Here is a 63,148-nt window from a genome sequence, read left to right as displayed (position 1 = left end):
ACGACATATAGCCACAAACAAGATTGAATTGGTAATCTAGATTTTTCCGTTTAGCTTTTCTCAGTGGAACCTTTTCATTGCCCGTGAGTGTATTATGGCAAAGTCAATATCAACTTTACTGATATTTCAAGGGAAAACTAAACCTCATAAAATATTCGATACGTTATAGTCAAGTGAATAACCGTATCTCACCAAAATTCATACTGAAAACCGTATCCCACCTAAAACAAAATCACCAGTACCCCTGTTATAATGAAAATCATAGTGAAAACAGTTTTTTTAAGTCAGAACAAAACGGAAGAAAGATTTGCTACTGTATATTCAAGTCAATACCCTGCTGAAACCGAAATTCATACTGAAAACTGTTTCCCACGTCAAACAAAATCCTCAGTACCCCTTTTATAACGAAATTCATACTGAAAACAGTTTTTAATCCAAAACAAAACACAACAAAGACTTGCTACGGTTTGTTCAAGTCAATACCCTGCCGAAACCGAAATTCATACTGAAAACTAATCCGACCTGAAAAATAAAATCATCGGTACCCCTTTAATAAAGACATTCATAGTGAAAACAGTTTTTAAGGCGTAACAAAAACGCAAGAAAGATTTGCTACGATATGTTCAAGTCAATACCCTGCTGAAACCGAACCGAAAGCATCAAAGCACCGCGCGGCTGCTTGCAGCCCGCGCCACAACGCGACCTCTAGTTATTATAATATATAAAGCTGGATTACCACTGATTCACTGACTGACATGATTGTTCTCCCAGAAGGAGCCATTTTTTGATATGAAAATGTTTTAGGGATATGTACAGGGTGCTCGGGTGAGTAGAGAAAAAATCCGACATTTTAAAAAAAGTTGTAAAAAAAAAAAATTTTTTTTGTTCCTCTTATTTGGTGACCATACATTTTTTTATATTTCGAGGGTGTATTAGGGGTGTCTGACAGATTATAAAAAAAATATAAAAAAATAAAAAAACAAAATGGCGGCCGAGTTGCAGTCAAGTAAAGTTTAGGGCGTGTCAGACCCGACTTGAGGTGAATTGATCTCCGGGAAAGGGGGGAGGTGGGGGATGGTGTTTTTTGTAAACGGTGGGGCACATGATGAAATTTAAGGGAAAATTCCAAAAAATGATTTTTTTTTAATTGCGGGGGGAGGGGAGATTTTTTTATAAAAACGTGTTTTTTCGGGGATTTTCAAAGCATTTTTTTATTGTGTTGGGGGCATTTGACAGGTTCGACTTGTATGGAGCGGTTGTGCAGTTTGACGAGTAGAGTTGCCATGCGAAAGAATTTTCCCCATTTTTAGGGTAAATTTCGAGATTTTCCCCAAAAACATGAAAAGTAGAAATGGCCACTTTTGATTTTAAAATTTGATGCAGTTTTGTCGGAAAGACCCGTACTAATGACATTTGACCATTTTTATTACTTTCGACTGGCAACCCTTAGCGATAGGCGAGATTATATTTTTTCGGATTTTTTTACGTCGACCCAACTTGAGGTGAATTGATCTCCCAGAAGGGAGGCAGGTGGGTTGATGGTTTTTTTTGTACACGGTCTGTTGTATGGTGCAGTTTATGGAAAAATTCCGAAAAGTTGAAAAAACAAAATGGCGGACTGCTTTGGCGGCCATTTTGTAAAAGTGACTTTTTTTCACGATTTTTGATTGGATTTTTTACCTATTTAGAGTCGTTGGGGAGATTTGTCTTGTATGGCGCATTTGTGTAGTTTGTAGGGTAGGTTTTACCAGCTATATAAAATTTCCCCATTTTTAGGGAAAATTTTGAGATTTTCCCCAAAAACATAAAAAATTGAAATAACCGTTTTGGATTTTAAAAAATGATGCAGTTTAGTCAGAAAGGCTCATACTAATGACATTTGACTATTTTTATCACTTTCGGCTGGCAACCCTGAGAAATACGGGAGATTATATTTTTGAAAAAGTTCGACGTCGATTCAAGTTGAGGTGAATTGATCTCCCAGAAGGGGAGGAGGTGGGGTGATGTTTTTCTTTGTACATGGTTGGAGATATGGTGAAATTCATGGGAAAATTCCGAAAACTGCAAAAATCAAAATGGCGGATGAAGTGGCAGCCATTTTGTAAAAGAGAAATTTTACATGTTTTAAGGCTATTTCACCTGTATTGAGTGGTCTGACAGTTTTGACTTGTAGAGCGCGTTTGCGTAGGTGGATGCATTTAGTTTGCTTATGAAATAAAAACTCCCATTTTTTAGGGAAAACAACAAAATTTCCCTAAAAACATGGGAAATTTTACATAAATATGCAATTTTATCGTTTTGTTATGGTCTGAGGGGATTCGAATGTATGGCGCGTTTGTGTAGTTAAATGCATAGATTTTTAATTAATAATAAAAACTCCCCACTTATAGGAAAAAAAAACGAAATTTCCCTAAAAATATGGCAAAATTTACATAAATATGCAATTTTGTCGTTTTGTGATGGTCTGAGGAGATTCGAATGTATGGCGCGTTTGTGTAGTTAAATGCATAGATTTTTAATTAATAATAAAAACTCCCAACTTATAGGAAAAAAAAACAAAATTTGTCTAAAAACATGGGAAAATTTACATAAATATGCAATTTTATCGTTTTGTGATGATCTGAGGAGATTCGAATGTATAGCGCGTTTGTGTAGTTAAATGCATAGATTTTTAATTAATAATAAAAACTCCCCACTTACAGGGAAAAAAAACAAAATTTCCCTAAAAACATGGGAAAATTTACATAAATATGCAATTTTATCGTTTTGTGATTGTCTGAGGGGATTCAAATGTATGGCGCGTTTGTGTAATTAAATGCATAGATTTTTAATTAATAATAAAAACTCCCCACTTATAGGAAAAAAAAACAAAATTTCCCTAAAAACATGGGAAAATTTACATAAATATGCAATTTTATCACTTTGAGATGGTCTGAGGGGTTTCGAATGTATGGCGCATTTGTGTAGATAAATACAAACAATAATTATTTTAAATAAAAGCTCCCCACTTGTAGGGAAAAAATCAAAATTTCCCAAAAACGTATAAAAAATACCAACATTAGCAATTTCACCCCTTTGAAGTGGTCAGACAGATTTGTGGTATATGGCGCATTTGTGTAGATAAATACAAAGAATAATTTTTTAAAATAAAAACTCCCCACTTTTAGAGGAAAAAATATTTTCCCTAAAAATATACAAAATGTAAATCAACTTTACCACAGTGTAAGTGCCGAGCGCAGCGAGGCCATAGTCCCGCTACAAACTATACCAAAATAAAACCAGCCGAGAGCAGCGAGGCATCCGACAAGTAACCCTGCCATAAAGAAAAGAAAGCCGAGCGAAGCGAGGCATTACTTATCATAATTATTACTATCAATAAAGAAAAACTACGGGAAAAGTCCGGTTTAAGGAGTGGAAAGCCGAGCGAAGCGAGGAATAACAAGCTAAACCATCAATCCAAAACCTAGAGAGCCGAGCGGAGCGAGGCAAAACTACTGAAACCAACATCCGTAAACCCGTAGAGCCGAGCGAAGCGAGGCTAAAGCACAATAAACAACAAGTGCTTATGTAACTACAGAGCCGAGCGATGCGAGGCAAAACAACCGAAACTATCATTCCGTGACCTGGAGAGGAGCCGAGCGAAGCGAGGCTTAACTACTTTAATCACCAACTGTCTGTTTAACTGGAGAGCCGAGCGCAGCGAGGCAAATCAATCCAAACCATCATACCACAAACATTGGAGAGCCGAGCGCAGCGAGGCAAAACATTTTAAAACATTATACCACAACCACTGAAGAGCCGAGCGCAGCGAGACAATACAACTTAAGTATAACCTTACCGTAAAAGAGGAGCCGAGCGAAGCGAGGCAAAACAAAGCAAACCACCATACCGCAAACCCTGGAGAGCCGAGCGAAGCGAGGCAACACTACTCAAACCCTCGTCAACACAACTATATTCCTAACCTGAGAGCCGATTGTGGCAAAGAAATATAGGTACCTTGAATGTATAAAAAAGAAAGACAAAGGTTTCGGCGCGTTTATAGTTCTAATTACGGATCATATTGAAGTAAAACATAGTTCTGTAAAAAATAGCCTTACCCACGTAAGAAATTTATGAATACTTAAAGAAAACCTGTGTATTTCGTTGCTATGAAGAAGTTTCCATTCAGGACAGAGTAAACTAATAATCGAGACGCTAGAAAAACGCGCGAATGGAGGTGACTCAGATTTATGAGGTGTTAAACAACCCAATATTGTACACAAAACGATGTCGGCTCGATAGGTAGGTCGAGTAGGTAAAGTTTACGAAACCATTTTTTTATTTTTATATATATACATAACATCAGTTTCTCTACCGTATTTGTGTGAGACAATCCGTAACAGGAACCAATTTTTTTGAGTACAAGAACGGGATGAAGTGGTGGGAAATGGTCCAAATTTTGGATGCTTCTTTAACTTGAACCCCAGAAAGATCCGCTACGTTATTGTAGGTAAAGTATACCTTATCTTACCAAAATTCATACTCAAAACTTTATCCCACTTGAAACTAAATCATCACCCCTTTAATAAAGAAATTCATAGTGAAAACAGTTTTAGGGCCTTACAAAACGCAAGAAAGATTTGCTACGATATGTTCAAGTCAATATCCTGCTGAAAACGAAATTCATACTGAAAACTGAATCTCACCTGAAACAAAATCATCAGTACCCCTTTAATGAAGAAATTTATAGTAAAAACATTGTTTAAGGCATAAAAAAACGCCAGAAGGATTTGCTACGGTATGTTCAAGTCAATATCCTGCTGAAACTGAAAATCATACTGAAAACTGTATCCCCCCCTGAAACAAAATCATCAGTACCCCTTTTATAACGAAATTCATACTGAAAACAGTTTTTAATTCAAAACAAAAGACAACAAAGACTTGCTACGGTTTGTTCAAGTCAATACCCTGCTGAAACTGAAATTCTTACTGAAAACTTATCCCACCTGAAATAAAATCATCAGTACCCCTTTAATAAAGACATTCATAGTGAAAACAGTTTTTAAGGCGTAACAAAACGCAAGAAAGATTTGTTACGATATGTTCAAGTCAATACCCTGCTGAAACCGAAATTCATACTGAAACCTAATCCCACCTGAAACAAAAATCATCAGTACCCCTTTTATAATGAAATTCATACTGAAAACAGTTTTTAATCCTAAACAAAACACAACAAAGACTTGCTACGATATGTTCAAGTCAATACCCTGCTGAAACCGAACCAAAAGCATCAAAGCCCCGCGCGGCTGCTTGCAGCCCGCGCCACAACGCGACCTCTAGTTAAGTTTCTATCTTTTATACATGGTAAACTTACTTCAATTTAACTATTATAATCTACAGTTATATCGCGGTTTTTATTTATTTCAAGAACATTATCAAATTCAGCGTACACTATGCAATTAACGGTAGATGTAAGAGCGGTATCAAAACGCACTTCTAATCTAAGACTACCATGCCTTATAAGATTCCAGTGTGAGTTATTATTAGCCGATAAATCGGGTGTTAAATCGAATGCCATCAAACAATAACCGTCAGCAAAATCTTCCCTAGATATAGAGTTACCTTCATTCAAAAAGTGAATACCTGTGCCAGAGAACAAAGTATGGTAAGCATTGGTAAATACTTTATTTTCAAATGAGGGCTGAAGTGTTTTAGAAGGAATTTGTTGTCCGTCAACGTACAAACTAAAAGAGTTAATGTTATAATTTTGAAAATTAAAAGGATTTGTGTTCAGACTACCATTGAAAGCAATATTGTTTACAAAACCCACTATACATCTTTTGGGTATTTGCCCTAAAAATATATTATCCAGCGTTTTTCCTTGAACTCCTGCAGGTATTGTTAAAACTTTAACTTCAGCTCGTGTTATCGGATATTTAGCTGTAGTTGTGGCCAAAGCTTTCTGATGGGCCAGCAGTACAGATGGATTTATACGTGTCCTACGAATAATGAGAGTTGCATCGGTGATTTGAACTTTGAATTTAGCATCTAATGTTGTACTCATAAGGTTGAAAGTTTCCTTTGTCCTCACTAATTTGACGCGCATTTCAACACCGTTGATTAAAAATTTTTCTTGGTTAAATATATCTGCATGCACGTGACCAAGCATTTCCACTTCCCGGCTTTGTTTGGCCAACTCTTTGCGTTTAATAAAACCTTTATTTCCTTCATCAGTTGAATCCATTTTACCTGAGGTATCTCCATACCACAAACCGCACGTAAGATGGGACTCTTTAGCAGCTGGACCATAGTTCAATAAATTTTCTATATACGCTCGATATGCGTAAGTATTGTTGGGTGGTGATACGAGTTTCTGATTTAAGTAAACATCCAACTGACTAAACAAGGAATGAAGCCAATTATTTACTGGTGCCACGTTCGTTGACTCAGTAACAACAGATGAGTCCTGGTTTAATACTTTTGCTTTGATGTGTAGTAGCGTATGACTCAAATCCACATAGTCTTCTCCGTTTCCGGGTACTTGAAATTCAATGGGTCCATCGTCGGACAGGGATGATATTGGTTTATAGTGAACCCATAACCCACTTTCAATGCTTGTTTGTGTCGATGGAAGAGCAAATAAGTCTAACTCAGATTTTGTGCACTCACATGAATTATTGTGTAAAAACGACATTATTATTATTATTATTATGAAAAAATATCATTAACTTTGCGTTTGTTGATTTTATTTTTTGTACCTCTTCGTTGTGATGTCTTTGAAGCAATGATTGGTCGTTGTGTAAGCCTTTTTAATTTATACCCCGAGCCAGACATAAGCGAATCAACTTTAGAGTCAGCCTTCCTTTTCAAGTTAGCACTAGCCATTTTCAGACGTTGTTTAACAGATTCTTCCAATGGTTGTGATTTTATCATATCTGATAAAATTCCCACACCGGTATGTAAGGCCTCTTTTCCTACTGCTTTTGCACCACTTGACAATAAAGGTAGAACTGATCGAAATAGCCCACCTAAAAAGCTACCTATCCCATGTCCTCGTTGGTGGGGTACACCTTTGTAAACAATGCCTATTCCTGTTCCAGCTTGATGTGAGTAATATTTTTCATATGGACAAGGATGTTGTGGACTCATTTTATTCGTTTAAAGTGTAATTTAACACACGAAGTTCCAAACTGGAATGGTATCTTTCCACCTGTGCTCGTTCTTATATCAATTTCTACTGTATCAAATTCCCTACGCATAATGGGTAAGTAATGAGCGGGTGAAAATGTATGCATCCTATGTGCACCGTATATATATTTAATAGGATCTAACGGAATTATTCTTAGCAGAGACGTCATAACATCACCGACCATTTGCGGATCAATTATATCGCAATATACAAAAAGTTGAGATGGTAACCCTAAATACAAGTTGTAGGGATATTTTCCATATGAGTTTAAAATCATGTTTGTATACGGTTCAAATCCAAGTTGTAAGCCAAGTTTGGGAGTCAACTTTATTGATTTAGTTTCATTTTTGTGATCAGTAAGATGTACAATTTTTGATGATTTATCGTATGAAAATGTAACGTTATTTTTTATCAAAGAATTTTCATTTAATGCATTTATCATTTGATCAATACTTTCATAGTTAGTAGCTGGAATATGAGACTTATACTCTACTGACGTCATTGTTTCTTCATCGGGAATCATTACATTTTTCTTTATATAAAGTACGTTTTCATATTCTTGCACATTGAACATAGTACAAGGATAATGAAATTCAACTAACCCCACTACCCATTCCCCTTCTAACTTGATACTTTTGGGTAACATAGTTGAAAAATTAGCTGTGGTGTTTTGCGGAAAATAAGACATTGAGCTATTACTCAACAATGTGAGATAGAAACTTTCTTCCATCATATTTTTTCTAAATTGGATGCTTTTATCCAAGAGTTGAATTTATTTGGATAACCTTTCCACTTCACTAACACTTCCTTTCTGACACCAGAATACCGTGAACGAATTATTTTATCTACTTTATATTGACGAGTGGGGTCATAAATCACTCTTTGTAACTCGCGTTCATAAAACGTACCGGTAATTGCCTCTCCCTGTAAATCTTTTAAAGTGTAAACTGCCCATGGTGATCTAGGTATTATAGTCAATATCTGAAATACCTCATCACTCCAGTTTGTTTCATAACCCTTTTGAAATATATGTTTGTATTTAGTTATTCTAACGTAGTCTCCAATACGGTATTTAGGTTTATTTTGAGTTTTATCAGCACTTTTTGTATGGTATAAGTTGCGCCATACAGTCATAATATTTTCAGATGTAACATCAGAAGGAGCCATTTTAATACTTCTATGAAAACTATGATTATATGAATGCAATAAATCTGGTAAGATATCAATATATCTATATGTATTTTTATGTGTGAAGTAACGCCACATCTTCATTTTTAGTGTTCGCTGAAATCTTTCCACAATGCTAGCTTTAATATCGGGGTTGTTAGTGGTATAATAATTAATATTTTTACTTTTAAAGTATAATCTCACACTATTAGCAATAAATTCAGAACCCTTATCAGATTGTATGTGACGAGGAGTTGCTTTAGCTGCATGAAATATACTTTCAAAACACTGTTTTGAGGTTTCAGCATTTTTATTCTTCATTGGACGAACAAATGCGTATTTACTGAAAACATCGATTACACACATCAAATATTTAAAACCATCATTATATTCACTGTAAGACTGCATATCACTTAAGTCAGCCTGCCAAAGTTCATTAAAATTTGATAACACATATTTATTTCTAGGAAACCTTCTGATAAGTGGTTTGTGTAAAGTATAAGTTTCCTGTGCCTCTAACCAAGTTTTCACATCCTCTTTTTTCATTTTTCCCTTCATAGATTTAGCTAATTTATCGACACTGCTGTAACCAGCTGGGTGGGATACATTATAATATATATCGTTGATCTCTAGTACGGGGTCCATCGTTCCCAATCTATTTTCTTACTAATTTTTCCAATATTTTTTAACTTCGGTGTATAGTTTTCCTGAATTTCAGTTTCAGGAGATGCTTGTTTAATCTCTTCCTTTTTAGTGTTTGATTGGGAGTTTATTTCGTTTGAATTTAGTGAATTTATATAATTTAAGTTAGCTGGATTGCCTATGCAATATAGAGGAACTTTTATATCATGCAGCAGTGAACTAAATACTTCCCAACCTCTGGGCTTCGCGCGCTTAAGCGGTCTTAACACATCATTTATTAAATCCACAATGTTGCTATGCAGTATAGGTTGATTGTTTATGGTGACTTCCCCGCGATCATTCCAATTAACTCTATCTTTATTTTGCAGGATGTTTTCCAGCAGCAACTCACCCTTTTTTAAATAAGTTTTTGGTATTAATTTTAGTAAATGTGATGGGGTGTATGCAGATAATGGATAATTAATATTGCTGACGTCCTGTTTTAATGGTTCAGATTTGGTAACTGTCGTCGCTATATTTTCTTCTGAGTTCTTGGTAAGATTGTTCTTCATAGTAATCAGCGGTTGTCGCTCTTCTTCAGTAAAATGTAAGTATCTTTGCAGAGTTTGTAAGTATAAAGTCCATTTTTCTCGGTCATCTACCTTACTATTTAAAATTTTATTCATTTCATCATCTAACCGAGTAAGAGTCGTTTCAGGTTTATCAGTTTGCTTAATTTTTTCTAAAAATTCAGGTTCCACAAGTAACAATTTTTTGGTATTATCCATTATAGTTTTCACCGTAATATACTATTAATTAATCCGGTTAAAACAGAACCCAATATAATAGGTAAAAATGCACCACCTTTCTGGATAATTATATGTTTTCTGAACTGGTGTTTCCCTTTAGAAACCAATTTTCTCAAAGTACTTTTATGTTTTCTTAATTTAATTGAATCTTTGTTTTGAAGAGGAATGTTTCCTTTTAAAACGTTGTGAATACACTCACAAATACAGTTAATTTCTTCTTCACTACAAACTTTTAACAGTGCTTTACGAAACTTCGGTTTGAGTGTTTGTAATGCAGTGAGGAAATGTTTATGAGTCGTTACTCTTCCAGGCATTATTTGGAAATGATAGGTATTTGTTTTTGCACATCGTATTTAAATCCTTTTTTGGGTACATAAACTATGCAATGCTGCTGTTCAAATATATTTGTTTTAAGGCGATAAATGTCGGAAGTATTTTGTTTAAGATCAACCATTAAGTATCCGTGAGCTTCCTTTGTGGCGTCTTTATAAGCTTCTTCAACAAATTTTGGATTCTCAGGGAAAACTTGACGAGCTAGATAACGTATTTGAGTCTTATCTCTAGGGTTCTTAAAAAATATGATATAACTCGAATTTAAAGAAATATCACGCTGTCCTTTCCCTTGGTGAAATAAATTTTGTGTTATATAAAATATGCTGAGGTTTCTATGATGACTGCCCTTTGTAAACAAATCTACGATTCTTCCGTCGGATTCTCTCATTAAATCATCTATTATTACTAAATGAGGAGTTTTACCATCAAACATGGTAAGTTCCGGCAATCCTTGGTGGTAGTTAACTTCTAATAAATTATATGATGGTTGCATTTCATCATAACACCAAGTTATTTGTGAAAAATTTGTGTTGCAGATTTTTTTAACATACTTTATAAAATTTGTGACAAAGTTAGTTTTGCCACAGCCACTAGGTCCACCAATAATAGCTGTGAACGGATGAATAAAATGATGCATTATTTGTTATTTTTGAGTAACGTCTACTAAGTACTGCTGATTTGCGTTGAATGAATAAATAAAAAATGAGATTGTGTTTATAAAAATATAAATTTATTTTATGATTTAATCTTAAGCTACACACTAAAAATAAACCTACATACAAACTAAACACGCTTATTGGTTATTTAAAACTAAATATAATAATTAGTACACACAATACAAAAAACATATATGCAGAAGCATAGCACAGACACAGACACACACAACAATGTTAAAAATCTTAAACTATTTTTAAAACTACAAAAACTTAAAAATTATTCAGACATCTTATAATGCCCCCAGGCAACAGTATCGGTTGAGTTTTCCAATAATTTTCGCTTCGTATCATTATGAGACAGTGAAATTTTGGAGCATTTTTGTGTAAATATAACATGTTTTATTGATTTAAATCTTAACATACAATCGATTTTTCGGGTTTGATTAAATAGACATCTTTTATAGTCATTTAGCTGAAACGTCTTAGTTACAGATTTATTTATGCCCTTCGCCTTAGCAATAAAATCATTCTCTACCTCGATTGCATACATTTTTGAACGTAAACCTACAAATTCTCTGAAAATATTTCCATTATTTTCATCTTTAAAAAATCCTATCTTTTTTTTGTTAACAAGTGGAAAATTATGACGATTATCGATTGAATAATCAGATGTATCAAAATAGTCTTTTAAATTTGACTTTATGTCGCTATATAAATTTTCGGTTTGAATGTGATATATTAAACTATCAGTATCAGTGTACATCAATTTTAACCTATCGTTAAATTTGTTTTTCATATATGAGTAGTGAAACTTGTACATCAGTGTTTTGGAAATATCCAGAATGCAAAAGCCGAGATAAATTGGTTTATCATATAAAAGTTTTGTTTTATTTAATTGAACTGCAATCAAATTTTCAGAAAAACATGATGCACTGTGAAATTCTGGTCGGGCAATTAAACTTTGTGCACCTTGAATTTTCCCATTATTTTCCCATTGCGTAACTAAGTGAACATTCACACGTTTTTCTATGTTTTCCATTGTTTTACCAAATATGGCATTATTCATTAATTTGAAAAAGTCTTTTTCAAAATCAGTTACGGCTGAAGTTCTCATTGAAGTATTCAAATCAATATATTTTTTTAACCAGTCACTTTGTTTGAATTTTAAAACTCTGTGAATTTTAGTTAGTTCTAAACCGTTTTCAATACATTGTTTAAGATTTCTATAGTGAATGATATATTTTATTTTGTTTTTTAAATTTGGTACTAATTTTTTTTCGTTACTGTTTGGCGTGCAAATTGTTTCAGGACAGAAAGGCAAATCGGAGTGAGAATCGTGTAAATGATGAGGATATATCAAGTCAACTTCTAATATATAACCATATTCAGAATTATCAGGTATATTATAATTGACACTTTCTTCTACCCATTCGAATTCACCTGTCGGAAGATATTGTGACATAGCCCACCCATACAAATTGTTAGCGTCAAGATAAATCAAAAACGAAGGTGGTACTCGACTGTCATAGTCATTCATGAAAATATTATTCGCTTTCGCATATCTATTGCTACATAGGGAAATACCACCCCGTATACCTTTTTTTATAAAAGATATTTTATCAAAATCAGTCAAAAGCTGCAATTCAATTTGTGTATACTTTAACATAGCGTCCCAACTTAATCCCGGTGCAGTAAAATAATGTGCTGGGTCTAATCCATACGTCTTAGAACAAACATTCCTATAATTTTCAAAGATGTCGGCTAACAACAACACATCGGTTTTTAAATATAAATTCGAATAATCACTCATATCATGACAGTTAAAATGTGTCCATATGTCCTGGGCATGTTTATAATTTTCATCAGAAACATTTGTGTTAGTTAATGAGTTATAAAAATCTTCTTTATCAGGCAAAGATGTACATTTTAAACTATCAAAAGACGTGGTGTATTCATAGGGATATATACCTTTTTTTATTAATCGTTTGAAATCGTCCTCCTTTGGAAATACTCTTTTGAGCTCATTAAATTGATCAGACCTCAAATTTTGAGCTAACTTATCTAGACTGCTAGCCATAAATTTAAACGAATCGAGAAACCTCAAGCTAACATTATGGTTATTCACTTTAATTTGTTTAGAAAAAGAAATATATTTTTCTTTGTTTTGGGGTATAATATCGATTTTTCCTGAATCAAAGTTTAATGCATGTACGATAAAATGTGCATCATAATTGCTTAAGTTATGTAGAAATACAGGTAAAAATCTAGGTGGATTGTATTTTGAACTACACATGCTGTGCGCAACTCCACTATAAGCTCCAGTGTGCCAATTATGATCAATGGTGGCATCATGATTTAAATCTTTACTGCAAATATAGCACTGTTGACTTTGAGATATATTAAGTTTATCTTCATCCGTCAATGGCAAAGGTGATTTAACAAAAGAATTTTTTTTAGTTATGAGCTCTAAATCTTTTTTTAAATATTTTAGAAATACGTTAGGGCAATCTTCACCCATATAAGTTTGGTACTTGGAAAGTTTATCATCATACGCACATTTTAGATAGTAACCGAAACTGTAAACATTATGTTTTTGAATGTTATTTGTATGCGACTTCTCGGGATCATTATCACATGATGGTATTGGCGTAACAAACGCTTCAAAGTCTGCATACACCACAAAGGGCACTCTCATCTGTCTGTCATATTTATCGAATTTTAACTTATCACTACTCGTGTGCTCTCCAAACCAGTTGGGTTTTGTGTTTCGTGCACTAGGTAATTCAGTTCGTATATTAACGCAATCATTTTTTTGATGCAGATTGAGATGCTCTTTGTTTGAGAAATGTAAAAGACACCCATCACAAATATGAATTGCTTCATTTGATGTGGTTATCTGCTTGCTAAGTAATCGAGACATGTTTTTTATGAGGCAATAATGACCATTCGAGCCATTTGTTAAATATAATAAATTTAGATGAGTAGGCATTCGATGTTTCGTAAAATGTAAGGGGCCTATGATTTCATTTTTCTTTGTTTCATTATTGTATTCTAATCCAAAAACATTAATGCTCATATTATTTAAATTTTCAAATTTTTTCACATCTCGTAGTTTTACTGGAAAATTTATGTCACCAAAATTTAATTTGTTTTTGTTGGGTAAATATGCTGCCACTCTCTCTGCATTTTTATTTACGGGGTATAACCCCGCTAACACTGCCCACGAAAAACATTCATAATCTGAGTTTTTTATATTTAGTACTGCTTTTTTATGTTTGATATCAATTGGTAAATCAATATATGATGAGCCCCGCAATGGATTAAATTTATTTACGTTCATATCAACATATAAGATTTTTTTTAGACTCCATCCACTGTCCTTTTTTTCGAATTCGCCTAATTTGTTGGAAAACTCAACAACAACTTGTTCAAAATCTAACTCAATATCATCCCCCTTGCAAAAACTATAATTATACCCCTGGAAATCGAAAGAATTAACTAAGTCTTTAGTGATTTGAATGAATTCTGCGTGTAAAACAAAATTTACTTTGATGAATGAATGGCAATCTATGTTATCCATTAGTAGTTTAAATATTTTATTTTTAATTTTTTCGAAGTATACCTCGGGTGTTATTACACAATCTGTTGATACAGAACTATTTAAATTAGATGAGTCGAGCTGAATACGATAGGATTTCACTCGTTGTCCAAATGCGCTTTCAATTATTTTCACATTTTCTAATGTTTCATGGTTTCTTAAAACCTTTTCCCTATGTAATTTGCTATTTAAATGACGTGAAAAGTACCTCTTCCCAATGTGAACTTGACACGCATCACATTTAATTTTGTTGCCTGGAGGGGTATCTTCTTCTAGAGGTGTTGCCTGGAGGGCTGCCTGGGAGGGGTCGTTGTTCGTTGCAGCGGCCGACGTTGAAGGGGTGATGACATCACCCCATTTTCTTTTTCTTCCATTTCCAGTTAATCTATGAATAAATTACAACTTAGTTGAAATACATATACATTAAAAGCATAATTTATACAGAATATTTGCATTGTCCTATCCAGATATTTAACTATTAGTAGCTACCTAATGAAATTGATGTGCTAGTCTCCGATCTTGTACAAGTGTTACAATATGCTTGCATGATATGTACTCCATCTATCTCATCGGTATTATTTAATAAAGAAGAGTTGATAGGATGTCCTTTACAAGGGGTGTAAAAAGGAATCACGTTTGAATCATTTTTAAGTGAAGATGGTAAGACCCCATTTATATACCATAATCGAATGTATTTATTAAATTTATCCAACAATAAAGTTTTGTTTAAAAGTAATAAATCTTCATAAGTAAAATTCATCATTGTTAAACAATTGAACGCAAACACAGTTGTGAGAGTACAAATTTAAGAATAAAACATTTATACTGCGTGTATCCACCCCCTCCCCACTAATATTCACACACCATCACTATTTTCATCAAATTACATATAAGTATACATAGAAATAGTAAAATAAAATAACTGTTCACTTACGTACGTTTCCTGATTTTCGTAGTCAGCTAAAGCCTTCAGTAGCTCTGCATCGTAGCTTGACGAATCGAGAGAGAGATCCATGTTTGCAGCTGAGTTTGAGAAGGGAAGTGTAGTCACAGTTCAATGTCGCGTGTTTATATAGTACGAAGGAAATAGAGGGGCGTCTCGGTAGTGTAGCAGTTGTGTGTGGTCTGTGCGCCGGGGGTCGTGGTACATTATTATTTTTACTTCGATGTCTCGAGAAAATATTTTTTGCAATCTGTCTTTGTAGCTATTTGTTTTGTTATAGAAAACATGAGTTGATTAGTATCATGGAAAAGAATATGATCAGAGGTGCAATACAGCTTGATTCGCATATCAGCTTTTTTCCAATGTTCGCTGGGTGGTAAATCTTTCAATTTTTTCATATCGTACATTTCAATTTTTATGAGGTGTGACGCTTTAGATCCGTCGTCTTCATTGGTGGATATATATGAAATACCCCCGCAGGCAGCACGTCCGACTGTCGAAGATAATGTTTTGCTCTTAGATTTCTTCGAGGGAGTTTCAAAATATGAATCAATATTTTCGTGAATCCGTTTAGTCGGTTTTTTCAGGAGAAGTGATGGTGATAGTATTTCATCATCACTAGGGCTCGGATAATAGTAATTTTTCATCGTGTAGTCGCAGTCGTCAATTATTGTTGATGGCTAAAACAAATAAATTTACTTGGTTTTACTACGGTAAAAAATAGATGATGCACATTATCTTATGTTGGGGGGTGGAAAGCAGAGACATGCGTAAAGTTACGGTTTAATACTGATGAAATGGGTGAACGAATTACCTACTATGCCATGACAACTAACTATAGTGTTACTTGCACAAAAAATACGGGTAAGAATAAAAGTAAGTTAAAACACTGAGGTGCTTTTGACTCACATGCAATGTACACAAAGTAATGGACTATTATACATATTCAACGGAAAGTGATTAGATACAAAACATAACTTACATTCATATGTCTGGACGCTGCAGGTATCTATGTAGCACAATACACAATAATTATAAACTCACTCAGTAGAGAGCCAGGCTGATATGTTTGAGATCTGACATGCAGCGCGTTTTATATACGCGGAATGCGGTTCTCGGGGGTATTTTTTGTACACGATCCCAATCTTTATCGAGATTAAACCAAACACACTTGTGTTAGGTGAAAACTGGTCGAGACTTGTTCATTTTTTAAAATCCCACATTGATTCCTTTATCGGCATACAAATAAAATTGATATTCCCATAACACTTCGCGCAGACACGTATGTACAAGCTAGTGTTTTTTTATTTCAGACGCCAGCCCACAGTATTTTTTATATTACCTTTGCACTTATATTGAGTGATTGATTAGGGTTAGCATCGAACACCCAAAGCGCGACATATCTGGAGTTATTTATTGTTTTGGGATGCTTACCAAAAAAATATTACCTACTTAGGGACAAATTCTTGGCATCGAACCGTTGGTGGGTGAAAAAAACTTTAGGAAGGTAATTAAAACGTAATGTTTGCATGTAGGTACGTATAATTATTGATTTCACTTTACATAACTATGTTTTTAGAACTCGGTTTATAACGCTATCAGCCACTGCGTACAAGTGTTTACGCTTTATGTTATTTAGTAAAGACACGGAGATGGATGTTTAATTCACCAGTAATAATGTCTTTTAATTATTACAGTCGCTAGTAATGCATTGAATGAAGTAAGGCTGATAAATATTATCCATTGGATACCATGTTATTTCAAATAACAGTCACACACTCATACTTAATGAAAGCCTGTAGGTAGGTGCGACGACGAGCAACGCGAGGAGGAGTGGTTAGTAGATATGCTTAAAATCAACCGATAATATTCTACCTACACAATAGGTACTTACTTGTATACAAAGTTTATTCGCGGCGAGCTTTTTGCAGGATCGCCAAAGACAGCGCCTCGGAGGGGGCAGGGGCGGGCAGGTGGAGCAGGCGGGGGAGTGAGCCAGAACCCGTGAATCCCTACTACTACAGGAAAGAGTCGGACCCAATAGGAAAGCGTGTCGCAATAAGATTCATTCCAATTAGAAAAAGTCGCGGATCGCGAATAAAACCGCGGGGCGCTAATTGCCTTAATAAAGTTTATTCGCGGCGAGCTTTTTGCAGGATCGCCAAAGACAGCGCCTCGGAGGGGGCAGGGGCGGGCAGGTGGAGCAGGCGGGGAAGTGAGCCAGAACCCGTGAATCCCTACTACTATTCATGTTCTTGCGATGACATCTCCAGGTCAAATAAAATAAAATATCTAGGCATCATGATTGATCAGAACTTGAATTTCAAAGACCATATTCAACTAACGTCCGCAAGAGTGAGAAAGCTCATTTTTATCTTTAAAAAACTAAGACATATCCTAGATCCCTACTTACTAAAGCAAATATACATAGCTCTCTGTCAATCAGTACTTATCTATTGTATTACCTCGTGGGGCGGAGCTCCAAAGACTACCCTTGTTATTCTAGAACGGGCCCAAAGAGCTGTTCTTAAAGTAGCTACTTTCCGCCGCATACTTTATCCCACTGAAAGGTTATACCAAGATTGCGAAGTTCTAACAGTTCGTCAGCTGTTTATATATCACACTGTACTGAAGCAGCATAAACTTGTACTGGACTGTCTTGACACTAACAAACATTTAAGAAGGAATTACAAAGTTTGTAAGACAATCACGTATAAACATGCCTTCGTACGTAACTTTTTCTGCTTTGTTGGACCATACTTATACAATAAATTGAATAAATTAAATAAACTTCACCTGTTGAACCAATATGAGTGTAAAAATGTTATGTTAAAATACCTACAAAAACTTAATTATGAGGATACTGAACATTTGTTAATGATTGCTACCTAACTTTTATTATGAGAACATAGTATACATAAATGTAAACTTTAAAACTGTCTATTACTAAATACAAATATTTTGTCCCTTGGGTACTAATTCCCAAGCCATTAAACTTCTAGCCACCATTAATTTTTAGATTGATCTAGCTAGCTTTATTTGATGTAAAGTTTGTATGATTCTTTCATTTAATTTATTTATTTTTAAGTTATAATTAATTTTATTTTTAAGTTAATTAATTTTATTTTAAATTAATTTTAATCATATTGAGTACCTACTTGAATTTGCACAGCTTTATTATTATATTCTATTGGAGGAGCGCTGATGCCTGATGTACAGGTCTCTGGCCTAGTTCAGGCACAGATGTAATTTGTAATTAGATAAGCTTTTTTGGAATAAAAATTATTTATTTATTTATTATTTATTTATTTATTATTCCTAAATGATACCCCGGTGGTACAGTTCGCTATCCTGTGGGGCATCACCACTGAACATTAGCAATTAATAATCCTTACTTTCTTATTTAGTTCCTTTTCAACTAATGCACCCTATTTGAGCATAAATATTCATCCACCCAGAGGTTGCCTTGAAAAAATCGCTTTCAGTGTTAAGACCGTCTTTTATGTAACTATGTGTTTGTATATAAGCTTTGTAAATTCTGTTCTTGTGTGTATACAAATAAAGAATATTCTTATCTATCTAATACATAAATTGTCTAAAGTAGTCCACGCGTTCAAAAGTTATGCATAGATAGATAGCTATTTTCATTTCATGAGTTGAAATTGAAGGTGATTGGAAATTTTCCCTCGGGAATTACCTTGAATTAAGCGCCACCTGTTGAGCGTAACGAAGTATTATTTACTGACCTAATAGCAGCTCCACTAGGCTTTGTGATCGATTGCTTATGTAGGTGACTTGATGACATTCATAATTTCATCTATAAATATCCATGTATGTCCACCAACCCGCACTTGGCCAGCGTGGTGGACTAGGCTTAAACCCTTCCTTCATTGGAAGGAGACCCGTGCCCCAGCAGTGGGGACGTAATGGGTCGTGATGATCTATAAATATATCAATCATCGTATAAATATATTTTCTCCAAATAACTACTCTCAAGTTAGGCTACAGAATAAACTTTCATTCGAGTAGGTAGTACTTTATAATCTTAAGATATATAAGATATATACTTATACCTATCTGCGCGTTCTTTAATTAATGAAGGATAAATTTTAACATTTTATTTTGAAAATGACTTAGGAGTTTACTTTCACCGTTCTTCTCCCAAAGCCCTATACAGGGTGTTGCAAAAAGGGTATACTAAGCCGAAACCTACATGTGCAACATGTTATATGTAAGCCCGAAACTGAAATCAGAATTTGAAAATTCGCGAAAAAAAAAACATTTTCCATAGTAACTTTGTTGATCACGTGACTTTTTACTAGGAAAAAATTTTTTTTTTTTCGCTGATTTCCAAATTCTGATTTCAGTTTCGGGCTTAGATATAACATGCTGCACATGTAGGTTTTGGCTTAGTATACCAATTTTGCAACACCCTGTATACCCTACTCCCTGTAGTTTTTATATTGAATTGTATAAAAAAAACATGTATATAAGTAATAACCATTTGACTTTATTTATCCCGAAAGCGGCACACCCCAAGTAGAAGTACGAAACTGAAAATCTTCAGCATCATACTCGGAAATGTCAGGTTCTTCCCACATCGCAGCTTACAGAACAGCCATTCCAGCTCAGCCCCTACGGGCATCTGTAGTAATTGTTCTGAGCTTTCCTCCACTAGTTGCTCTATTGAGGTCCATGTGTAGACTAGGGATAATTCTAGTAGTATCGTTGTTAGCGGGATCTGGAATGAAACGGTTTATAAATACAGGGTGTTGTCTTGGGGGGTCATTCTGAACAACTTTTGTTCTACAAGTTTTGAAAATTCACTCCCTGAGTCACCCCCTTTCGGCTTAGTATACCCTTTTTGCAACAGCCTGTATTAAGTCAAGGATGGCATCCTAACTGCGTCTTTCAAAAGTATACAAGGCCAGAACGCACCCGTAGTGTAATAGTAATAGTTCCTAGACCAAAAACTAATTGTTTTACCACAAAAAACTTTAAACATTGTTTAACAAGTGTTTAAAACTAAATTTGACAGATTTATTAGGCGTTTGACAACATCTGTTAAATACTGTCTAAGTTTTTTGTGGTAAGGCCCTTAATACTTGAAAGTATACATGGTTTATTTCTACGTACTGATCGCGTATACTTTCCAAAACCAAATTCACGGAATCCTTTTTTATCGGGAGTAAAACATACCTCGAGGTGGAACTTCCTCATGAATTTAGGCATTATTTGTAACCGCCTTAGTAATACGCAGACAGAGAGTAGATAAATCATACATTCTGTGAAGTTCTTCTCTGTTATTAACTGGCCTAAAAATAAAGGGTTTTGAACATTGACATATATATATTACTGCGTAAGGACAGGCCAAACCACTCAAGAAAATGGCACCCGCGCGTTGGCCCTAAAATAGACATTTTAGGGCCAACGGTCCTCAGTCGACAGTTGTCTGTGACGGAGAGATAGTCTCTTTGTTTCTTGTGATAAATATGCCTATTTTTGCTGTGAAGGGCTACAAAAACTATGATACGAAGGTCAAAAAGGAATATGGAATATCGTATCATCCTTAATTAATAAATAAACACATTTTAAAGCGATAATTATTTTACTACCAAAGTCTACAATGGCTGCACGATGTAACCTTGTACGGACGTCCGCATGCAACTCACTCATATTATTATGTACATATATTATGTACAGTACGGTGACGGTAAAATATGAACGCACGTACAAGGTTGCGTCGTCAGGATAAGTAGCTCGGCTCTGACATAGTTCCAACAAATTATAACAGATGGCAGTTATTTTGCTTGTATGAAGAAGGTTTGAGTAAAATGTTCTGAAGGGCGTAACTTTCCTTTTGAAATCATTGGTTTTGAATAAGTTTATTTGCTTTTTGTTTCATTGTGTTTGTTACATCCGAATTTGAACGACCGAATGGTGTAGACCAAAACCCAAAACCAATATTTACTTATTCGTATCTTTTAGGTTAGCTCAATTTTGATCAGTAAATCAATACTCCAGAACTTGGTAACACATGGATCATATACCCTACATTGTTTTCATATTAGGTATATGACGATTATGATAATTATGCATGAAGATTTAAAATAAAATCATGATTGTTGGGAAATATTGTAACTGTTGTAACTTAACCAAACATCTCCTTGAACTTACCTTCATATATCAAAGTAACATCATTTAAAAGTAAGAAAAGGGCTACGGCTATTGCAACGGAACTTGTCATAGTTATCAAGGAAATAGGTAAAAATCATAAAATATGAACAGTTTTATTTACATAACATCTCAAAAATTTTGCCCAAAAACTCAATATGGCAATGAAGACGTGATGATGACCACAGATTAGAGAGCCTATGTACTATAGACATGCAATCTAAAGCTGCGTACAGACCGGCCCAACGAACACCCAACGATGGATATTTATCATACATAATACAGGGCAGATTGCAGCAACGAAGGTCAACGAAACCCGTTCGTTGGCGTTCGTTTAGCCGGTCTGTACGCAGCTTAAGTGCCAATTTCTCCATTGTCGGTTATCTAACCGACAGGGATTGATTTATAAATTAAACGTCATCTCCATATAAAATCCATGACAGATGTGTCAAAATTTAACCACTACTACTTGGTTATGCTCTAACCGAGAATTGAGAAATTGGCACTAAGGCCTAATTTCACACCATTCGGTTAGGTTAAAAATACCTCGGTTTGGTTACATGTTGGACCGTTAAGGTTAGTGAGTGTCCCACCATGCTAAATCACGGGGTTAACTCCCTTGATCGGGTGATAAACTTGATTGCTGCTGTGGGGTTCCGCTAAGACTTGGTTAAGACCGGTAACCAGGCAACGGGTTGTTTACTTGTCACTAATTCTGTCAAGATTCAAGATGAAAAAATGAACAGAGCCTTTGATAAACAATATACGAACTAGATGTTGTGTGACATAAAAAATGAAGCGAAATACTGTCTGGGTTTTATATAATGTCAAACCGAGATAAAAGTTTAAATTAAATGACCTAACCTAACTTGGAACCGCAATATAGAAACACAAATTGATGGCCCTACCTGGAAATCGAACCCGGGATCCCTGGGTGATGAAGCTGAGCTTCTACCACTAGACCACAGAGGTAGATTCAAGAAGTTAAACCTAATGACTTAATGAGAACTATTGAATCAAGTGAAAAATCTTCTAACAAAATATTTTAAAATAAGACCTTACTTAGAAATTGATATGTTATATTGATATGTTATATGTTCCCGAGAAGTTTATTTTGCACTGACACTCCATCTTGTTCGTTGTATTGTTTGTCAAAGGGCATGGCGTAATAATATTATTTTCAATGACGGATGTCAAAAAACAACCTCGGTAGAAATAGTAACCATGGCAACCTCAAAACCAAAAAGTTTGGTTGTTTGAGGTTGTTTGAAATCACAGAGACATAGACAACAAATTTCAATGAATATGACAGAATATTGAGTGAAGTGTGAGGGAAATGAATGTAAGTGAATGATACACATAATGCTGGGGCGCGATTCACATCTCAACCGAAATATTTGTAAAGCGATACGAACGAGTTACGAGATGAAATCCGCAATGTTCAAAAACGCGATTCATAACACACATACTTTGATCTCGTTTTCATATCGCTAGTTCGTATTTGGATGGCTTGAGTGAAATGAATGAAACTATATTTTTTTAATTGCCATGCAAAAATTATAAATACTACCACTAATTGTTTTAAATAATTTTGTTCCTACAATATATTTTGTTGGAATTAGTGACGATAGCAAGTATCAAAAAACGGCTTTTTAATTCAACGTTGAAGAAATTCATAACCTGTGGCACTTTTGACAGCCGCCATGTTTTCTTTTCTACATAAGATGTTTTCTTATTTTCGTGTCAACGTAGTTTTTTTGGAAAATAAGAAGAAAGGAAGTTTAACTAACTTAGAGAAATACGACTGAGACATGTAAGTATCAATGTATTAACCTATTTTTTTTGAAATATAAATGTTACCGGTTGTAGTCAAGAAGGTATTGTAATTTACGATGTATCCAATTTCTGTTTTGAATTGTTTTAGAATCATAAACGAGATGAACACAAGCAGCAGCCGATGTGCTTGAGTTGCAGAAGGAGCAACTGCGCTGTGAGAGGGCGACGGCTTCAGCCCTCACAATGATAGCTGATTAGCTGAAGCAATGAACAGACAGGCTGCAGTCAATGAGAGGCTTCTTGAGGAGGGGCTCCTCATATGGAAAAAGGTAGGTTATTCCTAAATGTTTGGCTAAATAATAGAATAGAATTTAACTTCATTGTTACCCTAATAATGTCTTAGGAAAACTGGTGTTGAATATTTATGTTACAGCGTTGTTTTGTTAGTGTCTGTCTGTAATTTTTTAGAACAATAATTATCATACTGAACTTTTCATTTTGTCTTTTCTAGGCTAACGAAAAGAACAATCAAGACTGGCGGTGCGTGGGAGGATCCCGTCCCTGCGCATGCGCCTGGCCTTCAATGGCCTCACGCCTCTCTTCTTCCTCTTCTTCATGCGTCAATTCAAACAGAGGAGCACCTGTGATTACTGATTACCTAAGTTCCTATATACAATAATAGTTTAATAATTGTTTACAAAATATTGTATGTATAAGTATTAATAATAAAATTATACAAAAGGCTTAAAGCATTTTGTACCAGCCAACCTATAGGAGAGAATATGAGAAAAATAATAAGACATTATCTGTAGCTTTATTAAGTGGTAAAGGGACCTAATTACTACCTATATTTTTTTAGTATTTGTGATAATTCATAGAATTTATTAGTTCTATCAATAAATAAAATATACATGCATTACAATGTGTTTAATTCATTAACTTACAATTTGCACACTGAGGGAATGTGTATGCTTTCGGTTAAAATATTCTTTCTCATTCTGCGAGGGCCTCAGGCCAAAACCCACACCAATCAAATAAATATCACTAATACAAGCTTACTATAAAGGAAAATTACGAATTCGGTAAAGATGGAAACGTATCTCGTAGGGACGGCTGTCCGGCTGAAAAATGGCTTGAAGATCTTGGAGAGATGCGTACAAGGTCAATTTCACTTTTAGCAGTATTTTCTGAAAACGATCTAACAATTTCACCCTTTTCTTCGAAAGTTTAAAATCGCTAAAACGTCAAAATATGACAGATAAGCGATATCAAAAAGTTCAACAAAAATGACATGAATCGCGTCATTCTCCATTCCGTTCATTCATTTTGCGAACTCAAAACGATCTTACTATGTAGCTTGGGTTTTAGTGCCATGTGAATCGCAATTTGACACCTCGTTCGTAAAAATCTGAAAACGAGATGAAAGCGACGGGGTTTTTTGTGACATGAATCACGCTCCTGGGGCGCGATTCACATCTCAACCGAAATATTTGTAAAGCGATACGAACGAGTTACGAGATGAAATCCGCAATGTTTAAAAACGCGATTCATAGCACACATACTTTGATCTCGTTTTCATATCGCTAGTTCGTATTTGGATGGCTTGAGTGAAATGAATGAAACTATATTTTTTTTAATTGCCATGCAAAAATTATAAATACTACCACTAATTGTTTTAAATAATTTTGTTCCTACAATATATTTTGTTGGAATTAGTGTCGATAGCAAGTATCAAGAAACGGCTTTTTAATTCAACGTTGAAGAAATTCATAACCTGTGGCACTTTTGACAGCCGCCATGTTTTCTACATAAAAACATTGATTTGCTTTGCTCATTTTCGTCCAAACGTAGTTTTTTTGAAAAATAAGAAGAAAGGAAGTTTAACTAACTTAGAGAAATACGACTGAGACATGTAAGTATCAATGTATTAACCTATTTTTTTTGAAATATAATTGTTACCGGTTGTAGTCAAGAAGGTATTGTAATTTACGATGTATCCAATTTCTGTTTGAATTGTTTTAGAATCATGAACTAGGTGAACACAAGCAGCAGCCGATGTGCTTGCAACTACGTTGTGAGAGGGCCACGGCTTCAGCCCTCACAATGATAGCTGAAGCAATGAACAGACAGGCTGCAGTCAATGAGAGGCTTCTTGAGCAGGGGCTCCTCATATGGAAAAAGGTAGGTTAATCCTAAATGTTTGGCTAAATAATAGAATAGAATTTAACTTCATTGTTACCCCAATTATGTGTTAGGAAAACTGGTGTTGAATATTTATGTTACAGTGTAGTTTTGTTAGTGTCTGTCTGTAATTTTTTAGAACAATATCATACTGAACTTTTCATTTTGTCTTTTCTAGGCTAATTAAAGGAACAATCAAGACCAGACTTAAAGTAAAGGTAAGGTATAATACGTATACATAATTTATATCGGAATAAGTACAAAATATTTTTGTAGGTATATGTTTTAACTATAAATTGAATATCCACAGATTTTAGCGGCGACGCAGTTGCGCGACCAGTGAAGCTCTGGTTTCGCGACCGGCGTGGAGCGCGCGGTCCGCGGCGCTGCTGCGGCTGCTGCGCGGGAGGATCCCGTCCCTGCGCATGCGCCTCGCCTTCAATGGCCTCACGCCTCTCTTCTTCCTCTTCTTCATGCGTCAATTCAAACAGAGGAGCACCTGTGATTACTGATTACCTAAGTTCCTATATACAATAATAGTTTAATTATTGTTAACAAAATATTGTATATATAAGTATTAATAATGATACAAAAGGCTTAAAGCATTTTGTACCAGCCAACCTATAGGAGAGAATATGAGAAAAATAATAAGACATTATCTGTAGCTTTATTAAGTGGTAAAGGGACCTAATTACTACCTATATTTTTTAGTATTTGTGATAATTCATAGAATTTATTAGTTCTATCAATAAATAAAATATACATGCATTACAATGTGTTTAATTCATTAACTTACAATTTGCACACTGAGGGAATGTGTATGCTTTCGGTTAAAATATTCTTCCTCATTCTGCGAGGGCCTCAGGCCAAAACCCACGCCAATCAAATAAATATCACTAGTATAAGCTTACTATTAAGGAAAATTACGAATTCGGTAAAAATGGAAACATATCTCGTAGGGACGGCTGTCCGGCTGAAAAATGGCTTGAAGATCTTGGAGAGATGCGTACAAGGTCAATTTCACTCTTAGCAGTATTTTTTCTGAAAACGATTTAACAATTTCACCCTTTTCTTCGAAAGTTTAAAATCGCTAAAACGTCAAAATATGACAGATAAGCGATATCAAAAAGTTCAACAAAAATGACATGAATCGCGTCATTCTCCATTCCGTTCATTCATTTTGCGATCTCGAAACGATCTTACTATGTAGCTTGTTTTTAGTGCCATGTGAATCGCAATTTCATAGCTCGTTCGTAAAAATCTGAAAACGAGATGAAAAAGAAGTTGTTTTTTGTGACACGAATCACCCTCCTGGATTTATGAATGCTCTGTTAGATTTTCGTCGTGGGACTCATCCAGTTAACAAGGGTAATAATCCTTAAACGCGTCGTCAGCAAATCCGTTATTGAGAGTGTAACTAACAGAATCATGAGAAACCAGGTCTAAGACACAGAGACGCGAATTAGATTTATCTCTGGTCAAAACATAATACTTACGGATTCATAGAAGAAGAACTTGTTACTCAATAGAATTAAGAGAAGTACTATAATATTATAATATATAAATTTTATCTTTTAGTTCAGTTTTCATAATTTTATTTACAATTAGGTTAGGCTTCATAGTTAAATGTTAATTTATATTAGAACCTTGAATACATGATTAAAAAAATATATAAATAGGTATTTATAAACACTCACACCTTGTACTAATGTACTCCCTTGCGGGGTAGGCAGAGGTGCATTGCTGCACCCACTTTTCGCTAGTGTTTATGTTAGTCCCAATGTAATAGGGGCCGGGCCTATTGCCATTTTACGGGCACATCCAAGACCCGAGAACAAATACCTGTGTTTAAACAAATATTTGCCTCGGCCGGGAATCGAACCCGGGAGCTTCAGCACAAGAGTTAGCGCTGCTAACCGCTGCGCCATCCGGCCGTCGCTAACCACTGCGCCATCCGGCCGTCCGAAGTACTATAATATGTTAATAATAATAAAATATGTGTGGACCAAGGACTTTAAGTCCTTGGTGTGGACATTTCACATATGGCCATTCGACCTCAAGCTAGGCAGAGCCTGTAATATGAGTATCAGACAGCTGATAAATCTACACAGAAGCATAGATAGATACATATTATAACAAACATATTAACACCTAATACCCGAGTAGGTACAAAATATATCTGTCTTCAAAAAAATATCTGCTCAAGTTTGGCCAGGCATATTCTTTGAGCAAGACCTCCATAAGTGGATTATAAATTACCTACTTAGCTATAAATTATTATCGGTCCTAATCCTCACCTCATCCAATGATAATAGTATTTTAATTAGGTACCTAGGTTAAGGTATCGGATCAAAGCTTAAGGTAATTTAACGCTCACTTGACAAACATAATGATTCTTCTTATCTACTCGCTCCGTTGCACTTCCATCCCGTAGCCCACAAGCAATCAACATGAACGATTTAATTTTAAGATAAAATCCGAAATGCCTTTTCTTATCCGGGCAAAATCGAAAGACGCTTCTGTAACAGCTTTAGTGTTAATACTTGTGTGTTTCAAATTTTCGGGGTTGGGTTGCCGCAAAATGCCTTTAGAACCGCGCGAGTTTTATCAAAATCAGACCCTGAAAGGATTGAGCGATTCAGATGATAAGACTACAGAAAAAAAGTACGATTTCAAAAGTATCGAAGAAAAGTATAGATTTAGAAACAATGAAGAGGCTAAGAGGTTTAAAGTGGCCACGGATGGCAGTGAAGGTAGGTTTAGTTAATCGGCGGATATTTGGCCTCAAATATGTTGGTTCTGATTGCTGTTTCGGCAGCAGTCGTGAAGTTTTGTCAGAGGCCTTCGGGCAGCTTGAAAACATCTGTCAGTCTCAGGAACTGCTTGACCTCCTCTCCGAAAATACCCACCACACCACAACAGATACGAACTTATTGTACAGTTGCTGACCATAGGAAAGTATTATTGAAATTTTGGTCTCGCAGCTGTTTTGGCCGTTTCTGGTTGTCTCTGTGATCATCATCATCATCGTCACATCCCCACTGCTGGGGCACGGGTCTCCTTCCAATGAAGGAAGGGTTTAGGCCTAGTCCACCACGATGGCCTAGTACGGGTTGGTCCTGTGATACACTTTGACTTTAACCTGCAGACACAACTCCAGGGTCACGTCGCATCGTGGGCGGCCTGGAGACCAGTGTGAGCGTGTGTCCTTACATCGTCGCCATCTCCAAGCACGGGAGGCACTGGTGTGGAGGATCTATTATAGATGAGCAGTGGGTGCTGACCGCCGCGCATTGTATGCAAGCGTAAGTGGAAGGTAGAGAAGATAATTATATAGGTTATCGCGAGCAATAAAAAGTTACACTTACAAATTCAAAGTCAATACCAAATACCTAACCCAATTTTTTCCAAACATTTTATTTTAAATTTTATCAAAATATTTATACTGTTGATAATATTCTGATGCGCTGTTAAATTGAAAATAAAACTTATAAGTCCTTCAATATTGCAGAGACGGTGTGATTAAGCTATAGGCTTTTCCGTTTAGATAGGTGTAATTTGGTGCTATTGTCACTGTAACTTTTTCATTGCTCGCGATTTGTAATATTGTTTTCTTATCCTAACTAATCCTAATCCTAACTAATATTATAAATGCGAAAGTAACTGTGTCTGTCTGTCTATCTGTCTGTCTGTCTGTCTGTCTGTCTGTCTGTCTGTCTGTTACTCTTTCACGCCAAAACTACTTGACGGATTTGAATGAAATTTGGTATACATACGGTCTAGACCCTGGGAAAGATCATAGGCTACTTTTTATCCCGGAATTCCTACGGGAAAACTTTATAAGGCGAAGCGAAGCGCGCAGGAACGCTGCTGCTGAACAGCAGGAAATAAATATGAGGATGCAGAGCAGAATCTCGCAGGGGCGCGCACAAGGGTCCCTTCAGGCATTCAAATCAGCTGCCCAAAGCCTTATGGGGAAACCACAGAGGACACCTGAGTGGCGCCAAATCCCCAAAGGCCCCATCCGAAAAAGAACGGCCCAAAGAACCATAACAAGAGCCGACATGGGTCAGGTGGTCCCACCGAAGCTAAAAACAGCAACCTCCCCTAAAGAGCATTTGGAGAATGCCGTCATAGAATTTGTGGCAATAACAACCGCCACAAAGCAGGTAAACCTCTTGTCGTGCAAAACCATCATGCAGACCTACAGGCAAGAAAACGAAGGCCGGCTAAAAATTCTACTCGAGGAGGCCGAAGCCTGCATATACGATAACAGTAGTTGCCAAGTCCTCAGAGGCAAAATGACTGGAGCGTATATGGCGGCTTACAGCGAGGAAAGCGGATTTGTACCCTGGGAATGCAACTCCTCAAAATTTACTGTGCCACACAACAACCAAATAGTGGTCGTCGCCCAGTGCACCAGGATTATGCTAGAGGATAAAATCCTAGCAAAAGTGGAAACCATCAACGCCAACTGGAATCACTGGACGATGCCCACTATCACTTGGGTGAACGGGGTACCTGGATGTGGGAAGACAACCTGGGTGATAAATAACTTCGATGTGAGTAAAGACACCATTATCACAACAACAACTGAGGCGGCCATCGACATAAGAAACAGGCTAGCGCATCGTATTGGTGACATGGTCAAAACTAGGGTGCGTACGATGGCATCAGTCCTGGTAAACGGCTTTAGAGAACATGTCGGTTGCCAACGCCTGATAATTGACGAAGCCCTGATGAACCATTTCGGGGCAATCGTAATGGCCGCCCACCTGTCTCGTGCCTGTGATATTGCTCTGATCGGAGACATCAATCAGCTACCATATATCGACAGAGAGAACCTATTCGAGCTTAGGTACAATCGCCCAACACTGGTAGCAAACATCACCCAGGAGCTGTTGTGCTCATACAGAAACCCCATGGATGTTGCATACGCCCTAAAGGAAGTATACTCAGGCATATACGCAGCCACAGCGCGCATCCAATCCCTGCAGCTGAAAAGGTTAACAGACGCAGTAATTCCCAAATCCCAAACCAACACTCTGTTCCTGGTGCATACACAGGAAGAAAAAGAGACCTTGACCAGCCAAGGGTATGGTGAAGGAATGGGCTCACGCGTCCTAACCATTCACGAAGCACAGGGATTGACGTACGAATCCGTTATTATCATAAGAACAAAAGATAAAATAAAGTTGCACGATAGCATACCTCACGCAGTAGTGGCGCTGTCGAGGCACACCACCGCCTGCACCTACTATGCGGATGACACCGAGGACGCTATCGGCAACCTCGCTAAAACGGCAATAACAGCGCCAAAGAAACGCATCCTCGAGTACAATCTAAAAATGGCAGTTAAGAATCGAGACGAAGAGGTCATTGCACTTTCTGGGGAAATGTTAAGAAGGCAAAACGGGGCGGAATAAATCATAAAATATAATTTTGGTTAAGAGCGCAAAATATAGGTCAAATTGGGAAAATAATTTATATAACTAACCTATTGATTATTATATCATAACTAACAATTAAAATAAGTTATCTTTAAGAACAGAGTCACACACTAACATCAGGCAAAACATGACCTATAACGACTGAGGGGCCGAGCCATTGCCAGGTGTCTACTAAGTTCTCCGAAGACAGCTGGCATTGGCCCTGTCCTTGTTAAGTTTGTTGCCATTACTAATGTAAGTGTGACTCTGAAAACCATTAATTTAAAAAAAAGGAAAAAAAAAGAAAAAAAAAAAAATTCTTGTATAATGAGATACACGGCTGGGGGTTTTTAGTCGGTTAACGCCCGACACTACCTGGGTCCTCTTCCCAGGTGTCCATGTGGATTTTCCCCCAGCAGTGGAAAAAAAAAGGGAAAAAAAGAAAAAAAAAAAAAAAAAAGAACAATATATATATAAAAGATAGAATATATATACCTATATATAAATGAAACTTCCTTACCGAGTAGAAAGTAGATAAAAGAATTAAAAACTATCTCATAAAAATTACCACTCTTCAAAAGGCACGGACATAAAGTCTGTGGAGTGATAACAATTAAAAAAAAAAAAAAAAAAAAAAAACACGCACTCACGCCTTGTACTAATGTACTCCCTTGCGGGGTAGGCAGAGGTGCATTGCTGCACCCACTTTTCGCCAGAGTGTATGTTAGTCCCAATGTAATAGGGGGCGGGCCTATTGCCATTTTACGGGCACATCCAAGACCCGAGAACAAATATCTGTGTTTAAACAAATATCTGCCCCGGCCGGGAATCGAACCCGGGACCATCTGCTCAGTAGTCAGGTCACTAACCACTACGCCATTCGGTCGTCAATAACAATTGATAACAATTTCTTAAAAAAAAAAAAAAAAAAGCGCGCAGGAAGAGCTAGTACCTACATATAATATCCTTAAACTATTACGAGCAGGTCACGTATTATTTCAGTAGGTAATATGTAGATATTACCTACTGAAACCACGCACACGGAACTTGGTGCTTTTACCGTTGCTTCAGGGAACATGACATCTACACTTTCACTTTACGGTCGTGAAGGGAATTGGTCTAAGTTTCAGTGAAACGTGATGAAGTTCGAAAGTTCGAGGCATTTTGATAAATTGCTAAAGTTTTTTACAGTCTTTATGGGGACGCATTACAATACTATAGATACTTTACCAATGCTATTGGTAGGTAAATATTATGATAGTTTGGACAATTTGGACATTGTTTTTAAAAGGTTTCACTAGAGTATTACGGAATAAAAAGTATCCTGTATAAATAAAACTCAAGCATAATGTACATAGTTTAAAGTGGTGAGGGTTTATTCAATACAAATAGATTCCCTTTTATACGAGTAATATTAGTGTAAATACGTTGGATACATATACTAAGAAAAACTGCTTCCCTACTTTAGACCTTAATTCACATACAGGGTGATTGCTAAGTCGATGTGTTCCTTTAAATGGATTGTAGAGGAAAGTATTTCCAGTTGATTGAACACTATAATGCCCAATCCAAAACTTATAAATTTCTGAGATTTAAGTATTTTTAGTTAAGGTTAATTTTCAAGCTTGACCATGCAACACTAAGGTTGACCATGACGGCTTACAGAGATCCATTAATCGGATTGATTTTGGCACAGTTTTCGATTGTAATAATGCAGATACAGCGGCAGAGGTTTTTGTTAATATTCTGAAAAAAGCAATTGACACCAACAGCAAAACCTGCCTTATCCCGAATAAAAAACGTATAATAAAGGCTTGGATTACGCCAGGGTTGCTACGGTGTATGCGGCATAGAGACCGTCTTCACATGGACGCCAAAAGGGACTCCGAAAACCTTATTCTAAAAGTTACGTATACGAGATATCGTAATTATTGTAATAAATTACTTAAAAAGCTTAAAAGGATTCATGATCAGGAGGAAGTTACAAAAGCGGGTAAAGATTCGAAAAAAATATGGACAACTTTAAAAAATATTGCAAATATAAATGTCAAAAAGGAAATTTCCAATGATTTATTGACCTCTTACGCAACTCCACGAGAATCAGTAAATGGGGCAAACAAATATTTTGCTGATATAGGTAAAACTCTAGCAGAGAAAATTCCAATTCGAAGCGAACCTATGGATTTTGGCAAGTTTGGTGCAAAAATGTCTTACCCAAATTCATTTGTTTTGCTTGAACCAGATGAAAGCGAAATTGAAACTCTAATAATGACACTACGCAAAAACTGCGCAGTAGGCTGTGACAGTTTATCCACAGATTTTGTCAAGACATATAAAAATATTATTGTCCCTCCCTTAACTTATCTTTGCAAACTTTGCCTCGTCTCGGGAGTCTTTCCGAAGATATTTAAGAAGGCACTTGTGACTCCAATCTACAAAAGTGGTGACAGGGGCTGTGTCGGAAACTATCGCCCAATCTCTGTTCTTCCCGTTCTCTCAAAAATCCTAGAGAGACTGATTAATAATAGACTTGTCACATACCTGAATGCCAATAACTTACTTTCTGACCAGCAGTACGGGTTTAGAAGTGGAAGATCCACATCCGACGCAGTTCATGAACTTGTGGATCATGTTGTTAAAAATATGGACAAGGGAGAAAAAGTACTCTCTATATTTTTGGATCTGGCAAAAGCGTTCGACACAGTCTCTGTGCCACTATTACTATGTAAGCTTGAGAACATTGGGGTGAGAGGTATTCAGCTGAAACTCTTTGAGGATTACCTCTCAGACAGATATCAGAGAGTTAAGATAGGCAATTTCCAGAGTGATGATCTACCCCTAACCTTTGGTGTTCCTCAGGGCAGCATTCTGGGACCAACACTATTTTTGGTATACATTGATGACCTTAGCAGACTTAAGTTACCGGGGTGTAAAATTGTCTCCTATGCTGATGATACAGCTGTGTGCTTTTCCTCTAGGTCATGGCGTGATACATTTAATCTAGCACAATATGGGTTCGATATCATAAATAGGTGGTTAAATGTTAACACATTAACATTAAATACTGATAAAACTAAATTTATTGCCTATTCCATCACAAATCGTACTCGACCCTCACCTTCTTTTAAAATTATAGCTCACACTTTCTGCAATAACCCCAATGGCCCTAACTGTCGATGTCTCCCTCTAAAAAGTACAACTACTATGAAATATCTCGGCATTCTGCTCGATAAGAATTTATGTTTTAAAGATCATGTAAATATGTTGGTCGGAAGAGTGCGTAAATTAATATATGTTTTTAAAACCTTAAGGGTCTGCAATAGGGAATCGAGGGTTGGCATTGTCATAGAATTATGTAGTAAATGATGCTCTACAGCCTTGAAAAAAATCACACAGGTAGTTGAAGAGTCTAGCTAGGTGCTGAATCATTCGAATTTAAGTAAATGATTATGGATAACTGTAAATTAATTTCAGAAAACCAGTAAATCACACTCCCGTATTGTAACAACTGTGTCGTAATTATTAAGAATTTTCATATGATTTTTATCATATTATAAAGTTAAAGGCTTGGACTAGGCGCTAAATACCTTGTTTTTTAATAAATACACACTTATTTGGTGTAAATTAATCCCAAACTTGAGCAATTTTTTTCCCTCAAATCTTCATACAAATATCTATGGCGGCTTTCTGTGTTATAAAATCATAAACACAAGTGACGTTTGACTCAGTTGGCCGCTGGCCTCCAAAGAAGGGTCACGTCGGTTTAGGCAGCACTGACAGCTCGCGATCTTATCGTGTACAGATACAAAATCACTGCACATTGGTTGTCATTGCACTTTTTCAACTTTTATGACACCAACATAATTTGATTTGAAATTGAGGAAGCATAATTCTTCCAGTATATTCAATACATTAAATTAAATTAGATAGTGTGCAATATTCTCGTGATATTACAGTCTCGTAAAGGTCTGATGAGGAGCAGGAATATAGCGAATGGATCTAAGTGATGACAATACGCACGAACATTAGGTTAGGGATCAAAAATACAGTCTCTTGGTGCTGGTTGAGGTATGGTCTCGTGAGGATCTGATGAGGGCAGTAACACGGTGGTGGCTCAATTTTATTTCAAAGATGTTAATAGCTAAAAGCATCGAGTTTGGGCTATTAAGTATCTTTTTCAGAGAGAGAGAAAGAGATTTTGTTTTTCCTCTGGATGTGTTAGGTTTACTGGGTTTACTAAGTTCATTCTGTTAATGGCATCAAAGTCAAAGTCAAAGTCAAAGTCAAATTTTTTTATTCATCGTACAAATATAAAATTTTCTGATGAACGTCAATTTTTACAAATTACTCTCCGTTCGGATAAGGGGGGGCTCTTTCTGTCTAAGGAGAAGAACGGAGGCAAGAAACTCCTGAGCCATCTTTTCAAAAAAAGACTTAAAACTAGTTGGTATACAATACATATAAGCTTAATTATTATTATTATAATAATATGAGCAGAGCTAACTACTTATCACAGCCATGCATTAACGTCCTCTAAGTAATCATCAATTCTATAATAAGCTTTTTTACTGAGTTTCTCTTTAATGTAACACTTAAACTTATTCTCTGGCATTTGAGCAACTTCTGCTGGAAGCTTATTATAAAATCTAATACAGTACCCTAAAAACGATTTATTAACTTTCGCCAGACGCATCGCTGGAAAAGCCAGCTTATGCTTGTTCCTAGTATTAATGTCATGATTACTGCCAATTGTATCAAAAGTTGAAATATTCTTTCGTACATACATTAAATTGGAAAAAATGAACTGACATGGAACTGTAAGGATGTTAATTTCTTTAAATAGTTCTCTCAATGAATCCCTGGAACCAAGTTTGTATATAGAGCGGATGGCTCTTTTCTGTAATACAAATATAGTCTCAATATCAGCGGCTCTACCCCAAAGCAAAATTCCATACGACAATAAGCTGTGGAAATAACTAAAGTAAACTAATCTGGCGGTTTCAACGTCGGTCAGTTGTCTAATTTTCCGTACAGCAAAAGCTGCCGAGCTCAACCTTCCAGCCAATTTGGCAATGTGAGGTCCCCATTGTAACTTTGAATCTATAGTCATACCAAGAAAGACAGTATCATTAACTAGGTCCAATTTATTCCCATCTAGAATAATGTTAGTATCGCATTGTCTAACATTCGGCAGTGTAAATTTAATACATTTCGTTTTCTTAGAATTCAATAAAAGATTATTTACGGTAAACCAATCGTGTATGTCAGATAGAATAGAATTAATTTCATAAAAAATATTTTCACTTCTTTTAACTTTAAAAAGCAAAGAAGTATCGTCAGCAAATAAAACTATATTAGTCAATTTTTCAACCATAAAAGGCAAGTCATTAATATAAATGAGGAATAAAAATGGTCCTAGAATAGATCCTTGAGGGACGCCTATCTTTACATGAGCCCCCTGTGATTTAGTATTATTAATATCGACCCTTTGTTGCCTCTTGTCTAAATATGAAGCTATCAAATCTAAAGCCTTTCCTCCTATTCCATAGTATCTCAGTTTCGAAATTAAAGTTTGATGGTCCACACAATCAAACGCCTTCGACAGATCACAGAAGACTCCAATAGCATCGTGATGGTCTTCCCAGGCGTCAAATATGTGCTTAATTAACGCAGTACCGGCATCGGTTGTTGATTTGCCTTTTGTAAAACCATACTGCTGGCTATGAAACAGTCGAGCTTCATTGAAATGCAAAAGCATCTGACTGAGTATGATCCTCTCAAATATTTTACTCAAAACTGGAAGAACCGAGACAGGCCTGAAATTTGCAGGGTCCTCCATATCCCCACTCTTGAACAGAGGTATAATTTTACTCAATTTCATAAGATCTGGGAACACACCTTCAGCGATACATTTATTAAAAATGTTAGCCAAAATTGGGGCGATTTTATTAATAATAGAAAGAACAAATTTAACTGACATTCCCCACAAGTCTTCAGTTTTCTTCATATTTAAGGACTTAAATGTTTTTATAATAGTTAATGTATTTATATATCTGAATTTAAATTCCTTATCGGTTGAAGGTGCGTTCTCCTTCATCAGGGTTTCAGCTAATGTAGCTGAAGAATCTAGGTTGCAAGTAGTCTCTAAAGGAATGTTCGTAAAAAACTCTTCAAAAACTCTCGCCACATCGTCATTTGATGTTATTATGTCATTGCCTACCTTTAAAGATAAATTAGTCTCGCGTGTTCGATTCTTCCCCGTTTCGTTATTAATAATATTCCAAATGGCCTTAGATTTGTTAGCCGAGTCTTTAATCTTGTTATTAATAAAAATTGTCTTCGCACAGTGACAGACACATTTGTACATTTTGCTATATTTCTTCACATAAGATTGAAAGTCAGGGCGGAGTATGAATGTTTTCATCTCATACAGATCATATAATGTCGCCCTGCTTTTGCGAATACCATCTGTAGCCCAGTCACAAAATTTAATTTTATTGTCTATCAAAACTTCCTTCGTTTCAAAATTACTCTCAAACTCATCAGCTATTATCTTAAATAAGTTAGTATACATCTCATTAGAATTGCAATCTACTTTAACCCTCGGAAGTTTTTCGTCTAGTTTCTTCAAGTAATTGTCAATTTTCTTTGTAGTAATCGGTCTGCATCTAACCTTAGTTTTATTTGTCTTGTCAGTGTTTACTAAGGTAATGGTCTGCCCACTGTGGTCTGACCTCAGACAATTTATCACACTACTGTCTTTAAACTCACAGTTACAGAATATGTTATCTAGACAAGTGGCCGACGTGGATGTAATCCTAGTTGGTTCCAGAAAGACATTAAAAAGATTAAATGATTTAAAAAGTAACAGTAATTTCGATATATTAGGAGAGTCACCTAATAGGTCAACATTAAAGTCACCACACACTATTACTTCCTTTTTACTATTGGAAGCTAACCTTAGAACATCCTCCATGACAGTCTCAAAGGTAATGAAATCACCAGTAGGTGGCCTGTAGGTACATACTATTATATACTTGTTTAGCTCTGCACATGAAATTTCTATATGGTGTTTAACAGAAAGAGCTACTATGTCCTTTCGTTCTTTACATTTACAATTTTCTTTAAGAAATATAAGTGACCCGCCATGCTCGTTGCACTTTCTGTTAAAACAGCTTATAAGTTTGTAATTTTTCAATTGGAACATCATTTTATTCTCGTCTAACCAATGTTCTGTGATACATAAACAATCAATGTTAAATTTTTCCGAAAATAGTTCTATTTCTAACAATTTAGAAGAAAGACTCTGAATATTCTGATGTACCACTTTAAATTCATTCTTAAATGTCTTGTCCTTTAATAGTTTTGAGCCGAGAGAGCAGTGAACTGAATCAATCTTTATATCAACGCTATGATGCTCTCCCGTTGTCTGAGAATCTAATTTAAATCTACTGTACTATTACTATTATCAGTATTACTACTGACGATGTCAATAGGGACACAAGTTTTCTTCGTTATAATGCTTATAACTGAGTTAATAAGATGAGCTACTTCTGTAGCTAGACGTCGTTTCTGATTTGAGGACAAAAATAAACTGTCCCAAGTCAACTTAAAATTATCTACGTATAAATTAGTATCAAAGAAATTGATACAATCAGATTTACAACATGCATTGTACATTGTTTTATTTAGGCTACATGTCATATAATTGCATTTGTCAGGCAGTGTGCATGAGTAAGGAAATGCACAAACAAATACTAGTTTTGTAGGAAGGCCTTCTAATATAGCAAAACTTCTATGTATGTCAGACTTTGACACCCCTAAACTATTTCCCACCATAATAAATATAGTTGTTTTGTCAGTGTGTGACCTCTCTGAAATTAATTCAAGTTGTTATGTGTTCATAAGTAATAATTATTTATTAACAAAATGCTGTTGATTCTCCACGAAAATGTAAAAATAAAAATAAAATAAATAAAAATAAATTCGTAACGTAAAATTGTCAATGACGGAATTTCTTCTATAGACAGTAGCCACAAAAAAACAAACGATAGATGGCGTGATTTGAAGATAAAGATACATTTTTTCGACACATAGACAGCAACAACAAAAAAATACAGATTTAAAGAAAAGAAACACATACTTATATAAAACAACAAAGAAAAAAAAAGGATACACATCAAAATAACTGGAAAAAATATAAGCCCCAATTTACTTGTGTGGGACAGGGAGTACCATAATATTTTTTATGGGGTACTCCCCATCTATGCGAAATATAAGCTTGATATCTTTACCCGTTTCTGAGAAAAAGGGCGGTGACAGACAGTCAGTCAGACAGACGGACAACAAAGAGATCCTATAACGGTTGCTTTTTTTCTTTTGACGTTCGAAACCCTAAAATTAAGTAAAAATATTATGCTGCCAAAAAATGTACTTACAGGTATTGAAAAAGCGGTATATAAACAAATTATACCAGCAGAGGGTTCACCATTTAGCTGAATGTTACTTAGAAAACGGCCTTGAGTGGCGGTCAAGTTGGTCCCCGCCTGCGATACTTTCCATTAACATTGGGACTCGTTTTCATGTTTTTACCGTACAGTCAGGTTTTTAGTTTTTTATAATTGTATTTTTTTATTTGTAACTTTTTAGTTGTTTTTATTTTATGAAATTTTACGTCGGTAGGTAGTTCATGATCATTTTTTAGGGTTCCGTAGCCAAAATGGCAAAAAACGGAACCCTTATAGTTTCGTCATGTCCGTCTGTCCGTCTGTCCGTCTGTCCGTCTGTCACAGCCGATTTACTCGGAAACTATAAGTACTACAGTGATGAAATTTGATGGGAATATGTGTTGTATGAACCGCTACAAAAATATGACACTAAATAGTAAAAAAAAGAATTGGGGGTGGGGCCCCCCATACATGTAACTGAGGGATGAAATATTTTTTTTCGATGTACGGTGGCCTGCGCCTAAAAGTATACAGGCGGAGTTTTTAAAATCGATCCCTGATGATGAAGGGACCAGCTTCATCTGTTATAAATCCGGGGACGTGTTGTGTGTGATGTGTGTAGCAGTGGTGTTTATGTGGATGTGCTTGAACACCATGTGAGCTTAAGATCGTTATTTTAAAAACTCCGCCTGTATACTTTTAGGCGCAGGCCACCGTACATACCCGTGTGGGGTATCAATGGAAAGGTCTTTTAAAATGATATAAAGTTTTCTAAAAATCATTTTTCTTAAAGTGAACGGTTTTTGAGATATCAGCTCTCAAAGTCGTAAAAAGTATGTCCCCCCCCCTCTATTTTTATAACTACGGGGTATAAAATTCTAAAAAAAATAGAGGTGATGCATGCTAATTAACTCTTTCAACGATTTTTGGTTTGATCAAAGTATCTCTTATAGTTTTTGAGATAGGTTGATTTAACTGTAATGACATAATAAGTTTATTATATTTGCTGCTACGGAACCCTTTGTGCGCGAGCCCGACTCGCACTTGGCCGGTTTTTATTTCAATAATTTTGGTGTTGTTATTTAAATACCTTCAATATGCATATTTTTGTAATGTGAAAATCAAGTCCTTTCATTTGATACCTTACACGGCAAAGTTGAATTATTATTTTTTCGATCATCACGTTATGTCCTCAAGAGGGCGCTATGTACATTTTAATGGAACGTCACATAGCCTATAGCCATCGCGCCATCAATACGCTTCTAACAATACCTCATACATCAAAATCTATCAAGCCGTTTAGGCTACAGGAGGGAACAAAGAAACAGACAAACATACATATATACATACATACAATCAAAAAACATTACCCTCCTCCTTCGGCAGTCGGGTAAAAAGGAGTAAGACAGGGGGTCATTCTGAACTTTTGCTCTACGAGTTTTGGAAATTAACAAAAAAAAACCTTTTTCATAGAAACTTTGTTGGACATGTGACTTTTTACCATGGAAAACGAATATTTTTTTTCGCGAATTTGCAAATCTCGTAGAACAAAAGTTGTTCAGAATGACCCCTTGAGTCATCCCCTTTTGGCTTAGTATAGCCCTTTTGCGACACTATGTATTTACTTTGCTTTGTCGTCGGGGTTCAGTTGGCTGGAGGATGCCCGAAACTTATTATCTACACTTTAATACTTTTAGTTACCTTTCTACAAGTAAATACCACATTTGTTTGAGAAAGCTAATCGGGTTCCGAGTATAGAGTAAAGTGGCACCCCTATTAATTTCTACTCTTTCCTGGTGCCTACCAGTGTAAGTAAGAATTATACTTACTTACCCTAAAATCACCCAAAATGTACTTGAACATAATTGTCAATAAAGTTGGCGAGTAAAAGTTTATCGACCCACTGTGCAAACTTACATGTGTGCGTGTCACTGCGTGTGCTGTGTGAAGAGCATTGAAAACCCAAAATTGGCGCGGCACGTCACCCTGTACGGGCCCTTAAGACATGTCCTTAAACCCAACATCCTAAAAACAGTCTACTACGCTTTATGTCAGTCCATTATAATGTATTGCATTACTGTATGGGGCGGTACGTGCAAAACTACCCTACTCCCCCTTGAAAGAGCACAAAGAGCAGTATTAAAGGTTAGCACTTTCCGTCCATATCGCTTCCCAACCGCACAACTCTTTAAGTTTTGTGAGGTGCTAAGTGTTAGGCAGCTTTTTATTTTTCATACCATACTTTTAAAGCATAGGGAAACTGCGTATGACCCTAGTTTAAACAGAGGAAGGAGAGGTTTTAAATGTCATTTTCCTGATTTCTTTTGCCCAAAAACTTCGTTTTCACAAAAGTTTTATCCTTTTTTGGGGACATTTCTATACAACAAAATAAATGTAGCTGATGCAATTTACCCTCTAACGATAAATGAATGTAAGATTAAACTTAAAGTTGTGTTGAGCACCTACAATTATGAACAATCAGAGAACTTGTTAGTTACAATTAAGTAAATTCCACCAATTTCCAATTTTCTGCACTACAAGCACTTTTGCATGTTGCATGCTTAGTTTAGTTTAATAATTTTTTTTTTTAAATATTTGTTTAAAAATGGAGCAATAAAATTTGTTTTAAACAGGGAGGGAGCTGGTGCCTGAGATACAGGCCACCACCTAGTTCAGGCCCCAGCGCTCTTAAAACTTGTACTGTGCTTAGTCCTAAGTCAGTTTGTAATTTAATTTTAAGTTGTGTACATCTATTTATTGTATTAGGCTAAGCTTATTGCTCAATAAAAATTTATTTATATTTATTAAAGCTTTGGCATATAATTGACGAAAGCCTCTCTTACTTCCTCAATCCAAATAATTTCCACACGCCAAAGAGCTAAACACTTTTATCGGAGCTGAATTAATTCTAAAAATTATCCGAGCAGAAATTTACGCCATCCATGCTTATGTCTGCATGATATTACAGCGTAAACTCTGGGAAATTTCCCAGTTCAGGAATACACCTGACTACGAATAATGTTTTCCACGTTTTATTAAATTGTTAAATGCTTCGGACTCCGTTGTATTGCTAATTTTATGCATCTTTATTCACGTTGTTCATAAATATAATTATTGCAAATGGGGTCTTATTAGTTTAATTTTGTTGTATTATAGTGTCTATACTACAGGTGTTGCAAAAAAGGGTACGGAAATGTAAGCTAAAAAAGGTGACACAGGGTGTCATTGCGAAAAAATATATCTGCCGTTCAAAAAAGTCACGTGACCAACAAAGTTGTCACCGCCTATCATGGAAGTAGAAAAAACCCTATTTCTATCAGAAGGCCCTCTCACGCTATGTAAAATCTTACCCTGTACGTTATTAAAGTAGGTAGTTAATATAAATAATTTATACACATAGTAATATATATATGTCAATGACATACCTTCCTACTCTTATTTCAGCGTGTTTGAAGAGGACAGAAGGGTACTGACTCCATACACGGTGCGGGCTGGCAGCTCCTACCACAGCCGCGGCGGGTACCAGGCGCGCATAAATAAGGTAGAGACTTCCTCGAAAGATACATCTTCAGGTTACGTGGTTATGGTTATACAACGTAAGCGCCGGACAATGTCTGACGCTGGCTAACGCTAACCTAGCCGTAGTATTTGTCACCTGTGTCTATTTAATAATAATCATAGCATTCTGCTGAGTCAAAACCCTTTTGCTAACATGATAAAAACACAAGCTGCCTGTCTATATTATCTTAACGTGTTTCTGCTATACTCGTATCATAATGTCGTGTGTCTATAATTACCTAATGTAATATTTCCATGTAACCTTATTCAGTAAATAAACAATCTATGTGTCTATTTATTGCGGCCGATATTCCCTTTCAGGTGTTCTTCCCGCACCAATACAATCCGGACGGTGCAGACTACGACTTCTGTTTACTCCGCCTGGACCGGCCGCTGCCGATCGGACGCAGCATCGCCGTGCTGGACCTCCCGGCTAGAGACTACGCCTTGGAGGTCGATGATATCCTGGTAGTCTCGGGATGGGGAAGCACTGATGTGAGATGGCTTGTCTTATGATATTATGTTGGGTGCAAAAAAATTTGCGCGCTCCAGAATCTCGACAAAACTACACGAGACTTAATTAATACGAAACTGTAGAGGGTCTATTCAATTCGGCAGGACTCCAGAAGTTTTAATAGTGAATATTTTTGTCGAGTCCCGAGACAAAATCTCTTGTAAAGATTATGAAGCGGGTTTTAGCCGAAATAGCTATGTTGGAAATTGGAATACACCACTTTTGCAAGGGTAGATTTCAAATTTGATTTTGGCAGGCCATCGATTTGAGTACCTAATTCCGAGATTTTTAGTAAGCTAGTACTTTTGCTCATTTATGCAAAATAAACTCTTCTAAATCTTAAACCTAAACATGACTTTACAGAAGACAGGCAACGGCCACGTGCCTGACCGGGTCCGCTTTGTGCCGGTCCCTCTCCTGAGCACGAGCGAGTGTCAGCGCGCCTACAAGTTCCCCATCACTCCGAGGATGATCTGCGCCGGGTACTCCAAAGGAGGGAAGGACGCTTGTAATGTGAGTGCTCCTTGTTGTAATGAGCTCCTGGTAGAATTGATTAAGCGGAGTTTTTGTCCGTTCGTGATCTGTGCAGGGCAATAGACCCTGCCTCTACATGAAGGAAGAACGCTTGTAACGTGAGTGCCATTTTGTAAACTCGTGATAGATTTGATAAATCTGAGTTTTTGAAAGAGTATGTAGGTCTGTATACTTGGTCCGAGCCCGCTCTCGGATAAATGGATTTGATTAAACTGTCCATGAGCGTTGTGTTTATGTTATTTACTGACTAGAAGCTAAAACACCGTGAAGGAACGCAATGATATTTTTAATACACTATGAATAATAAAAAAGCGGTGATATGGTGAAAAGAACATGGTGGTACATAAGTTAGTAAAGTTAGTATCCGTAATCATGATCCCTACACTCCTCTCCCTAGCACGACTCCGGAGGGCCAGCAGTACGGGACAACATCCTACTTGGCGTAGTCTCTTTCGGAGGCCGCCGCTGTGGGGACCCCAACTCTCCTGGAGTCTACAGCCGAGTCTCGGCACTCACCTCCTGGATTGAAAAGACTATAAGGAACAATGAGGCGGGTGAAGACCCTGCACTCCTGCCGAAGATAAAAGAAGCTAGGAAGCGCGAGAGAGAGATGAAGAAGTAGGTATTTTATGCACATTATTATGACTGTATGGTATTGGGCATATTGGTTCGGCTTTGTATTGCCATTCTTAGCTTGTTAGTAACCAACCCTAGAGCAGATAGATCCCCATAAAAAATTATTAGAGTTTACTCTCCACTAGTCGAGCGCGCGAGTAAAAACTCGCACGACCCATGCAGCGTGTATAGCGTTTGTTACCGTGTTAAAAGGAAAGGCTTCCTAGTCATGTATCAACGTTACGTACGCATCAATATACGTAGGTGGGCAGTTCTTCTTTTTAACCTACATAATGAATAAAAAATTATCGAGACAGCCAAGATTCGTATGAAATACAGCTCTGTCACGCGGATTTACCACTCTGTAACGTAATTTTAAATACAAAAATATAAATTTATATTTTTGTAAACGTGCACAGCCGTTGTGTTTTTAGTGCACGTTGAAATATAAATAAATAAATAAATATTTGTAAAACTCATGATTTTTACTTAACTGATGGAGACACCGTTATGTAGGTTAAAAAGAAGAACTGCCCAGGTACCTGTTTATTTAACCTGCAGTCGCTACACGGGTTCTTTATCGACGTCGATAAACTCGTTTAATGCGCGTTTCACCAATAACAGCGCCGTACTTATGGCGAATCGCGTTTATCTACGTCGATAACGGACCCGTGTAGAAGCACATGGCATTAAGTACTAACCTAGTTGTTTTTCAAACGTTACCTACTTGATATCGACACTGATATAACCACGATATAACAGTAATTTTGTCTACCAACAAACCCGAAAAAATAAAATATGAAATTCCTATTTGAAACGTAATACTTATTAATATTTTTTACAGATTCAAATCCGGGATGAATGCAAAAAAGCATAAAATAAAAACATGGCTTCGGGAAACCATAAACTCGCCTACTTTCCTCAACATAGCGAAAAATAAATTAATATCAAACAAAATTTACTAGCGAAGCTACTACAACCTACAGCTTATCGTTAAATAATGCAAATTTCTTCAATTGTGTCTTGATGCTAAAACTGAAGCTGAAAAAACCCTACACTATTTAGCTGTAAACAAATTTTTGATTAAGTAAGTACGCCAAAAACTCTCTAGCAACGAAAATAATAATCTAGAAGCTATTTAAAATCTTAACTATTCTTGACTGATGCCTGAAAAACCCAGCACATATTTCGGCGTCAGGTGAAATCAGTGTTTGTGATATTATTAGGTATTTATGAAAATAAAAATAACTTTATGTTTATACCTACTTACGGAGTTTAATCATTGTTCACCTTTTTTTTTTTTTTTTTTTATGCAGCCTGTGTCGTGTCCCACTGCTGGGCAAAGGCCTCCTTATAAACTGACCACCGTTCCCGATCATGTGCTTCCTTCGGCCATTGAGGCAAAAACCTGTCGAGGTCGTCCCGCCATCTCCGCCTGGGTCTTCCGCGTCGCCGACGTCCATCACTGGGCACCCACTCGTTGTTCACCTAAATTATGAAATTTATTTTTACCATAACTTCGAAAACGCTTGTTTTAAGTAAGTACCTAATAGTACCTATATTATTATCTGCCGCGTTAACAAAATCAATGATCATTAATTTAATTACCATAACTTTAACAAAATAATTATTAGGGATTCAGCAGCATCAGCTCAATTATCCGATCATATTGGCAACGCGCAGACGCGCAGGACTAATAACATAGGTAAGTAGTAGCCCTAAAATATATTATAGGTTGGTACATGATGATGGTTTTACGCCACCACAATAATTATTCAACAATTGCCATGAAAAATAAATTATACTGCCATCTATTGGCAAGAAACAAAACTTATTTTTACTGCGCCATCTATGATTGTATTTGAGAAACACGTCAAAACTATTTATTCACAAAATAATATCGTATCAACACTTTTCACCTCCAGATGGTACTGTTGAATTTAGTACCACTATTCGATAATAGATGGCGGTAGAAACCTTTTTTGCGTATTTAATTTTGAATTCATGAAATATACCTACAGAGTGATTTACAAATAATGGTATCAAAAAAATAATGAAAAAAGTATTCTTTAAATTGCATTTATTAACTTTAGGTACGCATGTCACGTAGTTTCAGAGTCCATTTGGTAAAAAAGATGCTTAGTGTAGGTAGAAGGTACCTAGTTGGACGGGGTACAAGGTACGTTGACCTGCCGATAGGAATTACACTGATAAATTCCACCCTGTATCTATTATAGGTACAAGTATAAAAAAACATACCATAAACCATCCATAAACAAGCACCTTTCTAGAGAATGAAGTGCAACCATGTGGTACCTACTAGATAACCTACCTAAACTTGTATCCTTACGGCTACAATTATTTGCAATTCAGTATAAATATACAGTCATAGGTAGGTGTACAACACTCCTCAGTAATCTCTATGCAATCAGGAAAAAAAACTACGTAAGATCAGTGAACGATAAAAAATTGCAGTGACTGATAAAAAAATGCAACGCACTACGCATAAGTACGGCTGATGACCCAACTGTCTATTAATATTATTATTATATTATGTGTCTGATTTAGGCTATGCTATTTTTATTATAAATTTTCTCAAAGATTATGGGGTGATGATTTGCTAAAGATAATATTATTGGATGCGGAAAACTATACTTACCTAGATCGCATCCAGTGGATGGATATAGGCTGATGATGATGCTTAAATAATTTTAGGGATGCATAGTACATACCTAATAAACAAAAACGAAGAGGTACTTACCATTTTCCCATAGGTATGTAGCGACACATGTTATAGTCACGTTTTGCAATGTCAGCTTTCTAGTAACTTCCAGTAGCGATCAATGCGCAGACGCTAGTCGTCTCGCGCCCGTCACTTAGACAACATACTTGTAAAATGTAATTGGTAAAATCAGTAAATAGTTTGGCCTCAAGAAATCCTGCATTCGTCATTTACCACAACCCAGTCACCCATTCTTAACCCTAAAGGTACATACTTAGAATTAATAAAACATGTAATCGTATATAGTACATAGTATGTATACCTACTTACCAAACTTACCCATAAACTAATTCATCATACATTTTCATTGAACTCTTTATTCCGAGAACTCTTCGATTGTTCAATACCATTGTTCCAACTGCAGTCGTCACTGGAATCTGCCGAATAAGACAGTTTATAACTCATTATAATTATAAATTAGCAGCTTATAGTATATGTATTATTAGCAGGTATGATATCCCAGTTACATTTTACCGGAGTTTTATGCGTCATACGGCTATGTGAAAAGTATAGACCAGCTAGAAGCAACCAGTGATCCACACAGAATGTACCATCCTGCTGAAATTTACGTGCAGGGTGCAGGTAGGTAGTGTACGCCAAAGGTACAGCCGAAGATAGGCGGAAGTGGCGGACGTTAGTGGAGACCCTCTGCACCTCTGGGGTGCCATAGGACTACAACAACTACAACAACTGTTTAAAAACATAACATCTTACAAATCTATCTGCACTGCACATTGAGATAAACCAGGGTGAATCCACCATACCTACCATACCATAAATAAATACAAAGGTGAAATAATGAACAAGACATAAGACATCGTAGAAAACTACACTCACGGGCAATGAAAAGTTTCCTCCAAATTACTTCTAAACGGAAAATGCTAGCTGACGAGCGTGACGCCTTCTGCAACATTGAAGTACATTTGACAGAGCATCAGGATCTTACCAACTAAAAACGGTAAGTAAGTAATATTTTTTTAAATCTTTGAAAAAATTGGAGTCGTTCAGTCGGAATTTTGTGAGTGGAACTATTTCATTGCCCGTGAGTGTATTACAAAATGGCGATAGGCAAACGGCTGGACTACCGGTCGATGCCTGAATTATTATCGGTCGCGAAATCCGATGACTTTTTCTTTATCTTATCTGTTATAAAAATGCACGATTAAGTTATTCACTGCAGTAAGTTGTAAAAGTCCATTGAAGTGCATGACAGATAATAAATACTATACGCGGATTATAAATATCTTTTAAGTTTACATTATGTAAAATTGTATGTTATAACAGAAACGGATACGAGTTTAAAATGGAATCTACAACCATAGTAGAAGTTTTAAAATTTTATTAATCTTCAAAATGTAGGTAATATGGGGCGCTGTGAGCTGAAACACAGATTAACACCTAGTTTAGCAGCAGATGCTACTTACTTGCCATTGTTGTACACATGTTGTTCATAAAATATTAGCTAATAAGGTAAGTTTTAAGAAATGTATATTTTTGGAAATAAATAAATTATTATATGATAACGGGAAAAAACCCACAAATACATAGAAAAATATGTCAGTTTACACAGGTCTGTAAAATGTAGAGAGAGAATACATTTTTGCATACTTATAACGAATCCTGAAAATCTATATCGAATCTGAAACTGATGATCGCTCGGCCCACTGCCACCGTACACTATCAATATTGAATGGTGTAGTGGTTAGAAACCCTGACTGATATGCGGAAGGTCCCAAGTTCGAAGCCAATATTTGAGGGTTCCGCTCATCTGGCATAATCTTTATTGACCAAAACTCATTTCGCATAACTCGTATGGTCTAAACTTTTTTGGCCGAACCATCACTTTGCCAAGACTTATGTGGCAAAAGGCTCGTTTCGTCTAAAACTTTAGGCACAATCTTTAAACACCTAAGTTTCGTTTGCTCAACTTTATGTTCGTCTATACCTATGTATAATCTTGTTTCTCCTAATGTTATCTTAATAAATAATATATTAAGTATGTAGTAAATGTACAAATTGTGGTATTTTTCTCCTACATCCCGAAAATCACGATATTGTATGATCAAAAAATCGAAAGTTAACGACCAATATAATTATTACAAACCCCATGAGATCGAAACCTAAAAATAGGTGCGACGACGAGCAAAGCGAGGAGGAGCGTGTTAGGTGCACATGTTCATCAAAACCAAAGCGGAGCGCAGCGAAGCGGAGCGGAGCGTTTTCCAAACAGCGGAAACAATACATGGCACCAGTTTGCACTATGTAGGGAGACGCTCCGTCAAAGTTAAAGCCAAACGAATATTATTACTTTGTATAAACCTAATAAACCTATGCCATAGCATTATTAGGCTATTCAAGATTTGGCCATACCATTATTAGGCTAAACAATGTTATGCGAAATAACTTTTTACTAAACGAGATTTATGCCATACGATTTTCGGCGTAACGAGACTTTGACCAAACGTTACTATGCAATACGAGATTAGACAAAAAAATCTTATGCCAAAAAAGGTAGAACCAATATTTGATTATAGGCAGAATATATTTGCACTCGGATCTTGGGTGTTTAATTTGACGTGACAAATGTTTTGCATCGCGCTCACTCACATCGCGCAGCCTCAAGACTCAAGAGCGAGCGCGACGGTGAACTTTTGTCAAGTCTAATGCGTCCCATGCTAGCCCTTCACCTGTCCGATATCCATATTACAGACTTTCCTTTTTTATTTATTTAATATAGCTGGTCCCGCGCGCTTCGCTTCGCCTTAAAAAGTTTTCCCGTGGGAATTCCGGGATAAAAAGTAGCCTATGTTCTTTCCCAGGGTCTAGACCGTATGTATACCAAATTTCATTCAAATCCGTTCAGTAGTTTTGGCGTGAAAGAGTAACAGACAGACAGACAGACAGACAGACAGACAGACAGACACAGTTACTTTCGCTTTTATAATATTAGTTAGGATTAGGATTAGGATTGATAAATAATTTGTCATCCATCATTTAATAGTATACTTACCCAGTAGGTATTCTTGTAAAAGCGGTAAGGAGCCCACTTTCCGCTTGGGTCGGTGTATCGACCAATGAGCGGCGAGTATTGCGGCGTGTTGCGTCACTGCCGCTGGAACTAGAGTGGAACAGGCATGTACAGAGTGCTCCAGTTGCTGGGTGGTAGCGAAAGTGATGGGTAGCTACTTGTGAGAATTGTGAGATATAAGTAGGTAAAATGAGAAATATTTAGAATTCATGATCTAGGTAAAATTTTGTAATGTTGATGTAATTTGAAAACTTTGAAATATATTTTTCATACATATTAATGTATGGAAAAAGAGCTTAGCGAGAAAAACAATAAGATTTTCTATAATTTGCTTGAATAAATAGTTTTAAGTTCATAGTTTTTGCGCAAGATTTGGTCGGCTTAAGAAATTAACATTGGAATTCAGGAATTGAAAATGTCCTAGCACTCCAGCCGTCCAAATATAACTGCCCAAGTTACAGTGAATTATCAATAATCAACAGCTTTATCAATAACCAACCATTTGAAAAATTCAAAATGTTTATTTTATTTATTTATTAGAAGACCAACAAATGATACACTTGTTACATACTCGTACATCTAGGCTACATAAATAAAATGAAATATACTTGATATAATACTTGTTTGAAATATATTTGTTTAAATAACGACCTAATATTAAAAACATCACCCTGTACACGAAGCTTGTGTAAAATCGCGACTCAGTTTGACGCAATTCCGTGCAAAATGAGAAGAATCAAATCTATTGTTGAGATTGCTTCCTGGTCGCCTTATATCACCGGCCTAGATGCTTATTGTCTCATAATGACAGTGAACTGGGCCTGTTAATTACAATCATCACTTATTATCGATGATCGATCAACACGCCACGTGGTATCTAAGAAAATAAATTTGAATAACATGGAAACAAAACAGGGTCTGTCTAGTACAGGCATACAGGTTTGATAGTTTGTCAAAAACTATACTTAAAAATTTACGTTTTCTCGCATACTAAGTGGCGCCTCTAATGGAAACTATCATGAAACTTTTGACAGATAATGTATGCAGATGACAGGAGAAAACGTAAACTTTTTTCATTTTCATAAATAGCTAAACCCGTAGTAGAGGGTAGGTAGAACTAGAAAATGAAGATCATCACATCATTATCACGACCCGTCACGGGCACGCGGGTCTCCTTCCAATGAAGGAAGGGTTTAGGCCTAGTCCACCACGCTGGCCTAGTGCGGGTTGGTGGACCACAACACAAGCAAGCTTGTGCTGAGGTTCCGACATCTCTTTCAATCTGTTAGCTGAAGTGCCAGTGGTCACATCTGCCCAATTTTTCCCTTTGGTATAGGTAGCGAGTTCTCGAGTAGAGGCGATGAACAGGCAAACATAGTGTGTGACGCCCTCCAGCCCATTGGCCTGACGACCTTAGATACCTATCTATCTAGATGACTACCTAGTCGGTAGTGGTTGATGAGGAAGGCCAAGGACAGTGATATGGTATGTTTTTTTTTTTTTGGAATTAGTATATATTCAGAAGTAGGTAGAGGTAATCCACTGTTGTATAATGAAGTCGTTAAGTACAGTGAATAATATAAAATCGTAATGTCATAAACAACACACAATAAAAACATATTCGGTTACTGTCTGCACTTACTTATGATCTAAGACTAACAATGTATGGACAAGATGGAGTGTCAATGCAGAGATGCAGTCAAAGAATCGTCTCGATACATAACACACCATTTTTACCACTGAGCACTTATTTTGAATTATTTGAGACATTAATCATTGGTACAAATGGTTGTTATTAGGGTTGAACTTAAAACCTTTATCTAGGTTTCACATTAAACAAAATGAGGACAGTTTTGTTTTTCTACGTGACTCTCCATCTTGTTCGTATATTAATAATAATAAATAACAATAATAATTTATTCGAAAAAAGCTTAAATCTAATAACAAATTGCATCTGTGCCTGAACTAGGCCAGAGACCTGTACATCAGGCATCAGCGCATATTGTTATTCTGTGCTTCGCGCGCTTCGCTTCGCCTTAAATTAATTCCCGTGGGAATTCCGGGATAAAAAGTAGCCTATGTTCTTTCCCAGGGTCTAGGCCGTATGTATACCAAATTTCATTCAAATCCGTTCAGTAGTTTTGGCGTGAAAGAGTAACAGACAGACAGACAGACAGACAGACAGACACAGTTACTTTCGCATTTATAATATTAGTTAGGATGCACTTAAGTACCTAAAACATAAACAAACGAAGTCTTCTTTCATTTAAATTACAATGATGTTGATTAGCTATGTATTAATTAAGTATAGATACACCAACAGCATACATAAACATATTATTACAGTTTTAAAAGATACATTGAAAGAAGGTTTTACATCTAATACGATATGCTAGTTACAGGCGTATACAACATTTTAAAATCAACAAACCTTTAAAAATTAATAAAACTTCAATTTTATAACAAAATTAAAGTTATATGATTAGCACAACTTTTGAAAATTTTACGATCCCTGTTTCGACGTCGGTATTTGCTACTTTGTAAAATTCTTATGCCCTATGACGTTCGATTGATAGATCCGACAGGTAAATAAAGTTTGTTTTTGGCTGAAGTGAAAAATTGAAAATAAGCTCGCCCTTTATTATTCTGTGTGCTACGGTTAGGACTAAATAAATAAAAGTGCACCAATGCATTTCGACTAAAAATATTGAGCAGCTTAAAAAAATATTTAGAACAAAGACTTATTTTTGAACGAAGCATTTTTAAAACCAAACGCCTTGATTCCATTGACTTATATATTACTAGCGTAAGGACAGGCCCAACCGCACTAGAAAATGACACCCTCGCGTTGGCCCTAAAATCTCATAAATCTGTCATAATTTGTATGAATTAGGGCCAGCGCGCGGGTGCCATTTTCTTTTGACAAAACTTTCTGACGGGCGTATCCTTCCTTTTGAAATCATTGCTTGATTCAATTTTCCGTACAGAACAATACCAAACTCCTCTCAACTTTTTTTCTTTTCTTGACCGTGCACTTTCTTCCCGCCTAAAGGCAAACTTTTTTTTGTAACTTTTTTCTTTTTTTCTATGCAAGTGCATTGCCCGGCAGGGGCTGGCACGAGGCTCGTTCCTTAACCTCTTTGGTGAAAGTACCATCTTGAGGCTGTTCTGGTTCATTCACATCTTTCGGGATTACGAAGGACGTGGAGTGGTGTGGGGAAAATATTTTTGGAAAATTATACTTATTATGTAAAAAAAAAACACTCACACCTTGTACTAATATACTCCTTTGCGGGGTAGGCAGAGGTACTTATAATGTACCTACCTGGTTAGTTACATTATCCAATAAGAAATACGTAGCAAGGCTGTTATTATTCTGATTTTCATACCTTTGGTAGGCTACTAGGTTAATAATGTTAATATTTATAACACTCTGACCTAATCACTAATCAGTTTAGGTACAGTCAATGTTTAATAATATTTTTCATTAACATTAACTCATATTCTTAAACAACGTATTTAATGTAAGTATGTACTAAACTACTAGGTGCATAATTCGTATCCATTCTCAAAGCACGATTTAGCATTAAAAATGTTGGCTCATCAATCTTTAACGTGGATTTGTCAGCTAAACTAGCTTTAACCTAAAAACAAATTAATTGAATGATAGATTTATTATCTTTTGTGTGTTTTTGTTTTGTTATTACACTGAACTACACTCGGGAGGTATGAAAAAGTTCCACCCACAAAATGCCGCTTCCTAATAACCCCATTAAAAAGATACTTACTACCAAATTTACGTTTTTCTAGGTAGTTGCTTTAATTTTGTGTATTGGATCGCTCGCAAGTCGCGAGTGTATACATGTAGTAAACATTGTGAAAACTTGTAAAAAACTCATTCTATTATTAAGTTATACCTACTTACATATTTACCTTAAGTTTACCTAAAACCAAATAAATAAATCATGTAGCTACTCCATGGTTCCCTGGTCCCGAACACTCAAGGTCGGCAGGAAGAAAGCTAGAAAAGCGACAGTGGAATGTCCCCCGCGCCCCTCTCTCACTGCCGCCCCCTCCACCCCCGCCGGCGCCTGAGGACTGTATGGATCTCCAAATCCCCATGGCCCTATGTATTTTTGTAGTTTTCTACAGAAATATTGTTTTTAATCAAAACCTGCCAAAAATCGTATGTTGATTTTCAAGAGAGATTATCGATTTCAAGAGGGCTTTCATAAAATGATGAAAATGTGCCTGCATTTCATCAAAAACAGCTAAACCGCACTTGCTAAATAAAAATGGTTATCTAGGAGCTTACTTACATACAGTCATCATCGTTTAAAATAATCTATAATCTTTTGAAAGACAAAAGTAACAAAAATAAAATATACTTACCTAGTAAGTAGGTAAAAGTACAATGATGTGCCGGCAGGAAAAGACGCTGGATCTATGGCACCTTAGTCAATATGTAAACTACTTCACTAGAGTAAGGCAATCTATCAAACTTACTACCTCTACATACTCTAACTACTATAACTAGTTCCTAAAACAGTCAGTGTATGAAAGTGATATGAATATGAACCTATCCATCACCTTAGTCCTTAGCTTGAGGACTTTCACCTTTACACTTAAGTAGTTGTTTTAAGTTACGACTAACTTTCAATTAAGCTCCTATGGGTATCAAATTAAGAAAGAAAGAAAGAAAAAACATTTATTGCCACATAATCGAGAAAACACAATAAAACACTAATAAAAAATTAACTTAAGATTAAAAGGTGGCAAAAGGACAAACTCAGCAAAGCTGCGAGTTATACGGGAAGTATATAGTTAAGGGAGATCCAAACCGTTTATTTTGGCTAGTCCTCCAGTGTGCACGTACAGCGAATAAGCTATGTATCATGTTTCACAATACGAATGTTTTATTAGTATGGTTTTGTCTGTTGCTTATGTGTGATTGCGATATATGTGACATGTGTGTTAAACTCGTCGAATCTATGTAAGTTCCAATGACTGGTAGCTGAGATTAAAAATATACCAACAAGATGGAGTGTCATATACAAAAACAAAGCAAAAACTAACCACATTTTGATTAAGTACTAAGTTTAACCTAATGACAAGCATTGTACCAATGAACATAATCACAGAATCTTTTAACCAAACTAATTCAAAATAAGAGCTCAGTGATGAAAGTGGTGTATTATTGTAGAGACGTTTCTTTTGCACTGACACTCCATCGCATACGTATATTATCAATCTAAACTAGCAGTACATAATCGATAGATTAACTTCTTCATGTCCATTTCTATTATTGTGCAGTAAAAAAACGAAGAACCCTGAAACCTGCATTATTCTATGCAAATCTACTTCCTACTTCTAGATGCTTAGCTAAGTGATAATTATGTTAAGTTATAAATGTATATTGTCTCTAAGATGAATAATTTTTACGATTTTAAGTGCTGTTAGTATAATTACTAACACGCTATGCAACAGTTACTGGGCAAATGCCTAGTACATGCACTAGATAAATATAAAAATTATGGACAATTTCGAATGATGATGATAATGTATGTAAGTAAGTAAAGAAAGAAGAAAGGTCCGTTGGTCTGGCAACAGGAATGCCACTGATAAAATTGCATACTAACTGTATAGAAATATACTCACGGGCAATGAAATAGTTCCATTCACAAAATGCCGACACCAAAAGACCCAATTTTTTTCAAACATCTAATTATAAATTTGAACAAAATATTACTTACCGTTTTTTGTTGGTAATATCCTGATGCTCGGTTAAAATTACTTCAAAGTTGCAGAAGGCGTCATTAAGAGCCTTTTCAGTTTAGGAGTAATTTGGTGCTTTTCTCAGTGGAACCCTTTCATTGCCCGTGAGTGTAAAAACCGAAGAAATCCTAATCCTATCCTAACTAATATTATAAATGCGAAAGTAACTGTGTCTGTCTGTCTGTCTGTCTGTCTGTCTGTCTGTCTGTCTGTCTGTCTGTTACTCTTTCACGCCAAAACTACTGGACGGATTTGAATGAAATTTGGTATACATATGGTCTAGACCCTGAGAAAGAACATAGGCTACTTTTTATCCCGGAATTCCCACGGGAAAACTTTTTAAGGCGAAGCGAAGCTCGCGGGTCAGCTAGTGTTTTATAAAAAGTCGGTTCTGCTGTTTAGAAGCTACGCTACCACAGACAGATACCTAGACACACAGACACGTCAAACATATAACACCCCTCTATTTCCGTCCCATAATAATTGAAAAATTAAGTACGTATCTACGCCTACATAGAAAACAAAACAGATTACTTACAGATACTGCATCGGGTCAATAACCTTACGTAACATAAAGCACCTAGTATTTAACTAAATACCTAACAAATCTAGCACTACCTGAGAACTATCCCACGAGACCTAGCCTAACTATTGTGTGTCAGGTCACCTATTGAGACTGGTGTAAAAGCGTTGTTTGGTTTTGCGTTAATACATTCATTTCATTCCTTTTTTGGCCTAAGCGTTTTATGCGAGGATACATTTTGTTTGTTTGTTATATACTCTGTCCGTTATATTATTGGTTTTTACACATACATTCGAAATCCCATACATATTTGAATTTGATGACTGCAAAGGAAAACCAACTTTACTTACCAGACATAAGGAAACGTCAAAAATACAATAACATAGTGGAAGCTCTATAAGTACCTACTAATTTAACCCCTTTTATGCAAAAAAAAAACACTTGTCAATTACCTATGTCGATCCAGCCTCGTATTCACTAGGCGACAAATTGTCGCAGAACCTGTCTAGGCACATATCGTCTACGTGTCGCCGCGACGTCGCGCTCTGTTTTGCGACATACAGCGACATCTACGTGTCGCAGAACAGGTTCCGTGTTTTGGCTCGCGAGACAGAACTTCCTGGGACATCAGTCTAGCGCATAGAGTATATTTTTTTTACTAGGTCTAGCGACCGCTGTTGCATAGTGTGGACTCTGTGGACGCGTGCGCGACTTCTGTATCACGACATGTTACCAAAATGTTCTGAGAACACGCACCGTAGATGTTCTGTAACAGTCTCAGAACATGTGCCCTAGTGAATTCGAGGCTTAAAGACTTTCCGTAAATGTAACTTTCCAATGGTTTTTTTTGTTTAGCATAAAATTTGGTTTTGGTCCATGAGAATCAACATCAATGTCAATTATGGAATGAAACACTGTTTTTAATTTATAGTATCACTTAAGGCTAGTACTAGGCGTAACTTAATAAAACTACTGTCGCCAATTGAATATTAGAATATAGAACAGAATATATACCTTTATTGGTCACCATTTCAATTAAAACATACAAAGATAACTTATAAACTAGGAACAATGAACAATAGGCGGCCTTATCGCTAAGAGCGATCTCTTACAGGCAACCAATATTACTCTTTATATTAATTTTCATTTCCGCTTAAACGGCAATATAGTGGGGTTTATCTACGTCGATATAGGACCCGTGCAGCGGCGACAGGACCCATATCGATGAGCTTTGCCTAGCGTCGCGTCGATATAAATAAAAAACAATACCTTCCATACGGAAGTAGGAAACTATTTTGCCTTCAGAATGTAATTTTTCTATTGTTAGAATACGGAAAGGATAATCGGTCATTTCATAATCTATAGATATTTTGTTGCGAAAATCGAACATTTTATTAATTCATCTATAAGTTGTTACTTACTGATTAAAGCTAATTATATGTAAAACATGAAATAAATAAAGGCCTAAGGTCTAAAACTATCAAAAAGCCAAACTAATGTTATATGTAAATGCAAAAGTAACTGTGTCTGTCTGTTACTCTTTCACGCCAAAATGACTAAACGAATTTGAATTAAATTTGGTATACATATTATGGTCTAGCTAGACCATGAAAAAGAACATACGCTACTTTTTATCCCGGAATTCCCACGGGAAAACTTTTTAAGGCGAAGCGAAGCTCGCGGGAACAGCTAGTATTTTAATAAAACATGTCATCGTTAAGAATCCGTCATTATAATGAATTAACAATGTCCATCGGTGTCTCTTTGAGTGTGAAATGATAATCGGACCACCAAAGAGGTTTACTTCGAATTGCACGTGACAATTTATGAATGGTTATTGTTTAATGTGTGTAGTTGTGTACGGAGAAATCTGGAAACGCTAACCTCCGTATTCTTCGAAAATACCCTCCGTTGGAAAAAGCCTTTTGTCTATGACATAAGAACCTTCTGGCCCTGTAGCACAGGGCGCTATTAAGACGTGATAAGAGTTCTCCGTCGCGCTCGCTCTTGAGGCAGCGCGATATGAGTGAGCGCGATGCAAAACTCTTGTCACGTCTTAAATGCGCCCTGTACTAGCCCTTCTGAAATACCTATAATACTCTGTGGCGATTTATTTATTTAATTGTTATACTAGATACACCAACACATTTATGTTTAATATGTATCTATCTATGTATTTGTGTAGATATATCAGCTGTCCGATACCCATAACAAAGGCTCTGCCTAGCTTGGGGTTGGATGGCCGTGTGTGAGATGTCCCCGCATATTTATTATTATTTATTTAATCGTTGTATGCAAAAATCTTAGTTTCTATGGAAAAAACGCTTACCCGCACACACTGCCGCCGCCTCCGCAATCCGCGCAGTGAGGCGGTGAAGTGTGTGAAACGCCTAAGTGCATCGATCACCAACCGTCCTGAAGAGGTTACTCTATATCGACGAAAAACGAACGGACGAGAGCAGAGCTGTCCGACCTCTTAGCATGAATTTTCATCGTGAACGTGAAGTAAAATTACTCGATGTATTTTGTAGGAAAATATTAGTTCTGCTACCTGGGGCGCTGTTCATATTTTCATACAAAATAACTCGATGAATCTTGTTCACGTTGAAAAATCATGCTAAAGGGTCTGATAGAGCCCCTTATCCGAACGGAGAGTCGGTAGTTTGTAAAAATTTACGATCATCAGAATTTTTTTTTATATTTGACGACCGAATGGCGTAGTGGTTAGCGACCCTGACTACTGAGCCGATGGTCCCGGGTTCGATTCCCGGCTGGGGCAGATATTTGTTTAAACACAGATATTTGTTCTCAGGTCTTGGATGTGCCCGTATAATGGCAATAGGCCCGCCCCCTATTACATTGGGACTAACATAACACTCTGGCGAAAAGTGGGTGCAGCAATGCACCTCTGCCTACCCCGCAAGGGAGTACATTAGTACAAGGCGTGAGTGCGTGTTTTTTTTTATTTATTTATACGACGAATAAACTTTGATAGCGTCGTGGCTCGCACAGCAGCGCTACGAAACTTCGTTTTTCGTCTTAGAGAGACTTGCACCAAACATTTAAACGAAATTAAATCTACTACTGTCCTCATCAGTCAGTATACTGTCAATGCTAGAGAGCAATAGATATAATTTTGTTTAAATGTTTGATGAAAAGCACCTCCTGAAGCTGAAATCCCGTGGGAAATCACGGGAGAACCCGGCTAAATCTAGAAGCATCCATTTTAATTACAACGTCTTTGATTAGAATAAGTTCTAATCGTCTAATGGAACTGTGTTGTTTAATGATTTGAGAAACAGCAAGTGTAGTTTTAACCAGCACCGAGGGAAAATAGGGTGTCTGTGCGTTAATGTAAGTATCTTAGCCTCTAGTACGGGTTTTGCTATTTACGAAAATTAAAAAAGTTTACGTTTTCTCCTGTCATATGCATACATTATCCATCAAAAGTTTCATGGTAGTATCCGCTAGAGGCGCCACTTAGTATGCGGAAAACGTTAACTTCTATAGTTTTCGACAAACTATGTTTGATATGATAGACCCTCTGTCTCATTTTCAAAAAAGTACGTCTCCTAGACGTACTATTGGCATTCAAGTGTCACTAGGTGAGGCGACTACCTCGTCGGTAGTTAAAGGTTAAATATAAATTATTTCCTAAAAAACCACTACAAAAGGATCATGTAAAACATTATTTTATAACATTCCTAAACTGAACTCGTCATAAGGCTCTGAATCTCTCTGCGGAACAACAAAAGCATTACTTTCGTCCAAAAACAACCCAACTCTCACCCGATATCAAGCAAAACTCATCCATAACTAAAAACATAAGAAGTCTAATTTCCAATGAAATGTCTACAAACTCTTCCACCATTTTGTCGACACCAAACTTAAGCGCGACAAAGTTCCATCGTCGAAAAATTCCATTTTCAAAAACCATTCCAAAGCTGTAGCTTTACAGTTGAAAATGCCGTGGAATATAGCTAGAGGAGCCACTTCGTCACAATGAATCGTTTGCCCTACTGAACGGAAAGTGAAAGTATGGTTGTGACGGTTTTAAAGAGGGGGGGGGGGGGGGAGTAGGAGTGCGCATGATTCGACGCGCATGCGCAAAACGGATTTTCGGCTATTGATGACCCACGGCACGTATGGAGATGGAGACGTTTGTTTTATAATAATAATAAAATGAAAGAAGATGAAAGTTTTAGGGTAGTTAGTGACATTTTTTTTGTACTTAAAAGAATATTTTTTTATTTAGAAAAAATATACTGTGTGTTTTCAGTTTTCTCAATAAGCGGGTTTTATCCCGTGGAAACTCATCCTCAACCTGTACTCTACATCATTTTTAACTTTTTTATGTCTTTTAAATTTTATGTCATCATTTTAAACTTTCGGAAAATATTTAGTTAAAATCAAATTATACTTTGTTATATTAATTTATACATTAATTTATATAATTTGATTTTAACTAAATATTTTGAGCGTGCATAGCATAAGCCCTATGACATCTATCAAATACATAAATTTTATTTGTCATTTGTTCGTCTAAAAGAGAAGACAGAAAAACCAGGGAAAATCAAAATGAATTTTATTTAGGTACCTGCCATAATAGGACGGCTGTCCAATTTCAAAACACAGTAAGCGCCAACTTAAAAAAAAACGGGTCTTTGATTTATACATTATTTTAGGCGATTCCGCACATTCCTGCATTGTCAGAATATCAAAAAACGGCTTAGAAACGAAAATAAAAGTTCTAAAAACCTAGTAACTCCACCCTGCGAAATCAAAAATGCCACGAAAACCATTTTAAAACACAGTAAGAGCCACCAACCATTTTAAAACACAGTAAGTGAAAATGACTTACTAGGTTTTAAAATTGTCAATGGCGCTTACTAGGTTTTGAAATGGTCAGCAAAGGTCAATTTTTGCCCGTTAATTTTAGTAAGTAGCAAATGGCATACATTATTACAAACACTTTTTTAGAAAAAATATCAGATATTTCAGAACCTGTATCTTTAAACCAATGAGACCTAGAGAGGTGTATTAAAAGTAGAACATAAGGAAATTTTGTCTTCTTTATAAAAGACATAGAGACCTTTCTCGTCAGAACCTTTCTACTAGCCCTATTTTGCATAAACCAAAAAAAACTCAAACATTGTAAACTAATTTTAGCTCAAAATTGAGGAAATATTGTCTAATTTAAGGCAGGCATAAATTATGTTCGTGTCAGACAAGCCTTCTTAATATGGCGATTTGGTTCATTTAGATAAAACTTAAAAATATGCCGGTATTTCAGCTATTACTTGGTGCGGTGCTGCAAAATTTGATTTATATTATGTGAAGGATCCAAAACATATAAAAAAATAAAAAACATGTAAATTATTACGTTATTATTGCAATTTCAATATACTTTACTTGTCTTAAATTACACAATAATGGCTCTTACTAGGTTATAAAATGGTCAGTGAGGGCGGTTTTAGGGTGAGAAAACCATTTAAAACCTAGTTAGTGTTTTCTTTTGTGCATTACAGCAACAATATTAGTCATATTTAAATGAAATAGTATTGTATGTAAAGCCTAGGTTCTGCCGGTTCTTTTAAGCTTATATGTATCATAGTTTTACCAGGGCATTGAAATGAAGGGAGAAAAACGTTTTTTGGCTCTCCTGAACATTTTGTCTCTTGGCTGTTACTGTGTTTTGAAATTGGACAGCCGAGGATCTGACAATAATGCCAATAATTTGTTTTTAGCGAAGATTACACATTTCTAAACGAAAAGTTCTTGTCAAAATAAAAAGCAAACTTGACCATAGACCGTAACTAACTAGATAGAGTATTCTAACTGGCCAGTGTTTATGCAACTCTATGGTCATCTAACTATGTCGTAATGGCGACCTTCAGAAAAACCTCCCGCGCATTTCTTACGGAAAGAGGTCGAAAGTGGCCACTCGAGTGAGTCACCTTGTCACATCCGTTTTCACCATTTTTTTATTTTTATATCACGGATTCGGTACCCGGATCCCTTTGGAATTTGGGTCAAATTGCATACTGTGAAGAGACGGATCAAAATAGTGATAAGTAAAAAATATTATCAAAATAAATTGTACCTAAGTATAGTATACGGTAGCCAGCAATATCAATTTTGATAAGTTAGTTAAGTATCTCTTATTCGAAAGCATAAGAGATACTTTAAGATTAATTTAAAATTATTTGATAGCAAAAAAAATGTATTTTAAAAAACATAATATTTTTGAGAACATTGTGTTAAAAAATTACATACTTAAAATATATAAAAAATATATACCTATAGGTACTTACTTACATTTATGCTTACAAACATAGTGCCGTGATTAAACAGGGATGAATATTAAAATTATAAAAAAAACCTTACAAAGGCATTAAAAGCGAAAGTAGGTTAGTCCACACCGAAGTCCTACCACAAGTATTACGAAATCGAATCGCAGAAACGACAATCCATTTTACTTTAACTTTTCAAGTTTCCTGTTGCCATTTAAAATCTA

General features: G+C 36.1%; 3 protein-coding genes and 1 long non-coding RNA gene across 8 annotated transcripts; 2 read left to right on the top strand and 2 right to left on the bottom strand.

Moving 5' to 3' along the window:
• Nucleotides 1–5,325: 5,325 nt before the first annotated feature.
• LOC105386391 (uncharacterized protein F54H12.2-like) lies at nt 5,326–17,534 on the bottom strand. 4 transcript variants are annotated; one of them, XM_048628203.1, is made up of 3 exons: nt 16,278–17,534; nt 15,291–15,975; nt 10,807–14,737 (listed from the first exon to the last, which is right to left on the bottom strand). In XM_048628203.1, exons 2-3 carry the CDS (start codon nt 15,365–15,367, stop codon nt 11,032–11,034), a joined length of 3,783 nt encoding a protein of 1,260 aa, XP_048484160.1. In that variant the 5' UTR covers nt 15,368–15,975; nt 16,278–17,534; the 3' UTR covers nt 10,807–11,031. The 4 variants fall into 4 exon arrangements, with proteins under 4 accessions (XP_048484162.1, XP_048484160.1, XP_048484161.1 ...); XM_048628205.1 differs by having other exon boundaries at nt 5,326–14,737; nt 15,287–17,534; XM_048628204.1 differs by having other exon boundaries at nt 15,287–17,534.
• Nucleotides 17,535–19,783: 2,249 nt separating this feature from the next.
• On the bottom strand, nt 19,784–21,653 carry LOC105380782. 2 transcript variants are annotated; one of them, XM_048628319.1, is made up of 3 exons: nt 21,473–21,653; nt 20,495–20,580; nt 19,784–20,036 (listed from the first exon to the last, which is right to left on the bottom strand). In XM_048628319.1, exons 1-3 carry the CDS (start codon nt 21,540–21,542, stop codon nt 19,806–19,808), a joined length of 387 nt encoding a protein of 128 aa, XP_048484276.1. In that variant the 5' UTR covers nt 21,543–21,653; the 3' UTR covers nt 19,784–19,805. The 2 variants fall into 2 exon arrangements, with proteins under 2 accessions (XP_048484276.1, XP_011548684.1); XM_011550382.3 differs by having other exon boundaries at nt 20,495–20,610; nt 21,473–21,652.
• Nucleotides 21,654–22,833: 1,180 nt separating this feature from the next.
• Nucleotides 22,834–24,208, top strand: LOC125490127. The gene is made up of 2 exons (XR_007267473.1): nt 22,834–23,574; nt 23,757–24,208. It is a non-coding gene; the product is annotated as an uncharacterized LOC125490127 (long non-coding RNA).
• Nucleotides 24,209–28,007: 3,799 nt separating this feature from the next.
• On the top strand, nt 28,008–45,566 carry LOC119691689 (trypsin 3A1). Its single transcript, XM_038109659.2, has 7 exons — nt 28,008–28,179; nt 28,575–28,731; nt 42,747–42,843; nt 43,182–43,355; nt 43,738–43,887; nt 44,306–44,526; nt 45,368–45,566. The coding sequence occupies exons 1-7, from the start codon at nt 28,008–28,010 to the stop codon at nt 45,486–45,488; spliced, it is 1,092 nt and encodes a 363-aa protein (XP_037965587.2). The 3' UTR covers nt 45,489–45,566.
• Nucleotides 45,567–63,148: the final 17,582 nt, after the last annotated feature.

The sequence above is a fragment of the Plutella xylostella genome, chromosome 20 (genome assembly GCF_932276165.1).
Source record: "Plutella xylostella chromosome 20, ilPluXylo3.1, whole genome shotgun sequence".
In the NCBI taxonomy this organism is placed as follows: domain Eukaryota; kingdom Metazoa; phylum Arthropoda; class Insecta; order Lepidoptera; family Plutellidae; genus Plutella; species Plutella xylostella.
Note: the sequence above shows the minus strand (reverse complement) of the source record. Positions and strands in the feature narration are given on the sequence as shown.

Excerpts from the sequence above, each read along its gene's own strand:
- LOC105386391 (XM_048628202.1), bottom strand. The coding sequence starts at position 15,367 with ATGGATCTCTCTCTCGATTCGTCAAGCTACGATGCAGAGCTACTGAAG. Across the intron at positions 14,738-15,290 it reads GACTACGAAAATCAGGAAAC|ATTAACTGGAAATGGAAGAA; the intron begins GTACGTAAGTGA and ends ATTTATTCATAG.
- LOC105380782 (XM_011550382.3), bottom strand. The coding sequence starts at position 21,542 with ATGACAAGTTCCGTTGCAATAGCCGTAGCCCTTTTCTTACTTTTAAAT. Across the intron at positions 20,611-21,472 it reads TGTTACTTTGATATATGAAG|GCCAGTTAATAACAGAGAAG; the intron begins GTAAGTTCAAGG and ends CTTTATTTTTAG. Across the intron at positions 20,037-20,494 it reads TGAGGAAGTTCCACCTCGAG|ATCCCGCTAACAACGATACT; the intron begins GTATGTTTTACT and ends GTTTCATTCCAG.
- LOC119691689 (XM_038109659.2), top strand. The coding sequence starts at position 28,008 with ATGCCTTTAGAACCGCGCGAGTTTTATCAAAATCAGACCCTGAAAGGA. Across the intron at positions 28,180-28,574 it reads GGCCACGGATGGCAGTGAAG|ACACAACTCCAGGGTCACGT; the intron begins GTAGGTTTAGTT and ends TTTAACCTGCAG. Across the intron at positions 28,732-42,746 it reads GCCGCGCATTGTATGCAAGC|CGTGTTTGAAGAGGACAGAA; the intron begins GTAAGTGGAAGG and ends CTCTTATTTCAG.